Here is a 72,089-nt window from a genome sequence, read left to right on the forward strand (position 1 = left end):
ATTTCAATACACATCCCATACATAGAGATAAAAATCATTCATATGGTGAACACCTGGTAACCGACATTAACAAGATGCATATATAAGAATATCCCCATCATTCCGGGACACCCTTCGGATATGATATAAATTTCGAAGTACTAAAGCATCCGGTACTTTGGATGGGGTTTGTTAGGCCCAATAGATCTATCTTTAGGATTCGCGTCAATTAGGGTGTCTGTTCCCTAATTCTTAGATTACCAGACTTAATAAAAAGGGGCATATTCGATTTCGATAATTCAACCATAGAACGTAGTTTCACGTACTTGTGTCTATTTTGTAAATCATTTATAAAACCTGCATGTATTCTCATCCCAAAAATATTAGATTTTAAAAGTGGGACTATAACTCACTTTCACATATTTTTACTTCATCGGGAAGTAAGACTTGGCCACTGGTTGATTCACGAACCTATAACAATATATACATATATATCAAAGTATGTTCAAAATATATTTACAACACTTTTAATATATTTTGATGTTTTAAGTTTATTAAGTCAGCTGTCCTCGTTAGTAACCTACAACTAGTTGTCCACAGTTAGATGTACAGAAATAAATCGATAAATATTATCTTGAATCAATCCACGACCCAGTGTATACGTATCTCAGTATTGATCACAACTCAAACTATATATATTTTGGAATCAACCTCAACCCTGTATAGCTAACTCCAACATTCACATATAGAGTGTCTATGGTTGTTCCGAAATATATATAGATGTGTCGACATGATAGGTCGAAACATTGTATACGTGTCTATGGTATCTCAAGATTACATAATATACAATACAAGTTGATTAAGTTATGGTTGGAATAGATTTGTTACCAATTTTCACGTAGCTAAAATGAGAAAAATTATCCAATCTTGTTTTACCCATAACTTCTTCATTTTAAATCCGTTTTGAGTGAATCAAATTGCTATGGTTTCATATTGAACTCTATTTTATGAATCTAAACAGAAAAAGTATAGGTTTATAGTTGGAAAAATAAGTTACAAGTAGTTTTTGTAAAGGTAGTCATTTCAGTCGAAAGAACGACGTCTAGATGACCATTTTAGAAAACATACTTCCACTTTGAGTTTAACCATAATTTTTGGATATAGTTTCATGTTCATAATAAAAATCATTTTCTCAGAATAACAACTTTTAAATCAAAGTTTATCATAGTTTTTAATTAACTAACCCAAAACAGCCCGCGGTGTTACTACGACGGCGTAAATCCGGTTTTACGGTGTTTTTCGTGTTTCCAGGTTTTAAATCATTAAGTTAGCATATCATATAGATATAGAACATGTGTTTAGTTGATTTTAAAAGTCAAGTTAGCAGGATTAACTTTTGTTTGCGAACAAGTTTAGAATTAACTAAACTATGTTCTAGTGATTACAAGTTTAAACCTTCGAATAAGATAGCTTTATATGTATGAATCGAATGATGTTATGAACATCATTACTACCTTAAGTTCCTTGGATAAACCTACTGGAAAATAGAAAAATGGATCTAGCTTCAACGGATCCTTGGATGGCTCGAAGTTCTTGAAGCAGAATCATGACACGAAAACAAGTTCAAGTAAGATCATCACTTGAAATAAGATTGTTATAGTTATAGAAATTGAACCAAAGTTTGAATATGATTATTACCTTGTATTAGAATGATAACCTACTGTAAGAAACAAAGATTTCTTGAGGTTGGATGATCACCTTACAAGATTGGAAGTGAGCTAGCAAACTTGAAAGTATTCTTGATTTTATGTAACTAGAACTTGTAGAATATATGAAGAACACTTAGAACTTGAAGATAGAACTTGAGAGAGATCAATTAGATGAAGAAAATTGAAGAATGAAAGTATTTGTAGGTGTTTTTGGTCGTTGGTGTATGGATTAGATATAAAGGATATGTAATTTTGTTTTCATGTAAATAAGTCATGAATGATTACTCATATTTTTGTAATTTTATGAGATATTTCATGCTAGTTGCCAAATGATGGTTCCCATATATGTTAGGTGACTCACATGGGCTGCTAAGAGCTGATCATTGGAGTGTATATACCAATAGTACATACATCTAAAAGCTGTGTATTGTACGAGTACGAATACGGGTGCATACGAGTAGAATTGTTGATGAAACTGAACGAGGATGTAATTGTAAGCATTTTTGTTAAGTAGAAGTATTTTGATAAGTGTATTGAAGTCTTTCAAAAGTGTATAAATACATATTAAAACACTACATGTATATACATTTTAACTGAGTCGTTAAGTCATCGTTAGTCGTTACATGTAAGTGTTGTTTTGAAACCTTTAGGTTAACGATCTTGTTAAATGTTGTTAACCCAATGTTTATAATATCAAATGAGATTTTAAATTATTATATTATCATGATATTATCATGTATGAATATCTCTTAATATGATATATATACATTAAATGTCTTTACAACGATAATCGTTACATATATGTCTCGTTTAAAAATCATTAAGTTAGTAGTCTTGTTTTTACATATGTAGTTCATTGTTAATATACTTAATGATATGTTTACTTATCATAGTATCATGTTAACTATATATATATCCATATATATGTCATCATATAGTTTTTACAAGTTTTAACGTTCGTGAATCACCGGTCAACTTGGGTGGTCAATTGTCTATATGAAACATATTTCAATTAATCAAGTCTTAACAAGTTTGATTGCTTAACATGTTGGAAACATTTAATCATGTAAATATCAATCTCAATTAATATATATAAACATGGAAAAGTTCGGGTCACTACAGTACCTACCCGTTAAATAAATTTCGTCCCGAAATTTTAAGCTGTTGAAGGTGTTGACGAATCTTCTGGAAATAGATGCGGGTATTTCTTCTTCATCTGATCTTCACGCTCCCAGGTGAACTCGGGTCCTCTACGAGCATTCCATCGAACCTTAACAATTGGTATCTTGTTTTGCTTAAGTCTCTTAACCTCACGATCCATTATTTCGACGGGTTCTTCGATGAATTAGAGTTTTTCGTTGATTTGGATTTCATCTAACGGAATAGTGAGATCTTCTTTAGCAAAATATTTCTTCAAATTCGAGACGTGGAAAGTGTTATGTACAGCCGCGAGTTGTTGAGGTAACTCAAGTCGGTAAGCTACTGGTCCGACACGATCAATAATCTTGAATGGTCCAATATACCTTGGATTTAATTTCCCTCGTTTACCAAATCGAACAATGCCTTTCCAAGGTGCAACTTTAAGCATGACCATCTCTCCAATTTCAAATTCTATATCTTTTCTTTTAATGTCAGCGTAGCTCTTTTGTCGACTTTGGGCGGTTTTCAACAGTTGTTGAATTTGGATAATCTTCTCGTTAGTTTCTTGTATAATCTCCGGACCCGTAATCTGTCTATCCCCCACTTCACTCCAACAAATCGGAGACCTGCACTTTCTACCATAAAGTGCTTCAAACGGCGCCATCTTAATGCTTGAATGGTAGCTGTTGTTGTAGGAAAATTCTGCTAACGGTAGATGTCGATCCCAACTGTTTCCGAAATCAATAACACAAGCTCGTAGCATGTCTTCAAGCGTTTATATCGTCCTTTCACTCTGCCCATCAGTTTGTGGATGATAGGCAGTACTCATGTCTAGACGAGTTCCTAATGCTTGCTGTAATGTCTGCCAGAATCTTGAAATAAATCTGCCATCCCTATCAGAGATAATAGAGATTGGTATTCCATGTCTGGAGACGACTTCCTTCAAATACAATCATGCTAACTTCTCCATCTTGTCATCTTCTCTTATTGGCAGGAAATGTGCTGATTTGGTGAGACGATCAACTATTACCCAAATAGTATCAAAACCACTTGCAGTCCTTGGCAATTTAGTGATGAAATCCATGGTAATGTTTTCCCATTTCCATTCTGGGATTTCGGGTTGTTGAAGTAGACCTGATGGTTTCTGATGCTCAGCTTTGACCTTAGAACACTGATAATACTAAAAACGAACATATATTTCATAGCATTATTCCTCAAGAAAGACAAGCTTTTAGTTGCAATTGTTCTATTTACAAGTGATATTCGTTTAAATATTAAAAGGTAAAGACAAAAGACAGATTCGACGAATTGAAGACGCAAACGACCAAAAAGCTCAAAAGTACAAAATACAATCAAAGAGGTTCCAATTATTGATAAGAAACGTCTCGAAATTACAAGAGTACAAGATTCAAAACTCAAAGTACAAGATATTAAATTGTACGCAAGGACGTTCGAAAATCCGGAACCGGGACCAGAGTCAACTCTCAACGCTCGACGCAACGGACTAAAAATTACAAGTTAACTATTTATATAAATATAATATAATATATAATTAATTATATTAATTATATATATATTATATTTATAAAATAAATCGTCGGCAAACAAAGAGCCAAATGTGGGTGAGCTGTAAAAACGATCTCCGCGACTCGCGGAGTTTGAAGAAGAAAAGGGCCGCGAGTCGCGGAGCCCCAAAAACTGAAACTCCCTATAAAACCCAACGAATTCTGATCATTTTAAACATATATATCCATCCATCTATCTAAACGTATATATTTATATTTATATTTTAATTTTAATTTTAATTTTAATTTTAATTTTAATTTTAATCCTAATAATAAGGGTATGTTAGCGAATGTTGTAAGGGTGTAAGTCGAAATTCTGTCCGTGTAACGCTACGCTATTTTTAATCATTGTAAGTTATGTTCAACCTTTTTACATTAATGTCTCGTAGCTAAGTTATTATTATGCTTATTTAATCCGAAGTAATCATGATGTTGGGCTAATTACTAAAATTGGGTAATTGGGCTTTGTACCATAATTGGGGTTTGGACAAAAGAACGACACTTGTGGAAATTAGACTATGGGCTATTAATGGGCTTTATATTTGTTTAACTAAATGATAGTTTGTTAATGTTAATATAAAGATTTACAATTGGGCGTCCCTATAAATTACCATATACACTCGATCGGACACGATGGGCGGGGTATTTATATGTACAAATAATCGTTCATTTAACCGGACACGGGAATGGATTAATAGCCACTAGAATTATTAAAACAGGGGTGAAATTATGTACAAGGACACTTGGCATAATTGATAACAAAGTATTAAAACCTTGGGTTACACTCAGTCGACATTCTGGTGTAATTATTAAACAAAGTAATAAAACCTTATTACAGTTTAAGTCCCCAATTAGTTGGAATATTTAACTTCGGGTATAAGGATAATTTGACGAGGACACTCGCACTTTATATTTATGACTGATGGACTGTTATGGACAAAAACCAGACGGATATATTAAATAATCCAGGACAAAGGACAATTAACCCATGGGCATAAAACTAAAATCAACACGTCAAACATCATGGTTACGGAAGTTTAAATAAGCATAATTCTTTTATTTCATATTTAATTTCCTTTATTTTATATTTAATTGCACTTCTAATTATCGCATTTTTATTGTTATTGTATTTAATTGCACTTTTAATTATCGTACTTTTTAATTATCGCAAGTTTATTTTATCGCACTTTTATTATTCGCAATTTCATTATCGTTATTTACTTTACGCTTTAAATTAAGTCTTGTATTTATTTATTATTTTACATTTGGTTTTAACTGCGCCTAAAGTTTTAAAATCGACAAACCGGTCATTAAACGGTAAAAACCCCCCTTTATAATAATAATATTACTTATATATATATTTGTATTTTTATAAAAGTAAACTAATATAGCGTTAAGCTTTGTTTAAAGATTTTCCCTGTGGAACGAACCGGACTTACTAAAAACTACACTACTGTACGATTAGGTACACTGCCTATAAGTGTTGTAGCAAGGTTTAAGTATATCCATTCTCTAAATAAATAAATATCTTGTGTAAAATTGTATCGTATTTAATAGTATTTCCTGCTAAAATATAAAGCTATTTTATATACACCTCGCATAACATCAAGTTATTTTTGGCGCCGCTGCCGGGGAACAATCTAGCTTAAAAGTCGGAAGCGCAACGCTGCATAAAAAAAAGATTTTTATTTTTAGTTTACTTTTATTAAAATTCACTTTTGTAAAAATACGTTTTTAATTATTCGAAAATATAAAAAGAAAAAAAAAATTTATATATTTTTAAGATTTTATTAAATATTTAAGTTTTATAAAGTTTCTTTATTTTTATTTTATAAAAATATAAGTTTTTATTATATAAATATTTTAGATTTTAAAACAGAAAACAGAAAAAAAATATAAAAAAAAACGCGTCAAATTTTAAACTGTACCTGAGTTGAAAATTGGAACCCCGCGACTCGCGGAGTTTGCTGCTTGGAATACCGCAACTCGCGGAGCCACCCTGACACCGACAGAAACCCTAATCAGCATTTATTACGGGTAATTATTAATTATTATTATTAATAAACCCTAATTACTTAATTATTAATATAATTAGTTTAAGTTTTTAAATTAAATTGTATTTTAAATTTTAATTAGTTTTATTATATATATAAATTAATAGTTTTATAAAATAAATAATATAAAAATAATATTTTTATAAAAATTGTACTTTTTACAACTTTTAGTTTATTTTTATATTTGGCCCTTTTTAATCGTTTTAGCGTAATATTTGTATTTTTAGCTCATATTTAGTTTTAAACTTAGTTTTTGCCATAGTTATTTTTACTTCTAGATTTTTAGGCTTTGCCGTAGAATTCCTTAAGTGCTTTTTCTTTAGACTAAGATTTAGGTACTTTAGAATTTTGCGACGCCTTTTTAAGTTTTAGTTTCTTTTTAAGTTATTTCCATTTGGGATTTAGTTTTTCCTGTAAGCTTTAATATTTTTAGACGACTTTTACCTATGTATCAATTATCATTCCAATTAGTAATCACAATTTGCGATTATAATTTTAAGTTAGTTGTAGTAATAAGGTTAGGTTAGTCAAGTGTTTTTAAGTGTTATAAGTTTCTTTTATTTTTCTGTCACCTTTTATTTTTCAACCATTTTTCTTTTTCGACCTTTTTCGAGGAGCTCTTTTTCTTTCTTATTTCTCGCTATTCTAGTTTTTAGGACATAGATTTTTATTCTACTTCTTATCTAAATTTCTTAAAATTACGAAAATTTATTTTAAGTGGTTAAATTGATAGACATCAAAATTTTCTGGTTCGTAGTAATAGTTGGATTTGTACGTGGACCGGGTTATTGGAGCCAAACAATCCTCAATTATATTGAGACCAAACGAATCCTGCCCCTCTGCTGCATCTTTTGGCTATTCGAAACGTGGGCAAAATCAGAAAAGTCTATTAATTGGATAACTTATATAATTTTTCTTTCGTTTTTAAAAACTAATAGGATATTCAGTGAATGCACCGAGCAAGACGTTCACCACCTTTTGTACGTTCACCACCTGTAACTAGATCAAGACATTTAGCAAATATTACTGCCGTTGATTTTTCTTTAGAATCGTCATCCAGTCGACCAAGTACTCCAGTTCAAATTTCCGATAATCCATTTTTTGAACCCGACCTCACAATTGAGAATCCGGAGAATATTCAGGGACGATTCATAGATCCTGAACCATTAAATTTTCCTCCGGAACCACCAATCATTCAAACAGAGATTGTTGAGGAACGAACCATTAAATCAGAATCCTCTAGTGATTCCGATTCAACAAATTCAATTATGGAGAATCTGGAACCTTTAAGTATGGAAGACCGAATGAGAGCTAAACGCACTGGCCAAGGTCACGCAATTACTCATCCAGACATTAATGCGCCAGATTATGAAATCAAAAGACAAATTCTACACATGGTGACTAATCAATGCCAATTTAGTGGTGCGCCGAAGGAAGATCCAAATGAACATTTACGTACCTTTAATAGGATCTGCACACTATTTAAAATCCGAGAAGTAGAGGATGAACAGATATATCTCTTGTTATTTCCCTGGACTTTAAAGGGAGAAGCCAAAGATTGGTTGGAATCGTTACCTGAAGGGGCGATTGATACATGGGACGTTTTAGTTGAAAAATTTCTTAAACAATTTTTTCCTGCATCTAAAGCCGTAAGACTTTAAGCAGAAATTGTTACGTTTACACAGAAACCGAATGAAACTCTATATGAGGCGTGGACAAGATTTGGAAAATTATTGAGAGGATGTCCGAACATGGTTTAGATACCTGTCAAATAGTACAAATATTCTACCAAGGATGCGACATCACTACAAGGAAAGACATAGATATAGCAGCTGGTGGTTCTATTATGAAGAAAACCGAAACTGATGCTTACAAAATTATTGATAACACTGCTTCCCACTCACATGAGTGGCACCAAGAAAAAGATATCGTTAGATCATCTAAAGCAGCTAGAGCCGATTCTAGCCATGACTTAGATTCCATTTCTGCAAAGATAGATGCTGTCGAGAGACGAATGGAAAAGATGACTAAGGATATTCACTCAATACGAATTAGTTGTTAGCAGTGTGGAGGACGACATTTGACAAAAGATTGTCTCAGTATTGAATTAACAATGGAACAAAGAGAGAATATTTCATACATAAACCAAAGGCCTGGAAATAATTATCAGAATAATTATCAACCGCCAAGACCGATTTACAATCAAAACCAGAACTATAACCGAAATATTCCATACAACAACCAACAAGGTCCTAGCAATCAACAAGTATCCAATAATACTTACAACCAGCAAAGACCTAATTTTCAAAACAAACCACCACAACAAACCGATGATAAAAAGCCGAATTTAGAAGATATGATGACGAAGCTAGTTGAAACTCAAACGCAGTTTTTCACATCTCAAAAACAAACCAATGAACAAAATGCTCAAGCATTTAGAAATCAACAAGCTTCAATTCAAAACTTGGAACAAGAAGTAAGTAACCTAGCAAGGTTAATAGGTGAAAGAAAACCGGGAAGTCTACCTAGTGATACAAATGCTAACCCCCGGAATGAAACAGCTAAAGCTATTACCACAAGAAGTGGTACAACACTTAAACCACTTGAAATACCTGTAACTTCTGATGAAGCTATTCCTACTCCACAAGAACCACAACCTGATTAAGATAAGGAAAAAGAACCGGTAGTTGAGAAGGTTAATGAAGATAACACGGTTAAGGCTAAACCTTATGTTAAACCATACCAACCACCACTTCCTTACCCGAGTAAAATGAAGAAAGAGAAACTTGAAGCCGAGCAATCCAAATTCTTGGATATGTTTAAACAGATAAATGTAAATCTTCCTTTCATTGATGTGATTTCAGGAATGCCTAGATATGCTAAATTCTTAAAAGATCTAATCTCAAATAGAAAGAAAATGGAAGAACTCTCGGCGGTTACTATGAATGCTAATTGTTCAGCAGTGCTGTTGAATAAGATACCAGAAAAATTATCTGATCCAGGAAGTTTCACAATTCCATGTTTTCTGGGTAGTCTTAGTTCAATAGAAGCATTGGCAGACTTAGGTGCTAGTATAAATTTAATGCCGTATTCACTATACGCTAAACTAGACCTTGGAGAATTGAAACCAACAAGAATAAGCATACAACTAGCCGATCGATCAATAAAATATCCTAGAGGGATAATGGAGAATATGCTAGTTAAAGTTGGTACTTTAGTATTTCCAGTAGATTTTATTGTTCTGGACATGGAAGAAGATTCTCAAGTTCCTCTCATATTAGGAAGACCATTCTTAAACACGGCTAAAGCAATGATAGACGTGTTTGGTAAAAAATTGACCCTAAGTATAGAGGACTAGAGTGTTACCTTTTCAGTTGATAGAGCAATGCAACAACCGCAATCTGCAGATGATACATGTTATTATATTCAAACTATAGATTCACATGCAGAATTGTTAGAAGAATTTCCAGAATTACAAGGAACAGGAGAATGTTCTTTAGGAGAAGGAACTGAACCAATTGATGAAGCTGAAATGTTAGCTACACTAATAGCTAATGGATATGAACCAACAACAGAAGAAATTCAAATGCTAAAAGAAGAAGACAGATATCGATATAAATAATCGATAGAAGAACCTCCGAAATTAGAGTTAAAGCCACTTCCAAACCATTTGGAATACGCTTATTTACATGGTGAATCTGAATTACCTGTAATAATATCGTCTTCTCTTACTGAAAATGAGAAATCACAACTCATTTCTGTGTTGAAAGCTCATAAACCAGCCATTGCATGGAAGATTCATGATATTAAAGGAATAAGTCCTTCGTATTGCACACATAAAATCCTTATGGAAGAAGGTCATAAAACGTATGTGCAACGCCAACGAAGACTAAATCCTAATATGCAAGATGTAGTTAAGAAAGAAATTATTAAACTGCTAGATGCAGGTTTAATATATCCAATTTCTGATAGTCCATGGGTAAGCCCAGTACAATGCGTACCTAAGAAGGGTGGCATGACTGTCATTACAAATGAAAAAAATGAGCCTATTCCTACAAGGACTGTAACAGGATGGCGTGTATGTATTGATTATAGAAAATTAAATGACGCCACCAGAAAAGATCACTTTCCCTTACCTTTCATTGATCAAATGTTGGAAAGATTGGCCGGAAATAGTTACTATTGTTTTCTAGATGGATTTTCCGGATATTTTCACATTCCAATAGCACCCGAAGATCAAGAGAAAACCACATTCACGTGCCCTTATGGTACTTTTGCTTACAAACGCATGCCATTTGGACTTTGCAACGCCCCTGCAACCTTTCAAAGGTGCATGATGGCGATTTTTCACGACATGATAGAAGAATGCATGGAAGTTTTCATGGATGACTTTTCAGTCTTCGGTGATACATTTAAATCATGTCTAGTTAATCTTGAACGAATGCTTATTAGATGCGAACAATCAAATCTAGTACTTAATTGGGAGAAATGTCATTTCATGGTTAAAGAAGGCATTGTTCTTGGACATAAAATTTCAAAAGAAGGAATTGAAGTGGATAGAGCTAAAGTAGATGTAATTGCTAAACTTCCACATCCCACCAATGTTAGAGGAGTTAGGAGTTTTCTAGGGCATGCCGGTTTTTACCGACGTTTCATAAAAGATTTTTCTAAAATTGCCACTCCTATGAATAAACTCCTAGAAAAGGATGCTCCATTCATATTTTCAGATGAATGTATCAAATCTTTTAATATTCTTAAAGAGAAACTCACTAATGCGCCGATCATGATAACACCAAATTGGAATCTACCATTTGAACTAATGTGCGATGCAAGTGATTTTGCAATGGGAGCCGTTTTAGGACAAAGGATTGAAAAACGATTTCAACCTATATATTATGCTAGTAAGACGTTACAAGGAGCACAAACGAACTATACAACTACTTAAAAAGAACTCCTTGCTATTGTCTTTGCTTTTGACAAATTTCGATCATATCTCGTTCTAGCAAAAACGGTGGTCTATACCGACCATTCTGCTCTTAGATACCTATTTTCGAAACAAGATGCTAAACCACGATTAATCTGTTGGATCTTACTCTTACAAGAGTTCGATATTGAAATCCGAGATAAAAAAGGAGCAGAAAATCTCGCCGCTGATCATCTTTCTCGACTTGAAAATCCCGCATTAGAAGTTCTAAATGAATCGGCCATACAAGACAACTTTCCTGATGAATATCTATTGAAGATAGATTATAAAGAAATTCCATGGTTTGCAGACTATGCAAATTACTTAGTTTGTGGATTCCTTGAAAAAGGATTATCGTACCAAAAACGAAAAAAATTCTTCAGTGATATAAAACACTATTTCTGGGAAGATCCACATTTGTTTAAAAGTTGTCCAGATGGAATAATACGCCGATGTGTATTCGGAGATGAAGCCAGTAAAATATTAAACCATTGTCACACAGGACCAACAGGAGGGCATTATGGGCCTCAATTAACAGCAAGAAAAGTTTACGAAGCTGGATTCTATTGGCCTACAATTTACAAAGACGCACACTTTCTTTGCAAATCCTGTGATGCTTGTCAAAGGGCCGGAAAAATAAGTCAACGTGATGAAATGCCACAAAATGTCATCCAAGTATGTGAAGTATTTGACATTTGGGGTATTGACTTTATGGGTCCATTTCCAAAATCTCATAATAATGTCTATATTCTCGTAGCCATTGATTATGTATCTAAATGGGCGGAAGCACAAGCTCTCCCAACTAACGATGCACGAGTTGTAGTCAACTTTTTAAAACATCTTTTTGCAAGGTTTGGAACACCGAAAGCTTTAATAAGTGATCGGGGAACTCATTTCTGTAATAATCAACTTGAAAAAGTTTTTAAAAGATATGGAGTAACTCATAAAATCTCCACTGCTTATCATCCACAAACAAGTGGACAAGTTAAAAATACCAACCGAGCTTTAAAACGTATTCTAGAGAAAACCGTAGGATCAAATCCGAAGGAATGGTCCATTAAATTGGAGGATGCACTCTGGGCTTTTATAACAGCCTACAAAACTCCAATTGGAACCACACCTTTTAGACTTGTTTATGGAAAAGCATGTCATCTTTCAGTAGAAATTGAACACAAAGCATTTTAGGCTTTGAAGACATGTAATCTTGATTTACATGAAGCTGGACGTCTACGGTTAAGTCAACTAAATGAATTAGAAGAATTAAGACATGAAGCATACGAAAATTCGTTAATCTATAAAGAAAGAACGAAGAAATGGCATGATAAAAGAATCAGAAGTTTAAAAGAATTTAAAGAAGGAGACAGAGTTCTTCTTTTCAATTCACGATTCAAGCTATTTCCTGGAAAATTGAAATCAAGATGTTCTGGACCATTCATAGTTAAAAGAGTTTTTCCATACGGAACAGTAGAATTGATAAATTCAAATGGGATTGAATTTAAAGTTAATGGTCACAGAGTTAAACACTACATAGATAGTCCGATGGAAGTCGACAACGAAGTTAATCACAATTTCGACACCACAGCTAACTAAGTGTGGGGAGAATCAAGTCTTTAAAGGATAATATGTATTTCTGTTAGAGTTAGATTGTCTGTTTTCGTGTAGTTCTCGAAAATGGAACCCGAATGGTCTTTCCCTAGCAGACCCTAAAGAACTAGTCTTCTCCTCCCATTCTGAATTTTTATTTTTTTAGGTTTTTACAAAATGAAGACTGCCTGTGAACTAAACCATGGTCTAATGCTACACGCTTTGATCACTAAACGTAATAATGACACACTTTCGAGTGAAATAGTATCAGTAATCAGAGAAAGATTGGACGGAGTAAGAAAAGAATCCAGATGCGAAGATAATAAGTCACAATTTGGTAAAGGAAAATCAAAATCCGCAGCGAAAAGAAGAGCACGACACCTAGAAAGATGTCACAAATGCGGAAAATGGTCACATGGAGGTAAATGTTCAAATAATCAAACCTATTCAAACACCGAATTTGTTACTTTATGCAGAGACGGACCGTTCATATGTTTAGAAAAAAAAACACTGAATGCTCGAGGTTACGCCTATGTAGCCATGGAAAACCAATTAAACCGACTATATTATGAATGGGATAGATCATATAACTAAGAAATCTATTTCACAGGTATGTTTGTACAGTTTTTATTTTTTTATTTTTATTTTTAACCTTTTGATAATAAACGCTAATTTGTTTGCTATAAAGTATTAAATTGGTATTGAATAAAATTAGGTTTGGCGACCGAAATTATTGATATCATTCAAAAATTTATTACATCACTGCGAAATTTAACGTTTATTCTTAAGGTATAAATATCTTTAATCAATCAACCCAAAATATTTCAAAAATTCGTCATGAGTTAAATTTGGTCATGGAACCGAAATTACTTTACCGAAAAGAGGGGCGCATATTTTTGATAATATTTGATTGATTAAAGTGGGATAAAAAGCCAAAAAGATTTTTAATTTTATTTTTACCATATTTTTAAAATTAATATATAAATCTTAAATTAATATTGTAAACTTTGTAAAATCAATATATTTAAAATTGTAAATATTTGAAAAATTAATATAAGTTTGGTGTGAATTTATAATATAAAAATTTAAATTAAGTTTAGTGTGAATTTTATTTTTATGAATTTTTAAATTTAAGTTTGGTATAAATTTTTAATATTAATTTTGAATTTTATGCATTTTAAATTTAAGTTGTGTGAATTTAAAAATAAAAATTTACTTTATTTCGCTAAGTTAAAAATATGATTTTTAAAATTCGTCGTAAGTTAAAGACTAGGTCTCTGAACCGAAATTGCTTTAACCGAGGGAGGGACGAGAACTTTTATTATCATTATTTTTAATCTTATTGAATTAAAGTATGCCAAAAACATTAAAAAAAACTCAAAAATCTAAGCTTTAAAAACAATCGCTTGAAAAAGACAAATTTTAAAATTTTGTCGAAGGACGGACTAGGACATCGATCCGAAACGACCTCGTCCTAAACAACAAAGGAAAACAAAATTTTAAATTTATTTTATATTTGTTTATTAAGTTAAGATTTTATATATAAAAAAAAAACCAAACACCGCGACTCGCGGTGTTTGAGGCTACCAAACCCCGCGACTCGCGGGAGGACCAAAATACAGAAAAAAAATAAAATCGAGCTGAACTGATCAGTCCACACCACAACTCAAACATACAGCGAAAATAAACCCGAAAAAACCCGAGAAAACACCCCCAAAATCACAATTTTTAACCGTTAATTATCAAATCTTTTACTAAAATCATGTTAAGAAGGATGCTATCAAGGAATTACTCAAGAAAAACGGTAAATTTCTACACCTAAACACCATTTAATCCGAAAATTAGTGTTCTTGAGCAATTTTATACCCAATTCGATTTTGATGCTTTTTAGTGTAATTATGCTTAAATTGCTTATGTATTATGCTTGTATAACCTAGATTGATGCTATTTAACATGATTAGAAGCCTTAAACTTCAAATTTTGAATAATCTAGGGTTTGTGTTCTTGAGCAATTTGGGGCTTTTTGATATAAACAGGTTATGGCCAATTTTTGTCATGAATTATTGCTAAATTAAGAAGTGTAACATGTTTAGGTAGTTAAATGATCCAAACTTTGAGCCTAAGTGTAGCGACCCGACCAAAATCGTCATTGACGGCGCCGCTAACTGAGGTCCCGTTACGTGGTCGTAGTCCCTATATGAGACTCGTTTGACCAAAATTATGTCGCATTCATTTGAAAAGTACAAGACTTGCAAAGTAAGTTTACAACCGTTCGACAACAAGTCTAAGTTTACAAAAGTTATAAAATATAAATGAAAGAACTCGCGACATAATTAGTTTAAAAATCACAGTTGCTATAAATAGCGTAAGTATGTAGACAAAAGTTTGAATCCAAAAGTGCTATCCCTAGCGTATGCATGCATGGTTGACTCCAATCAAGTAATCAAAGAGTGCCGAAGCGTGTAACAAATAGCCATGTATAAACCTGAGAAAACATAGAAGAATCTGTCAACGCAAAAACGTTGGTGAAATCATAGGTTTAAGTAAGTGAGTAAAAGTAAAGTAAGTCGAACCACAAGATTTGCAAAGTTGAAATAATAGTAGTACATTCTAAAAGTTAATATTCACGAGCACCCAATTATCAAAGCTTAACATTCCGTCCGTTGAATACCCCAGTAATTAGTGCTAGAACAAACACTGTTTCCCGAAAATATATTTCACCCGTAGACGGTAGCGAACCGTCAAAGATGAGGGTTGTCAAACCCATATGGCCATATAACATAAGTTCTCGTTTACACCATCTGATGTAACTAATGATAATCGGATTGAGGATTTTCGTTCTAAACTCGTATGTAGAATGTTTGTTTTCCCGTTCTTGTGTTCACTTAGTTCAAAAGAATCGTTTATGTTTTCTCATCCCAAAAGTAAGTTCAAAAGAGTAAAAAGTGGGACTATGATCTCACCTTGTATGCACGAACCAAAATGTACTTCGACAAGTAAACGTGCAAGAGACAATGCGAGTCTTGACCTAAACAAATAGGTTGTGTCAATAACGATAGTCACGAAGGGTCAAAGATGTTCAATTAGTCCTATGGCTCGTTACGACTCGATTAATATAGCATGTGGATCAATTTGTCAAGTTTCATGCACGACACAAGTAGTTAAGCATGTTAGAACGATTGTATAATCGTTTGGTTAAGTTTGACTAAAAGTCAAACTTGGTCAAAGTCAAAGTCAACGGGGTCGGGTCGGGTGTCCGACAATTTTCTCATGATGAGAAGTCATATACGAGCATAATAGTCAAGTTTCATGGTAAACGGGGTTATAGTAAAGCGGGAAACATTTTTGTGACATGAAAAACAAAGACAAAATGAGCTGGGCAGATGCGCGGCGCGCTATGGGTTGCGCGGCGCGCACCCAAGTGTAAATCCTGGTCAGAACTTAACCACGAAGGCAAACATCTGGGATTTCTAATTCTGCGCGGCGCGCGGGTATATGCGCGGCGCGCAATACCTGGGAAACATGCAGTTTGCAGAAAAATGGTCCAAGTCACGAACCAAAATACAATTTAACACATCTCATGCACCGAAAACACTTAGAACATGTATCTTATACCATCGGAAAGGTATTTTAACAAGGAATACAACTAAACACTTTTCATAGATCATAACCGACAATTTCCAAATCGAAAACATCATCAAAGTTCATCATCTTCAACCAAAAATCAAAGAAACGCATTTTATGATTCGGGAATCCAATTTACACATACGATATGCCGTTTCGAAGGTAATTAAGCATACATTGCATCTAAACACTTACTAACAACATTAACAAGCATTCAACGCATCAAAAGTTCATTTCAAAGTCTATCAACCCTAACCAAAATTCACAAAAATCAATAATCATGTGTTTGAAGTTTTCTTAATCAACCTACGCATCAAAACGAAGCTAGTGATACTAGTAACACAATTAAAACATGAACTTTAACAATCAAACAACATTTAATCTTCCAAAATGCAAGATTAAGCAAACCCATTTCAAATGTTCAAACTAGTTACTCAAAACAACAAATCGAGCAAGTAAATCATATATTCATGCTAGACACGAGCCATAGACACTAACTAACACAATTTCAAGTCAAAAACACGAATTTATAGAAATCTAGAGTTTTTAGAAAGTTACCCAAAATCGGTGTGGTTAGTATCAAATCGTAGAGAATGATGAGAGGATCAAGAATATGTAGTCGGATTTGTTGTGAGCTTCCAAGATTGAATTTAGATGATGAATGAATGGAATGGGTTTATGTGTGTGTTCTTGAGATGGAGAGAAAAGAGATGAGGGAGATGATGGAATGAATGAATGGTGGAAAAATGGGTTGACTAGTTGACCTAGTCAACTAGTTTGCCCATTTGGCAACTCCGGTCCCTCGAGTTTCAAAGCGGGTGCGGAATTAACCAACGAATATTTTAAAACGCTCGAGTAAACGGGTGATGTCAAAATTAAATAGCGGGAATATAATGAACGTTACTCACGGAAACTATTAATTTAAATACGAAAGATTATGTTTTAAAAAAAAAAAGACGGTGTTAAAATTAAATTTAACGGAAAAACGCGGGATGTTACACTAAGCATGATTTTGAGAATTAAAGTGGACTTTTTCAAGTCTAAAATTCATGAACTTGATATTTTGATAGATAATGCCATTTGAAACTTGTTTAATTACTAGTAATGATTATTTTGACATGTTATTTGAATTGAATGCTTATGAACTTGGCGAACATTTTTGTATATGCTTATTTGAAAAAGTGTAGATTTGATAAAAATATGAAAATGAGCATAAGTTTGATATAAATTGGACATGTCATTGTAATTATTTTGATTAATGATTTTGCTGACACTAATGCATATTTGGATGCACAAAAATTGTGTTTGATGTGTTTTGCAGACCGAAAGGGGTGAATCTTCATCCCAAGCTCGCAATGCTCCTCCTGAGAATACGGACCAACAGGAGGTGGATAACTACTACAAGCAAGATATACCTCATCCAGTAATGACATTTTCTGATATGCACTTGGAAGATTTGCACCCAAACTTGAGATTTGACAGACGTTGGATAGATTATCCAAAATACCAACGGGGATTGCATACTCTTCATTCTAAAGCTTTTGAGGTACCTAGGGTCATAGAATGGGGACCATTAGAAGCTGTAGAATTGGCCGGGCCAATTAGGGAATTACTTGCACAGAGGTATGGTAATTCTACTTTTAACGACTGGGTACGTTTATTCACCATGCGTAGACCTGTATATAAAGTATGGTGTGAAGAATTGTTGTGTAGTATAGAGTTAAATGATCGGGTAGCTAGTATTATCGATCGATCTTTTATTAGATTTTTGTTAGGAGGTTCGATGCGCCACATGTCTTTACTAGACATGGCTCAGGCTTTACGTATATATACGCCTGAGGAGTTAGCATCTGCCGATTGTAGAGGGTTGATACTAAATGGTAGAAAGATAGATGAGAATTTTGATACACATGGTGTATGGAGTCAGATGACTAGCCATCACCGATTTAAAGGGGGGAATTACTCTTATTTGGATATAGATAGAGCAGAGTTAAGAGTAATTCATAGGTTTTTAGCGAACTCGATTACACAAAGAGGTAAGAATAAGGAAAAGGTAAATGAACAGGATTTGTTTTACCATATGTGTATTCGAGACCCACAAAGCGCTGTAAGTATACCTTATTGTGTGGGTTATTATTTATCAGCTATGGTTAGGGGGATGAGACCGCATAGCATAATAGGAGGTGGTATATTTATTACTTTGATTGCTGAGTATCTCAATGTGGATATCAGTCGGGGGGGATTATTAGTCGAAGAACCAGAACCCCAAGATACAATAGGTTTAAATTTATACCATGGTGCTAAAGTTTTGAAGAGGCGAAATAACGCCGCAGTACGATATAATGGTAGACATCCACAGGTTGAGAGAAACCAACAGCAAGGTAATGTAGGAGGGGGAAATGAAATGCAAGAAATGCAAAGGTTTATAGCTTCACAGGAGTACGAAAATGCTAGACATAGAGCATTTGAAGATTGGCAAGTTCATCAAAACCAAATCATAGCTTATTGCCAATATATAGGTAGAAACTATATTCCTACTCCAACGCCCATATTCCCTCCCTGGTCTATAGAGATGCAACCACCGTATCCTACGTATAACCCTGCCGAAGCATTCTATAGCACATACGGTTTTGCATGGAACCCCTACTGGTATCAGTATCATCCCTAGTCTACTTAGTTTTATTTATTTTATAATTTGTAATGTTGATACATTTAATACTTATGTTAATATTGTAATAGTTTTTATAATTTTCTAACTTTTATTATTAGATTTTAATAATTGTTGAATGTGGAGTAATATACCAAACTTCAAAAATATGTATATATGTTTGCAGTTTATCTTATGTAAACAACAGGGTAAAACAACGCATTTTTAAAGACTGGCATTAAGTTCAGCAAAAGCAACTAATTTTTGACTACAAGATGCAAAATATATGTGAAATAACAACAAGACGGAATGAACAAATGATATGCACCATTTATCATTCAGCAAGCAAACACAAATATGTTTGGAAACTTTGAGAAAATTTAATCATTTTCACACAAATCACCCTCAATAATTTAAATTGTTACTGATTTCTTGCAAATGAGGGCATTGCAAGATCTCAAGTGTGGGAAGGGGTAAAATTCTTTCGGATTTTAAAATTTTTACTTTATACACTTGGTTACCATTAGAAATACTAGTAAAGTAGTAGTTGTATTAGAATCTAGTGCTCTCTGATAATAAAGAACAGCCCTAGTCTTATATACTGACTACCCAATTCTAGTAAAATTTTTCAAGATTTTCAACTAAATGAACTCAAAATCATGTTTATACATATTTATGAACGATAAAACTAGGTTTTAACACCGAAATTATTGTTACCTCGGAAAGGACATAAATTGATAAACAAACAAAAATGTTAAAATTCATTTAAAATAGAATAGAGGACAATAAAAAGGAAAATAAAAGCCAAGTGTGGAAAAATTTACCAAGATATTTTAAACATATGTCACATATTTCTGTACAAATAACTGAAAATACTTTTGCTTTGGACTAAACTAAAAAGTTTTACCTGATTTACTGTAAGAAAGATGGATCTACATGATGAATCAATTCCATCATTAAAAGGAAGTAAAGTCTTCCAAAAAAGAAACGCGCTTCTTGATTTAGGTCAGGAAGTTGTCGTCCAGACTAGCTGTAGGTTGACGAAAAATCTAGAAAAGTCATCTCTAAAATCAGCAGGAAATCCACGGACCTCAGCATTAAACAGGGTCGCCAAGTGGTCAGATTTATCCTAACCATGAGAAGGATTTATCTCATACAATGGGGGGGCACCGTGCAAATTAGCCGGATAAGACTAATGAATCAGATCCCCAGAAAGGATAATCTCCTTAAAAGATTAAAAATCAGCTTTTAAGCCTGATATTACTCAATCCTAGAGATTGACCTTAAAGATTGAGAATTCAAACTCATGGAATTCGATGATATCTAAACTCGAGCTTGAACGAGAAAATATTTTGATCAAAATTACAAACCGATTTGTTTTCTGAAAACCCATTTTCAATGCGTTCATTACCATTGAACGTAAAATCCTAGGAATTCACCTGGAATTCATTAGGTCACCTGAACCAAATCGGGTGTCAACCGTAAGAACGGTGGTTGCATAGCATGGTCAAGGACAGGACCTTGTGCCAGACTGAAAAATTATAAGGGTGAGCTTTACTATTGCTCCTACCAAGGATAGTAATTGCGTCCGACACGTTATAGACCATAATTAAAAGCATGTCAGGGGACATTGCCTTAACAGTTGCTTGTTCAACGCTTTCCTTTACAACTGGACGATAGTTTACCGAAAGGTAATATACGGGACAAGTAAACTGGACGTGTTGCTTTCCAAATACAAGGTTAGCAAGTGGGTGACACAAAACCGCAAGTTTTGAGCTAAAATTTTCAAATCTGAAACCCACCAAACCCACAAAAATATTTTGCAAACACCGGTGAAGGGTTATTCCGGAAAACTTATCTAGGGTAAAAGCTAGATTTAATTTTCAAAAGATCAAATGTTTTCATAAAGATCCAATTTCCTTAATGGATCTAAATTTTTATAGTCATGTGGGACTGTAAATCATATCGTTACTACCATTGTTTATACCGCCGTATAGAAATCACTGATGTATAAAGTGTGAAGAATAAAGAAGTGATTCTAGTATTTCAAGACTATATTACTTGAGGACAAGCAACGCTCAAGTGTGGGAATATTTGATAATGCTAAAAACGAACATATATTTCATAGCATTATTCCTCAAGAAAGACAAGCTTTTAGTTGCAATTGTTCTATTTACAAGTGATATTCGTTTAAATATTAAAAGGTAAAGACAAAAGACAGATTCGACGAATTGAAGACGCAAACGACCAAAAAGCTCAAAAGTACAAAATACAATCAAAGAGGTTCCAATTATTGATAAGAAACGTCTCGAAATTACAAGAGTACAAGATTCAAAACGCAAAGTACAAGATATTAAATTGTACGCAAGGACGTTCGAAAATCCGGAACCGGGACCAGAGTCAACTCTCAACGCTCGACGCAACGGACTAAAAATTACAAGTTAACTATGTATATAAATATAATATAATATATAATTAATTATATTAATTATATATATATTATATTTATAAAATAAATCGTCGGCAAACAAAGAGCCAAATGTGGGTGAGCTGTAAAAACGATCTCCGCGACTCGCGGAGTTTGAAGAAGAAAAGGGCCACGAGTCGCGGAGCCCCAAAAACTGAAACTCCCTATAAAACCCAACGAATTCTGATCATTTTAAACATATATATCCATCCATCTATCTAAACGTATATATTTATATTTTAATTTTAATTTTAATTTTAATCCTAATAATAAGGGTATGTTAGCGAATGTTGTAAGGGTGTAAGTCGAAATTCTGTCCGTGTAACGCTACACTATTTTTAATCATTGTAAGTTATGTTCAACCTTTTTACATTAATGTCTCGTAGCTAAGTTATTATTATGCTTATTTAATCCGAAATAATCATGATGTTGGGCTAATTACTAAAATTGGGTAATTGGGCTTTGTACCATAATTGGGGTTTGGACAAAAGAACGACACTTGTGAAAATTAGACTATGGGCTATTAATGGGCTTTATATTTGTTTAACTAAATGATAGTTTGTTAATGTTAATATAAAGATTTACAATTGGGCGTCCCTATAAATTACCATATACACTCGATCGGACATGATGGGCGGGGTATTTATATGTACAAATAATCGTTCATTTAACCGGACACGGGAATGGATTAATAGCCACTAGAATTATTAAAACAGGGGTGAAATTATGTACAAGGACACTTGGCATAATTGATAACAAAGTATTAAAACCTTGGGTTACACTCAGTCGACATTCTGGTGTAATTATTAAACAAAGTAATAAAACCTTGTTACAGTTTAAGTCCCCAATTAGTTGGAATATTTAACTTCGGGTATAAGGATAATTTGACGAGGACACTCGCACTTTATATTTATGACTGATGGACTGTTATGGACAAAAACCAGACGGGCATATTAAATAATCCAGGACAAAGGACAATTAACCCATGGGCATAAAACTAAAATCAACACGTCAAACATCATGGTTACGGAAGTTTAAATAAGCATAATTCTTTTATTTCATATTTAATTTCCTTTATTTTATATTTAATTGCACTTCTAATTATCGCATTTTTATTGTTATTGTATTTAATTGCACTTTTAATTATCGTACTTTTTAATTATCGCAAGTTTATTTTATCGCACTTTTATTATTCGCAATTTCATTATCGTTATTTACTTTACGCTTTAAATTAAGTCTTGTATTTATTTATTATTTTACATTTGGTTTTAACTGCGACTAAAGTTTTAAAATCGACAAACCGGTCATTAAACGGTAAAAACCCCCCTTTATAATAATAATATTACTTATACATATATATTTGTATTTTTATAAAAGTAAACTAATATAGCGTTAAGCTTTGTTTAAAGATTTTCCCTGTGGAACGAACCGGACTTACTAAAAACTACACTACTGTACGATTAGGTACACTGCCTATAAGTGTTGTAGCAAGGTTTAAGTATATCCATTCTCTAAATAAATAAATATCTTGTGTAAAATTGTATCGTATTTAATAGTATTTCCTGCTAAAATATAAAGCTATTTTATATACACCTCGCATAACATCAAACACGTCAAACATTCTCCTATGTATTTAGCAACATCGGCTTTCATACCCGGCCACCAAAAATGTTTCTTGAGATCCTTGTACATCTTTCCCATTCCAGGATGTATTGAGTATCTGGTTTTATGAGCTTCTCTAAGTACCATTTCTCACATATCTCCAAATTTTGGTACCCAAATCCTTTCAGCCCTATACCGGGTTCTGTCTTCCCGAATATTAAGATGCTTCTCCGATCCTTTGGGTATTTCATCCTTTAAATTTCCCTCTTTTAAAACTCCTTGTTGCGCCTCCTTTATTTGAGTAGTAAGGTTATTATGAATCATTATATTCATAGATTTTACTCGAATGGGTTCTCTGTCCTTCCTGCTCAAGGCATCGGCTACCACATTTGCCTTCCCCGGGTGGTAACGAATCTCAAAGTCGTAATCATTCAACAATTCAATCCACCTACGCTGCCTCATATTCAGTTATTTCTGGTTAAATATGTGTTGAAGACTTTTATGGTCGGTATATATAATACTTTTGACCCCATATAAATAGTGCCTCCAAGTCTTTAATGCAAAAACAACCGCGCCTAATTCCAAATCATGCGTCGTATAATTTTGTTCGTGAATCTTCAATTGTCTAGACGCATAAGCAATCACCTTCGTTCGTTGCATTAATACACAACCGAAACCTTGCTTTGATGCGTCACAATAAATCACAAAATCATCATTCCCTTCAGGCAATGACAATATAGGTGCCGTAGTTAGCTTTTTCTTCAATAACTGAAACGCTTTCTCTTGTTCATCATTCCATTCAAATTTCTTCCCTTTATGCGTTAATGCAGTCAAGGGTTTTGCTATTCTGGAAAAGTCTTGGATGAACCTTCTGTAGTAACCAGCTAGTCCTAAAAACTGGCGTATGTGTTTCGGAGTTTTCGGGGTTTTCCACTTTTCAACAGTTTCTATCTTTGCCGGATCCACCTTAATACCTTCTTTGTTCACTATGTGACCGAGGAATTGAACTTCTTCCAACCAAAATGCACACTTTGAAAACTTAGCGTACAATTCTTCCTTCCTCAATACTTCTAACGCCTTTCTCAAATGTTCACCGTGTTCTTGGTCATTCTTTGAGTAAATAAGTATGTCATCAATGAAAACAATGACAAACTTGTCAAGGTATGGTCCACACACTCGGTTCATAAGGTCCATGAACATAGCTGGTGCATTAGTTAAACCAAACGACATGACCATAAACTCGTAATGACCGTAACGTGTTCTGAAAGCAGTCTTTGGAATATCATCTTCTTTCACCCGCATTTGATGATACCCGGAACGTAAGTCAATCTTTGAATAAACAGACGAGCCTTGTAGTTGATCAAATAAGTCGTCGATTCTCGGTAGTGGGTAGCGGTTCTTGATGGTAAGTTTGTTCAACTCTCGGTAGTCGATACACAACCTAAATGTACCATCTTTCTTCTTGACAAATAAAACAGGAGCTCCCCACGGTGATGTGCTTGGTCGAATGAAACCACGCTCTAAAAGTTCTTGTAATTGGCTTTGCAGTTCTTTCATCTCGCTGGGTGCGAGTCTGTAAGGAGCACGAGCTATTGGTGCAGCTCCTGGTACAAGATCTATTTGAAATTCAACGGATCGATGTGGGGGTAATCCCGGTAATTCTTTCGGAAATACATCGGGAAATTTCTTTGCATTGGGAACATCATTGATGCTCTTTTCTTCAGTTTATACTTTCTCGACGTGTGCTAGAATAGCATAGCAACCTTTTCTTATTAGTTTTTGTGCCTTTAAATTACTAATAAGATGTAGCTTCGTGTTGCCCTTTTCTCCGTACACCATTAAGGGTTTTCCTTTTTCTCGTATAATGCGAATTGCATTTTTGTAACAAACGATCTCTGTTTTCACTTCTTTCAACCAGTCCATACCGATTATCACATCAAAACTCCCTAACTCTACTGGTATCAAATCAATCTTAAATGTTTCGCTAACCAGTTTAATTTCTCGATTCCGACATATATTATCTGCTGAAATTAATTTACCATTTGCTAATTCGAGTAAAAATTTACTATCCAAAGGCGTCAATGGACAACTTAATTTAGCACAAAAATCTCTACTCATATAGCTTCTATCCGCACCCGAATCAAATAAAACGTAAGCAGATTTATTGTCAATAAGAAACGTACCCGTAACAAGCTCCGGGTCTTCCTGTGCCTCTGCCGCATTAATATTGAAAACTCTTCCGCGGCCTTGTCCATTCGTGTTCTCCTGGTTCGGGCAATTTCTAATAATGTGGCCCGGTTTTCCACATTTATAACAAACTACATTGGCATAACTTGCTCCGACACTACTTGCTCCGCCATTACTCGTTCCGACACCATTTGTTCCTTTCGTTCTGTTAACCCCTGGTCCGTAGACATCACACTTCGCCGCGCTATGACCATTTCTTTTACACTTGTTGCAAAATTTGGTGCAGAACCCCGAGTGATACTTTTCACACCTTTGGCATAGCTGCTTCTGATTGTTGTTGTTGTTGCGGTTATTATTGTTGTTAAGATGATTGTTGTGGTTGCTGTTGTTGTTGTTGTTGTTGGGCCGTTTGTTGTAGTTGCGATTGATGTTGCGATTGTTAGGATAGTTGTTGCGATTATTGTTGTAATTGCTGTTGTTGTTGTATTGGTGATTCTTATCACCGTTTTCCTCCCACTTTCTTTTGACTTGCTTCACATTGGCCTCTTCAGCAGCCTGTTCTTTAATTCTTTCTTCAATCTGGTTCACTAGTTTGTGAGCCATTCTACATGCCTGTTGTATGGAGGCGGGCTCGTGTGAACTTATATCTTCTTGGATTCTTTCCGGTAATCCTTTCACAAACGCGTCGATCTTCTCTTCCTCATCTTCGAATGCTCCCGGACACAATAGGCACAATTCTGTGAATCGTCTTTCGTACGTGGTAATATCAAATCCTTAGGTTCGTAACCCTCTAAGTTCTGTCTTGAGCTTATTGACCTCGGTTCTGGGACGGTACTTCTCGTTCATCAAGTGCTTGAATGCTGACCACGGTAGTGCGTACGCATCGTCTTGTCCCACTTGCTCTAGATAGGTATTCCACCATGTTAACGCAGAACCTGTGAAGGTATGCGTAGCGTACTTCACTTTGTCCTCTTCAGTACACTTACTTATGGCAAACACCGATTCGACCTTCTCGGTCCACTGTTTCAATCCGATCGGTCCTTCGGTTCCATCAAATTCCAAAGGTTTGCAGGCAGTGAATTCTTTGTAGGTGCATCGTACACGATTTCCTGTACTGCTAGATCCAAGGTTATTGTTGGTATGTAGCGCAGTCTGTACTGCGGCTATGTTTGAAGCTAGAAAAGTACGGAATTCCTCTTCATTCATATTCACGGTGTGTCGAGTAGTCGGTGCCATTTCCTTCAAAATAGTCAAATGGAACAAGTTAATCATACAGAATATTAAGAGTAGTTAATAGTATTTCGTAGCATAATATGAACTCATTTATAAAAGCTTTTTCTTCATATTAGCGTTTTATAAGTTTAAATTCGGGTAGTACCTACCCGTTAAGTTCATACTTAGTAGCTAATATACAATTCAACTACTACAATTCTATATGAAAAACTGATTATAATAATATTTCGCGTTCAAACTTTTACACAATATTTTACAAACTTACAATACCGCTTATTTTACATATAGCATGAAATATAGCACACAATAAATTTGATACAAGATGGTTGTGAAGATAATTCTAGCTAGTACACAAGTCGTTCAGCAAAGGCAATAAAGAAACGTAATTCATACGTCCAGAAACAAGTCATGCATTCTGGTTTTACTAGGATTACTTCCCATCCTTGGTTTTGTGGAACATAACCGTTATGGCCGTTGATAAGACAGCGTGTTGTAACGTCGTCAAAGGGACAAGGGTTACGTAATGTCCAACAGTCCTGTAACAATCTAAAAACCTCATTTCTTACCCCAATTACCGACTCCGTCACTTGTGGGAACGTTTTGTTTAATAGTTGTAGCTCGATGTTCTTGTTCTCACTTTGGTGAGAAACGAACATTACTAATCCGTAAGCATAACATGCTTATTTATGTTGCATGTTAGCCGCTTTTTCTAAATCACGAAGTCCAATATTCGGATTTATTGAGTCAAAATAATTTCTTAACCCATTGCGTAAAATAGCATTTGGGTTCCCAGCAATATATGCGTCAAAGTAAACACATCGTAACTTATGGATTTTCCAATGTGATATCCCCCATCTTTCGAACGAAAGCCTTTTATAAACCAAGGCATTCTTGGAACGTTCTTCGAATGTCTTACAAACTGATCTCGCCTTAAATAGTTGTGCCGAAGAATTCTGACCGACTCTAGACAAGATTTCATCAATCATGTCTCCGGGTAGGTCTCTTAAAATATTGGGTTGTCTATCCATTTTGTGTTTTTATACTGTAAAATAGACAAGAGTTAGATTCATAAAAAAAAATACTTATTAATACAAGCAATTTTTACATATATCATAAAGCATAAGTACACTATATTACATATATTACACCACACGAATACAACTATCTTATTTCGACTCGCTTGTTTCTTCTTCTTCGGTTTTGGTTCATTTTGCCAAGTTTCTAGGGATATATGATGTTCCCCTAATACAAGCCGTCGTTTTCCACATTGGTTTAGAAAAACCTGGTGGTTTAGAGGTTCCCGGGTCATTGTTACAACTTAAGGACTTCGGGGGTTGACGATGCATATAAAGTTCATCGGGGTTGGAATTAGATTTCTCTATTTTTATGCCCTTTCCCTTATTATTTTCTTTTGCCTTTTTAAATTCAGTTGGGGTAATTTCTATAACATCATCATAATTCTCGTCGGAATCCGATTCATCGGAGAATTGGTAATCCTCCCAATATTTTGCTTCCTTGGCGGAAACACCATTGACCATAATTAACCTTGGTCGGTTGGTTGAGTATTTTCTTTTACTTAACCGTTTTATTATTTCCCCCATCGGTTCTATTTCTTCATTCGGTTCCGATTCTTCTTCCGGTTCTGACTCTTCTTCCGGTTCTGACTCTTCTTCCGGTTCCTCTTCGGGAACTTGTGAATCAGTCCACGAATCATTCCAATTTACATTTGACTCTCATTATTATTAGGTGAGTCAATGGGACTTGTTCTAGAGGTAGACATCTATCACATAATATCAAACGCGTTAAGAGATTAATATATCACATAATATTCACATGTTAAAAATATATAGTTTCCAACAAAATTTGTTAAGCAATCATTTTTCAAGTAAACACGGTCGAAGTCCAGACTCACTAATGCATCCTAACAAACTCGATAAGACACACTAATACAAAATTCTGGTTCTCTAAGACCAACTCTCGGATACCAACTGAAATGTCCCGTTCTTATTGATTAAAAACGTTCCATATTAATTGATTTCGTTGCGAGGTTTTGACCTCTATATGAGACGTTTTTCAAAGACTGCATTCATTTTAAAACAAACCATAACCTTTATTTCACCAATAAAGGTTTAAAAAGCTTTACGTAGATTATCAAATAATGATAATCTAAAATATCCTGTTTACACACGACCATTACATAATGATTTACAATACAAATATGTTACAACAAAATAAGTTTCTTGAATGCAGTTTTCACACAATATCATACAAGCATGGACTCCAAATCTCGTCCTTATTTAAGTATGCGACAGCGGAAGCTCTTAATAATCACCTGAGAATAAACATGCTTAAAACGTCAACAAAAATGTTGGTGAGTTATAGGTTTAACCTATATATATCAAATCATAATAATAGACCACAAGATTTCATATTTCAATACACATCCCATACATAGAGATAAAAATCATTCATATGGTGAACACCTGGTAACCGACATTAACAAGATGCATATATAAGAATATCCCCATCATTCCGGGACACCCTTCGGATATGATATAAATTTCGAAGTACTAAAGCATCCGGTACTTTGGATGGGGTTTGTTAGGCCGAATAGATCTATCTTTAGGATTCGCGTCAATTAGGGTGTCTGTTCCCTAATTCTTAGATTACCAGACTTAATAAAAAGGGGCATATTCGATTTCGATAATTCAACCATAGAATGTAGTTTCACGTACTTGTGTCTATTTTGTAAATCATTTATAAAACCTGCATGTATTCTCATCCCAAAAATATTAGATTTTAAAAGTGGGACTATAACTCACTTTCACAGATTTTTACTTCGTCGGGAAGTAAGACTTGGCCACTGGTTGATTCACGAACCTATAACAATATATACATATATATCAAAGTATGTTCAAAATATATTTACAACACTTTTAATATATTTTGATGTTTTAAGTTTATTAAGTCAGCTGTCCTCGTTAGTAACCTACAACTAGTTGTCCACAGTTAGATGTACAGAAATAAATCGATAAATATTATCTTGAATCAATCCACGACCCAGTGTATACGTATCTCAGTATTGATCACAACTCAAACTATATATATTTTGGAATCAACCTCAGCCCTGTATAGCTAACTCCAACATTCACATATAGAGTGTCTATGGTTGTTCCGAAATATATATAGATGTGTCGACATGATAGGTCGAAACATTGTATACGTGTCTATGGTATCTCAAGATTACATAATATACAATACAAGTTGATTAAGTTATGGTTGGAATAGATTTGTTACCAATTTTCACGTAGCTAAAATGAGAAAAATTATCCAATCTTGTTTTACCCATAACTTCTTCATTTTAAATCCGTTTTGAGTGAATCAAATTGCTATGGTTTCATATTGAACTCTATTTTATGAATCTAAACAGAAAAAGTATAGGTTTATAGTCGGAAAAATAAGTTACAAGTCGTTTTTGTAAAGGTAGTCATTTCAGTCGAAAGAACGACGTCTAGATGACCATTTTAGAAAACATACTTCCACTTTGAGTTTAACCATAATTTTTGGATATAGTTTCATGTTCATAATAAAAATCATTTTCTCAGAATAACAACTTTTAAATCAAAGTTTATCATAGTTTTTAATTAACTAACCCAAAACAGCCCGCGGTGTTACTACGACGGCGTAAATCCGGTTTTACGGTGTTTTTCGTGTTTCCAGGTTTTAAATCATTAAGTTAGCATATCATATAGATATAGAACATGTGTTTAGTTGATTTTAAAAGTCAAGTTAGAAGGATTAACTTTTGTTTGCGAACAAGTTTAGAATTAACTAAACTATGTTCTAGTGATTACAAGTTTAAACCTTCGAATAAGATAGCTTTATATGTATGAATCGAATGATGTTATGAACATCATTACTACCTTAAGTTCCTTGGATAAACCTACTGGAAAAGAGAAAAATGGATCTAGCTTCAACGGATTCTTGGATGGCTCGAAGTTCTTGAAGCAGAATCATGACACGAAAACAAGTTCAAGTAAGATCATCACTTGAAATAAGATTGTTATAGTTATAGAAATTGAACCAAAGTTTGAATATGATTATTACCTTGTATTAGAATGATAACCTACTGTAAGAAACAAAGATTTCTTGAGGTTGGATGATCACCTTACAAGATTGGAAGTGAGCTAGCAAACTTGAAAGTATTCTTGATTTTATGTAACTAGAACTTGTAGAATATATGAAGAACACTTAGAACTTGAAGATAGAACTTTAGAGAGATCAATTAGATGAAGAAAATTGAAGAATGAAAGTGTTTGTAGGTGTTTTTGGTCATTGGTGTATGGATTAGATATAAAGGATATGTAATTTTGTTTTCATGTAAATAAGTCATGAATGATTACTCATATTTTTGTAATTTTATGAGATATTTCATGCTAGTTGCTAAATGATGGTTCCCACATATGTTAGGTGACTCACATGGGCTGCTAAGAGCTGATCATTGGAGTGTATATACCAATAGTACATACATCTAAAAGCTGTGTATTGTACGAGTACGAATACGGGTGCATACGAGTAGAATTGTTGATGAAACTGAACGAGGATGTAATTGTAAGCATTTTTGTTAAGTAGAAGTATTTTGATAAGTGTATTGAAGTCTTTCAAAAGTGTATAAATACATATTAAAACACTACATGTATATACATTTTAACTGAGTCGTTAAGTCATCGTTAGTCGTTACATGTAAGTGTTGTTTTGAAACCTTTAGGTTAACGATCTTGTTAAATGTTGTCAACCCAATGTTTATAATATCAAATGAGATTTTAAATTATTATATTATCATGATATTATCATGTATGAATATCTCTTAATATGATATATATACATTAAATGTCTTTACAACGATAATCGTTACATATATGTCTCGTTTAAAAATCATTAAGTTAGTAGTCTTGTTTTTACATATGTAGTTCATTGTTAATATACTTAATGATATGTTTACTTATCATAGTATCATGTTAACTATATATATATCCATATATATGTCATCATATAGTTTTTACAAGTTTTAACGTTCGTGAATCACCGGTCAACTTGGGTGGTCAATTGTCTATATGAAACATATTTCAATTAATCAAGTCTTAACAAGTTTGATTGCTTAACATGTTGGAAACATTTAATCATGTAAATATCAATCTCAATTAATATATATAAACATGGAAAAGTTCGGGTCACTACAACCGGGTGCCTACAACTTATAGAATACTTTTATACACTTGCGAGTGTACATATATTTATAAACGGAAATCTTGTGGTCTATTAATATATTGAAATGATTGTTATGATAAACCTATGAACTCACCAACCTTTTGGTTGACACTTTTAAGCATGTTTATTCTCAGGTATGGAAGAAATCTTCCGCTGTGCATTTGCCCATTTTAAAGATAGTACTTGAAGTCATTCATGGCATATTTAGGTCAGTACCTCGCAATGGGACCAGATGTTGATGACTTCGTCCAGGTGGATTAGGACGGGTCGTCACAAGTTCCCTAATTCTTAGGCTACCAAGCAAAAAGGGGCATATTCGGCTTCGATCATTCACTCATATAATGTAGTTTTAATTACTTGTGTCTATTTCGTAAAACATTTAAAACTGCGTGTATTCTCATCCCAAAAATATTAAATTTTTAAAAGTGGGACTACAACTCACTTTCACAGATTTTTACTTCGTCGGGAAGTAAGACTTGGCCACTGGTCGATTTACGAACCTATAACAAATATGTACATATATATCAAAGTATGTTCAAAATATATTTACAACATTTTTATTACGTTTTAATGATTTGAGTTTGTTAAGTCAGCAGTCCTCGTTAGTAACCTACAACTAATTGTCCACAGTTAGATGTACAGAAATAAAGCAATATATATTATCTCGAATCAATCCACGACCCAGTGTCTACAAGTATCAGACTCGATCACAACTCAAAGTATATATATATTTTGGAATCAACCTCAACCCTGTATAGCTAACTCAAGCATTACTGCATATAGAGTGTCTATGGTTGTTCCGAAATATATATATAGGTGGGTCGATATGATATGTCAAAACATTGTATTCGTGTCTATGGTATCCCAAGATTACATAATATATGTTAGAATACATGTATAATACAATATAATTTAGTTAAGTTATGATTTGTATAGCTTTGTTACAAAATTCACGTACCTACAACAAGCAAAATTATCCAATCTTATTTTACCCATAATTTCTTCGTTTTAAATAAGTTTTGAGTGATTCAAGTTGCTATGGTTTCATAATGAACTGAAATTTATGAAACTAAATAGAAAAAGTATAAGTTTATAGTCAAAAATACATGTTACAAGTCAGTATTGTAAGAGGTAGTCATTTTAGTCGAAAGAACGACGTCTTGATGACCATTTTGAAAAACATACTTCCACTTTGAGTTTAACCATGATTTTTGAATATAGTTTCATGTTCATAAGAAAAATCATTTTCCCAGAAGAACAACTTTTAAATCAAAGTTTATCATAGTTTTTAATTAACTAACCCAAAACAGCCCGCGGTGTTACTACAAAGGCGTATGTCCGATTTTACTGTGTTTTTCATGTTTCCAGGTTTTAAATCAGTAAGTTAGCATATCATATAGATATAGAACATGTGTTTAGTTGATTTTTAAGTCAAATTAGAAGGATTAATTTTTGTTTGCGAACAAGTTTAGAATTAACTAAACTATGTTCTAGTGATTACAAGTTTAAACCTTCGAATAAGATAGTTTTATATATATGATCCGAATGATGTTATGAACATCATTACTACCTCAAGTTTTATGGATAAACCTACTGGAAATGAGAAAAATAGATCTAGCTTCAAAGGATCCTTGGATGGCTTGAAAGTCCTTGAAATAGAATCATGACACGAAAACAAGTTCAAGTAAGATTTTTACTCTAAATAAGATTGTTATAATTATAGAAATTGAATCAAAGTTTGAATATGAGTATTACCTTTTATTAGAAAGATATCTTACTGTAAATAAGAAAGATTTCTTGAGTTTGGATGATCACTCAAAATGGATTTGCAAAATTGGTAGTAAGCTAGCAAACTTAGAAGTGTTGTTGGTGTGTTCTTGAGTAGTTGTTTTGTAACTTGGTTTATGTATGGATTTATGAACCAGATTGAGCTAGATTTTGATGAAGATGATGAAGAACACTTAGAACAATGGAAGAACACTTGAGAGATAGTAGTTTGATGCATGAAAATTGAAATCAAAATGTGTTTGTGGTGTGCCTAGTTCACGTGAAGTATGGAGTCAATATAGGCTCCATTAGTTTGTTGTTTTGTTAGATATTTCTTGCTAGATGTTAAATGATGGTTCCCACATGTGTTAGGTGACTCACAAGGGCTGCTAAGAGCTGATCATTAGAGTGTATATACCAATAGTAAATACATTTAGAAGCTGAGTATTGTATGAGTACACATACTAGTACATACGAGTAGAATTGTTGATGAAAATGAATGAGGATGTAATTGTAAGCATTTTTGTTAAGTAGAAGTACTTTGATAAGTGTCTTGAAGTCTTTCAAAAGTGTATGAATACATATTAAAACACTACATGTATATACATTTTAACTGAGTCGTTAAGTCATCGTTAGTCGTTACATGTAAGTGTTGTTTTGAAACCTTTAAGTTAACGATCTTATTAAATGTTGTTAACCCATTGTTTATTATATCTAATGAGATGTTAAATTATTACATTATCATGATATTATGATGTATTAATATATCTTAATATGATATATATACATTTAAATATCGTTACAACGATAATCGTTACATATATGTCTCGTTTCGAAATCCTTAAGTTAGTAGTCTTGTTTTTACATATGTAGTTCATTGTTAATACACTTAATGATATGTTTACTTATCATTTATTATGTTTAAACATAGTGTATCAATATCTTAATATGATTCATATGTATTTAGTAAAACGTTGTTATAACGATAATCGTTATATATATCGTTTCGAGTTTCTTAATTCAATAAACTCATTTTTTTTATGTATAACACTCATTGTTAATATACTTAGTGAGATACTTACTTATCATAATCCCATGTTAACCATATATATGTCTATATATATAACATCATGTAGTTTTTACGAATTTGTAACGTTCGTGAATCACCGGTCAATTTAGGTGGCCAATTGTCTATATGAAACATATTTCAATTAATCAAGTCTTAACAAGTTTGATTGCTTAACATGTTGGAAACATTTAATCATGTAAATATCAATTTCATTTAATATATATATAAACATGGAAAAGTTCGGGTCACTACACGCCACATTAAAGTTAAACGCAACCGTCATGAACAAATTAATTTATGCATCTTAACGATAATCCTTTAGCATTTTCATCTTTTAATGATAACTTTTAAGGTCATCTTAACATTTTCCATCTTTGAATGACAACTATTAGGCTTGTATTTACAAAGGAAATTGATATTTTCAACATTGGTTTTGATAGATCTACTTAAATTATCATAAATTACCTTTAATGATATGTTACATATATAAATCTTTTTTTTATATTTTCTTATTACAATTTATTGAAGGATATTTTTGAAAAGCAGACTTAAATGAGGTGGATGAAGTAAAATGGGAAGTGAAAGTATCATTTCCCATTTACAAAACATAAAAGGCTAAAATAATCCCACACATTTTTTGCCAAAAAAAGAAAAAGAAAAAAGAACACATTAATGTCGGCGGACCACGGAGGTATCAAATCAAATTTATGAAGGTGAAAGTAAAGAAAAATAGAAAATTAAAAACAAAAGTAAAACTCTTTTCCACTTCGCCGGATCAAATGGGTTCCGATGAAGATAAGAGGATACCATTTAGCCAAAGACCGGAATGGGCTGACGTCACGCCGGTACCCCAAAACGACGGCCCAAATCCCGTCGTTCCGATTGCATACTCGGAAGAATTCGCGGAGACCATGAGCTACTTCCGGGCGGTTTATTTAGCCGATGAACGATCTCAACGATCCCTTCAACTTACATCTGAAGCTATTCAATTAAACGCTGCTAATTACACTGTAAGCACAACCCTATATGCATACATACTAGTATATGATTCATGCAACCCTTTAGTTAACAAGATTTTAATTTTCTTGTAATTGAAGTATGAAAAATTGATAAAGTTTCAATCTTTGGCAATTGGTGGACGTGGGTATTCATACCAGGTTTTGGATTGTTAAGAAAGATTGTAACTTTATGGTTTTTTTTTTTCTTTTTTGAAAAAAAAAGGATGAATTGTGTAAAATCAATGAAGCTTAAAGTTTGGATCTTTGTTAAAGTGGTAATGACACCCGTTTCGGATTTATAGCAAGGATAGTAGCCTTCTGGTTTCTATTTGTGTTTATGATTGCATGTTGTGAACAAAAGTTGTGCAAGTTTAATTAGATGAGCTAGGCTACAATAGCTATAACCGGGTACTCGGGTGCTTGGCTAGTCGTAACTTTTTTATCGTAAGGTAAATCGACAAGATTTAAGAAGTAGAACAACTAGTTATGAACAGAAGATTATAAACTTTATACAAGAAAAAAAATAAAGGGATCTTTGCGATTGAGGTGATTACATCCTGTTTCGGATTGTTAGTAAAGATATATACTTAATGGATTAAAATTTTCAATTTGTGTTTTGAGATTGAATCTTGTATATACAAGTTATAGAAAGCAAAGTTTGATAACCCAGGGATTAAGTTAGCTCTACCCGAGTATTTAACTAGTATCAACTTGTCTTATGGTAACTTAAATGATAAGCTTTAAGAAGAAGAACAAATTATTATGAACTGTATGTTAGACAGACTAATAAAGAAAGCTTTTACAAAGTCAATGTTAGGCATTGAATGGATGGTCATCGTAATACTATTTATAGTTGTATTAAGGTTTTTGGTTAATTATGAGAAAGATGATGCATTATGTGTGTATGAGCTATAAAATATGTAATTTTTTTTAATCGATCAATAGCTTCTTTTGGTAGATTAGGGAATAGGGCATGAGGTGGCCAGATTTAGCTTGGATCGTTAGGCTTGATATTTGATTGAAGTTTCAGTTTTACATTAATAATATCAACAATCAACAATGAGTTAGAAAGGAAGTCGTAATTGGTCATCTTAAACTTTTTCAGTCAAATCATGTTAGTTGAAAATATTAAAAATCGTAAAGCAAATTGCTAAATCTGTTTGAATTCGTGTCTTCAATATCATGTTGATTCTGCTGCACCTTAGGTTAATCTAGCTTGTACAGAGCGTACTATAACCATTTTGTTTGGATTTTCAATTGTGTGTTATACTAAGTCGGATACTGTAGACGTTAGCAAACTATCATTTAGTTCACTCCAAAAAAAATATTCATAAATAAAACTACACTTTTTTTTTTATAATAATTTTGATTTTTGTGTTTCATAGGTCTGGCAATTCAGACGATTAACACTCGAGGCTCTCAATTCTGACCTGCATGATGAATTAGAGTTTGTTGAGAATCTTGCTAGCGTAAACTCAAAAAACTATCAACTATGGTGAGACTGAATCCATAATGATGCCTTGTTGTATGTTACCCGTGAATAAAAACTGATGAAATCTCTTTTAAACTATTAGTTAGCATATACGGTGGGCACTATATGTGACCTAATAAATTTTGTGTTAAGTGTTTGAAAAGGTATTAAACATGGCTAAAAATTTTTAGTTTACGTACCCAAAACATAAAGGGTTTTTTTTCATGTATTAAACTTTCATTTATCTCTATTGTCAGAATCTTACGTTTTATGAGTCATAGACCATTGATGTGGTACCGGTTTGATGACATGGCAAGTAATATGTGTCACGTCAACAATAAAACTGGTAATATGATAAATAAGCCATTCGATAGATACAATAGAAATAATGAATGTTTGATACGTACAAATGTACCATGGAGACTTATAAAGTTTGGAAACATTCAGTATAACTTATGGTACATAATACATACTCGAAGACTTAACTCTATTATTTTCTTTTATTGGAATCTATTTATCATAAATACCCTCTTTAGTGATGATTTCCAGCCGTATCTTCTAGATGTCGTCATCTAGATGTTTCCATTCTAGCCGTAATCTAGATTTTTCTAGATATTCAAAGAAGCCGGTTGAAGAAGCAAAGTTGGAAACAATTACGGCTAGCCACTTGTTTGACAACTCATATAGAAGTATTCAAATTGAAAACGATTACGGCTAGCCACCCCAATCTGCGTTCACACCTTTCACCTCCTCAAATTTTCCTTATAAATAGAGGTGTAAGCCTCATTTGTAAATCATTCAGAAAAAGTGTAATCACACCTAGTTAGTGTGTGTGAGTTAAAGTGTAATCATAACCAAGAGTGAATACACCCTCGAGAGTGGCGAGAATTCCTAGTGTGTTAGTTTGAGAGTTTTTTGTTTATTTGAGTTTTGTAATACTCTGTAATCTATTCTTGTGAGTAATAGAGTTATTTTCTCTCAAATTTGTGTACCAACGTCCAGGCGATCCTCATAAATCACAACAAGTGGTATCAGAGCTAGGTTAGAGGCGTTGGTCGAGTGTTTGAGTTTTCTGAAATTTTCAACCCCGTTTGTGTTGAAAAGTTATTTGTAAGGTGATAATGTCCACGGAAGAGTCAGGATCATCTTCCGGAGCCATGATTATGCTCACTGCCACCAACTACACGCTGTGGAAACCTCGGATGGAAGATCTCCTCAGCTGTAAGGATTTGTTTGACCCTATTGAATTAAAGGGTACAAATCCTGATTCCGCCAAAGAGAAAGAGTGGAAGAAGTTAAACCGAAAAACTATTGGTCAAATCCGTCAATGGATTGATCATAGTGTCTTCCACCATGTTGCACAAGAGACAGACGCATATGTCCTCTGGAAAAAGTTGGAGGACATGTACCAGCTCGGAATAAAGCCCTGTTGATGAGGCGTTTAGTCAACATGAAGCTTAAAAGTGGAACTTCAGTTGCCGAGCATACCAGTGAGTTCCAGAGCTTGGTCAACCAGTTATCGTCTGTAGAGATGCCGCTTGGCGATGAAGTTCAGGCGCTACTACTAGTTAGTTCTCTTCCCGATAGTTGGGAAACGCTGGTAGTAACACTCAGCAACTCAGCCCTGAATGGCAAACTTACCATGTGAATGGTCAAGGATGCCCTATTCAGTGAAGAGGCAAGGAGAAAGGACATGGGCACAGATCAGACCCATGCCTTTGTCACAGAGAATCGGGGGAGACAACAAATAAGTAGCAAAAATAAATGGAGAGGCAGAAGTAAGAGCAGGGGCAGGTCCTCTGATAGCAGAAAATCAATATATAAATGCTATCATTATTAGAGGGGTATATGAAGAAGAACTGCTACAGATTGAAAGAAGAACAAGGTCAGAACAGTTCACAATCAAAGAATAAAGGTGGAGAAACATTAGTTACTATCACTGGTGATGTAGCTTATTGTTCAACCCATGATGAGGCATGCCTTCACGTCTCACGAGGAGAAGACATGGAATGGGTGGTAGATACTGTAGCATCATACCACGTGACTCCATACAAGGAATACTTCACAACATACAAAGCTGGTGACTTTGGAGCTGTGAAAATGGGAAATTCCAGTTCCGCTGAGATTGTCGGAATTGGTGATGTCACGATAAAGACAAGTTCCGGGAGCACAATCACTCTGAAGGATGTCCGCCATGTGCCAGATCTTCGGCTGAATCTACTTTCTGGAGTAGCTCTTGACAAACAGGGCTATGATAGTCATTTCAGTAGAGGCCCATGGAAATTGTCAAGAGGCGCTATGATAGTCGCTCGAGGACACATTTGTGGCACACTATACAAAACTCATGTGAAGATCTGTACAGACGGCCTTAATGTTGCAGAAAAAGAGGCGTCACAGAATTTATGGCACCAGAGACTCGGTCACATGAGTGAAAAAGGGTTGTCTACCCTAATAAAGAAAGAGCTTATCAATGTAGACAAGGACGCTGCACTAAATCCTTGCAATCATTGTCTGTTTGGTAAGCAACATAGAGTCTTGTCGAGAAGATCAGAGTTACTCAGTCTGGTGCACTCTGATGTTTGCGGTCCCTTGGAGGTTGAATCAATTGACGGCAATCGATATTTTCTAACGTTTATCGATGATGCTTCTCGAAAGGTGTGGGTATATTTCTTGCGGACGAAGGACCAAGTTTTCGATTACTTCAAACAGTTCCATGTCATGGTAGAACGTGAGACAGGAAAGAAGTTAAAGTGTCTTCGATCCGACAACGGCGGTGAATACTCTTCCAGGCAGTTCGATGCCTATTGCAGATCATATGGCATCCGACATGAGAAGACAGTTCCACGTACCCCTCAACACAATGGTATAGCAGAAAGAATGAACCGAACAGTTATGGAACGTGTTCGGAGCATGCTCAGTATGGCTAAGCTGCCAAAGCCATTCTGGGGAGAAGCAGTCAGAGCCGCATGTTACTTGATCAACCGATCTCCATCAGTACCACTGAATTTTGAAGTTCCGGAGAAACTTTGGTCTGGAAAGGATCCATCATACTCTCACTTAAGAGTATTTGGATGTTTGGCGTACGCACATGTATCCAAGGAGCTCAGGCAGAAGCTGGATGTAAAGACTACTCCATGCATATTCATAGGCTATGGAGATGAAGAATTTGGATACAGATTATGGGATCCAAAGGAGAAAAAGGTGATCAGAAGTAGGGATGTGGTGTTCCATGAAAGCCAGACAATAGAAGATATTGAAAAGCCCACAATATCTCAGAAATCAAATGTTGTCACTCAGGTGCCAGAGGTAACAACAGAATCATTTATGAGAAATGAACATGCAGTGCAAGATGAAATACCGGAAGTAGAAGATAATGAGGAAAATGACGGTGCTGAGCAGGGGGAGCCACAACCCCATCTGCCAGACGTTCCAGGACCATCACAAGGCGAAGATGATGGTGGATCTCCTCAGTATATTCCAGAAGTTCGAAGATCTGAACGAGGTCGGATTCCATCGAGTAGATATCCGGAATCCGAGTACCTTCTACTTACTGAAGATGGAGAACCAGATAGTTTTCATGAAGCAATATCTCATAAGGACAAAGAAAAATGGTTGCTCGCAATGCAGGATGAGATGGATTCTCTGCAGAAAAATCAGACTTATGAGATCGTAGAACTTCCACAAGGGAAGAAGGCACTGAAAAACAAATGAGTGTTCAAGCTGAAAAAGGATGGCAGTGGAAAAGTGGTGAAATACAAAGCACGACTTGTAGTCAAAGGATTCCAACAGAAGAAAGGGATTGATTTTGACGAGATATTTTCACCAGTAGTCAAGATGACTTCAATTAGAGTCATACTTGGATTGGTCGCAAGTATGAACTTGGAGCTTGAACAGATGGATGTAAAGACAGCTTTTCTTCATGAAGATTTACATGAAGAAATTTACATGGAGCAGCCAGAAGATTTTGAGGTTTCAGGAGATAATCTCGTATGCAAGCTGAAGAAAAGTTTGTACGGTTTAAAGGAGTCACCTAGGCAGGTACAAGAAGTTTGACTCATGCATGGTGAGTCAAGGGTACAAGAAAACTGCAGCAGATGAGTGTGTCTACATTCAGAAGTTTTCTGAAGGAGATTTCGTTGCTCTTCTACTATATGTAGACGATATTTTGATCGTAGGGAAAGATGCAACGAAGATCAACCAGCTGAAGAAGGAACTCTCTAAGTCTTTTGACATGAAAGACTTAGGACAAGCTCAACAGATTTTAGGAATGCAGATAACCCGAGACAGGAAGAATAGAAGGTTATGGCTATCTCAGGAGAAGTATATTGAACGAGTGCTTTCACGGTTCAATATGAACAATGCCAAACCTGTTAGCATTCCATTAGCCAATCATTTCAAGTTAAGTAAGAGTTCTTGTCCCTCATCCAAGGAAGAGATTGGGGAGATGTCAGTACCATATTCTTCGGCTTTTGGAAGTTTGATGTATGCGATGGTGTGTACGAGGCCCGATATTGCTCACGCAGTGGGAGCAGTGAGTCGTTTTCTCTCTAACCCCGGGAAAGAGCATTGGAATGCGGTAAAATGGATTCTCAGGTATCTTTAAAGGTACAACGAAGATATGTCTTTGTTACGGGGGAGCTGGTCCAATCTTGGAAGGCTATACAGATGCAGATATGGCTGGAGATCCTGATAGTAGAAAATCTACTTCAGGATTCATTTACACTTTTGCAGGGGGGACTGTTTCATGGCAGTCAAGACTACAGAAGTGTGTTGCATTATCCACAACTGAAGCAGAGTATATTGCTGCCGCAGAAGCTGGAAAAGAAATGTTGTGGTTAAAGCGTTATCTACAAGAATTTGGAATCAAGCAAAAGGAATGCAAGGTACATTGTGACAGTCAGAGTGCTCTAGATTTGAGCAAGAACTCCATGTACCATTTCCGTACAAAACATATTGATATTCGCTATCATTGGATACGCGAGGTAATTGATCGACAACTGTTGAGACTAGTGAAGATCCATACAAAGGAGAATCCTGCGGATATGTTAACAAAGGTGGTGACTCGAGAGAAGTTAGAGTTATGCAGAGACATAACCGGAATGTTTTCTATGGATACGTCTGGAGGGGGAGAATTGATGATTTCCAGCCGTATCTTCTAGATGTCGTCATCTAGATGTTTCCATTCTAGCCGTAATCTAGATTTTTCTAGATATTCAAAGAAGCCGGTTGAAGAAGCAAAGTTGGAAACAATTACGGCTAGCCATTTGTTTGACAACTCATATAGAAGTATTCAAATTGGAAACGATTACGGCTAGCCACCCTTTTCTGCGTTCACACCAATCTGCGTTCACACCTTCCACCTCCTCAAATTTTCCTTATAAATAGAGGTGTAAGCCTCATTTGTAAATCATTCAGAAAAAGTGTAATCACACCTAGTTAGTGTGTGTGAGTTAAAGTGTAATCATAACCAAGAGTGAATACACCCTAGAGAGTGGTGAGAATTCCTAGTGTGTTAGTTTGAGAGTTTTTTGTTTATTTGAGTTTTGTAATACTCTGTAATCTATTCTTGTGAGTAATAGAGTTATTTTCTCTCAAATTTGTGTACCAACGTCCAGGCGATCCTCATAAATCACAACAAGTGGTATCAGAGCTAGGTTAGAGGCGTTGATCGAGTGTTTGAGTTTTCTGAAGTTTTCAACCCCGTTTGTGTTGAAAAGTTATTTGTAAGGTGATAATGTCCACGGAAGAGTCAGGATCATCTTCCGGAGCCATGATTATGCTCACTGCCACCAACTACACGCTGTGGAAACCTCGGATGGAAGATCTCCTCAGCTGTAACGATTTGTTTGACCCTATTGAATTAAAGGGTACAAATCCTGATTCCGCCAAAGAGAAAGAGTGGAAGAAGTTAAACCGAAAAACTATTGGTCAAATCCGTCAATGGATTGATCATAGTGTCTTCCACCATGTTGCACAAGAGACAGACGCATATGTCCTCTGGAAAAAGTTGGAGGACATGTACCAGCTCGGAATAAAGCCCTGTTGATGAGGCGTTTAGTCAACATGAAGCTTAAAAGTGGAACTTCAGTTGCCGAGCATACCAGTGAGTTCCAGAGCTTGGTCAACCAGTTATCGTCTGTAGAGATGCCGCTTGGCGATGAAGTTCAGGCGCTACTACTAGTTAGTTCTCTTCCCGATAGTTGGGAAACGCTGGTAGTAACACTCAGCAACTCAGCCCTGAATGGCAAACTTACCATGTGAATGGTCAAGGATGCCCTATTCAGTGAAGAGGCAAGGAGAAAGGACATGGGCACAGATCAGACCCATGCCTTTGTCACAGAGAATCGGGGGAGACAACAAATAAGTAGCAAAAATAAATGGAGAGGCAGAAGTAAGAGCAGGGGCAGGTCCTCTGATAGCAGAAAATCAATATATAAATGCTATCATTATTAGAGGGGTATATGAAGAAGAACTGCTACAGATTGAAAGAAGAACAAGGTCAGAACAGTTCACAATCAAAGAATAAAGGTGGAGAAACATTAGTTACTATCACTGGTGATGTAGCTTATTGTTCAACCCATGATGAGGCATGCCTTCACGTCTCACGAGGAGAAGACATGGAATGGGTGGTAGATACTGCAGCATCCTACCACGTGACTCCATACAAGGAATACTTCACAACATACAAAGCTGGTGACTTTGGAGCTGTGAAAATGGGAAATTCCAGTTCAGCTGAGATTGTCGGAATTGGTGATGTCACGATAAAGACAAGTTCCGGGAGCACAATCACTCGGAAGGATGTCCGCCATGTGCCAGATCTTCGGCTGAATCTACTTTCTGGAGTAGCTCTTGACAAACAGGGTTATGATAGTCATTTCAGTAGAGGCCCATGGAAATTGTCAAGAGGCGCTATGATAGTCGCTCGAGGACACATTTGTGGCACACTATACAAAACTCATGTGAAGATCTGTACAGACGGCCTTAATGTTGCAGAAAAAGAGGCGTCACAGAATTTATGGCACCAGAGACTCGGTCACATGAGTGAAAAAGGGTTGTCTACCCTAATAAAGAAAGAGCTTATCAATGTAGACAAGGACGCTGCACTAAATCCTTGCAATCATTGTCTGTTTGGTAAGCAACATAGAGTCTTGTCGAGAAGATCAGAGTTACTCAGTCTGGTGCACTCTGATGTTTGCGGTCCCTTGGAGGTTGAATCAATTGACGGCAATCGATATTTTCTAACGTTTATCGATGATGCTTCTCGAAAGGTGTGGGTATATTTCTTGCGGACGAAGGACCAAGTTTTCGATTACTTCAAACAGTTCCATGTCATGGTAGAACGTGAGACAGGAAAGAAGTTAAAGTGTCTTCGATCCGACAACGGCGGTGAATACTCTTCCAGGCAGTCCGATGCCTATTGCAGATCATATGGCATCCGACATGAGAAGACAGTTCCACGTACCCCTCAACACAATGGTATAGCAGAAAGAATGAACCGAACAATTATGGAATTTGTTCGGAGCATGCTCAGTATGGCTAAGCTGCCAAAGCCATTCTGGGGAGAAGCAGTCAGAGCCGCATGTTACTTGATCAACCGATCTCCATCAGTACCACTGAATTTTGAAGTTCCGGAGAAACTTTGGTCTGGAAAGGATCCATCATACTCTCACTTAAGAGTATTTGGATGTTTGGCGTACGCACATGTATCCAAGGAGCTCAGGCAGAAGCTGGATGTAAAGACTACTCCATGCATATTCATAGGCTATGGAGATGAAGAATTTGGATACAGATTATGGGATCCAAAGGAGAAAAAGGTGATCAGAAGTAGGGATGTGGTGTTCCATGAAAGCCAGACAATAGAAGATATTGAAAAGCCCACAATATCTCAGAAATCAAATGTTGTCACTCAGGTGCCAGAGGTAACAACAGAATCATTTATGAGAAATGAACATGCAGTGCAAGATGAAATACCGGAAGTAGAAGATAATGAGGAAAATGACGGTGCTGAGCAGGGGGAGCCACAACCCCATCTGCCAGACGTTCCAGGACCATCACAAGGCGAAGATGATGGTGGATCTCCTCAGTATATTCCAGAAGTTCGAAGATCTGAACGAGGTCGGATTCCATCGAGTAGATATCCGGAATCCGAGTACCTTCTACTTACTGAAGATGGAGAACCAGAGAGTTTTCATGAAGCAATATCTCATAAGGACAAAGAAAAATGGTTGCTCGCAATGCAGGATGAGATGGATTCTCTGCAGAAAAATCAGACTTATGAGATCGTAGAACTTCCACAAGGGAAGAAGGCACTGAAAAACAAATGGGTGTTCAAGCTGAAAAAGGATGGCAGTGGAAAAGTGGTGAAATACAAAGCACGACTTGTAGTCAAAGGATTCCAACAGAAGAAAGGGATTGATTTTGACGAGATATTTTCACCAGTAGTCAAGATGACTTCAATTAGAGTCATACTTGGATTGGTCGCAAGTATGAACTTGGAGCTTGAACAGATGGATGTAAAGACAGCTTTTCTTCATGGAGATTTGCATGAAGAAATTTACATGGAGCAGCCAGAAGGTTTTGAGGTTTCAGGAGATAATCTTGTATGCAAGCTGAAGAAAAGTTTGTACGGTTTAAAGCAGTCACCTAGGCAGTGGTACAAGAAGTTTGACTCATGCATGGTGAGTCAAGGGTACAAGAAAACTGCAGCAGATGAGTGTGTCTACATTCAGAAGTTTTCTGAAGGAGATTTCGTTGCTCTTCTACTATATGTTGACGATATTTTGATCGTAGGGAAAGATGCAACGAAGATCAACCAGCTGAAGAAGGAACTCTCTAAGTCTTTTGACATGAAAGACTTAGGACAAGCTCAACAGATTTTAGGAATGCAGATAACCCGAGACAGGAAGAATAGAAGGTTATGGCTATCTCAGGAGAAGTATATTGAACGAGTGCTTTCACGGTTCAATATGAACAATGCCAAACCTGTTAGCATTCCATTAGCCAATCATTTCAAGTTAAGTAAGAGTTCTTGTCCCTCATCCAAGGAAGAGATTGGGGAGATGTCGTCAGTACCATATTCTTCGCCTGTTGGAAGTTTGATGTATGCGATGGTGTGTACGAGGCCCGATATTGCTCACGCAGTGGGAACAGTGAGTCGTTTTCTCTCTAACCCCGGGAAAGAGCATTGAAATGCGGTAAAATGGATTCTCAGGTATCTTTAAAGGTATTACAGATGGATGTAAAGACAACTTTTCTTCATGGAGATTTGCATGAAGAAATTTACATGGAGCAGCCAGAAGGTTTTGAGGTTTCAGGAGATAATCTCGTATGCAAGCTGAAGAAAAGTTTGTACGGTTTAAAGCAGTCACCTAGGCAGTGGTACAAGAAGTTTGACTCATGCATGGTGAGTCAAGAGTACAAGAAAACTGCAGCAGATGAGTGTGTCTACATTCAGAAGTTTTCTGAAGGAGATTTCGTTGCTCTTCTACTATATGTTGACGATATTTTGATCGTAGGGAAAGATGCAACGAAGATCAACCAGCTGAAGAAGGAACTCTCTAAGTCTTTTGACATGAAAGACTTAGGACAAGCTCAACAGATTTTAGGAATGCAGATAACCCGAGACAGGAAGAATAGAAGGTTATGGCTATCTCAGGAGAAGTATATTGAACGAGTGCTTTCACGGTTCATTATGAACAATGCCAAACCTGTTAGCATTCCATTAGCCAATCATTTCAAGTTAAGTAAGAGTTCTTGTCCCTCATCCAAGGAAGAGATTGGGGAGATGTCGTCAGTACCATATTCTTCGGCTGTTGGAAGTTTGATGTATGCGATGGTGTGTACGAGGCCCGATATTGCTCACGCAGTGGGAACAGTGAGTCGTTTTCTCTCTAACCCCGGGAAAGAGCATTGGAATGCGGTAAAATGGATTCTCAGGTATCTTTAAAGGTACAACGAAGATATGTCTTTGTTACGGGGGAGCTGGTCCAATCTTGGAAGGCTATACAGATGCAGATATGGCTGGAGATCCTGATAGTAGAAAATCTACTTCATGATTCATTTACACTTTTGCAGGGGGAACTGTTTCATGGCAGTCAAGACTACAGAAGTGTGTTGCATTATCCACAACTGAAGCAGAGTATATTGCTGCCGCAGAAGCTGGAAAAGAAATGTTGTGGTTAAAGCGTTATCTACAAGAATTTGGAATCAAGCAAAAGGAATACAAGGTACATTGTGACAGTCAGAGTGCTCTAGATTTGAGCAAGAACTCCATGTACCATTCCCGTACAAAACATATTGATATTCGCTATCATTGGATACGCGAGGTAATTGATCGACAACTGTTGAGACTAGTGAAGATCCATACAAAGGAGAATCCTGCGGATATGTTAACAAAGGTGGTAACTCGAGAGAAGTTAGAGTTATGCAGAGACATAACCGGAGTGTTTTCTATGGATACGTCTGGAGGGGGAGAATTGATGATTTCCAGCCGTATTTTCTAGATGTCGTCATCTAGATGTTTCCATTCTAGCCGTAATCTAGATTTTTCTAGATATTCAAAGAAGCCGGTTGAAGAAGCAAAGTTGGAAACAATTACGGCTAGCCACTTGTTTGACAACTCATATAGAAGTATTCAAATTGGAAACGATTACGGCTAGCCACCCTTTTCTGCGTTCACACTAATCTGCGTTCACACCTTCCACCTCCTCAAATTTTCCATATAAATAGAGGTGTAAGCCTCATTTGTAAATCATTCAGAAAAAGTGTAATCACACCTAGTTAGTGTGTGTGAGTTAAAGTGTAATCATAACCAAGAGTGAATACACCCTAGAGAGTGGTGAGAATTCCTAGTGTGTTAATTTGAGAGTTTTTTGTTTATTTTTGAGTTTTGTAATACTCTGTAATCTATTCTTGTGAGTAATAGAGTTATTTTCTCTCAAATTTGTGTACCAACGTCCAGGCGATCCTCATAAATCACAACATTTAGGTAGAATAAAAGTTCTTATATGATGCTTAATATTTATTTTTATTAATTAATACAGGCACCATAGGAGGTGGGTTGCTGAAAAACTGGGGACTGAAGCTGTTACTAGAGAACTTGAGTTCACCAAGAACATATTCTTAAAAGATGCCAAAAATTATCATGCTTGGTCTCATAGACAGGTATATCCTTTGTGTGTGTGTGTGGGTGTGGGTGTGTGGATGTGTGTGGGTGTGTCATCTGAACTACAACGACAAATAGTTAACCTTTTTTTCTGATAGTTCACGTGTGGTACAAGTCGATTTGTACTTGGTGACAATTTCGACCCATTATAATTTGAACAGGTCAATTTTGGGCAACCTTATTTTTTTTCGCAAATTTAGTTTGGAATCTAAAAGAATTAGCTTAAAAGATTCGGGTCAAATGGATTGAGCGTGTCTATTGGGTCAAAGTCGTGTAAAGTTGATAATAGTGCATAAACCTTCTAAATCATTTTATACGAAAGTTAGAATCTAACATATCTGGTCGTGTTTGACACTATATTTTTATTTATAACTTGGATTTTTTTTAATTTTTTTTACAAGTTGTGTCTTGTGTTAACCAGAAAGGTATACCTTTTTTTTTTTTTTTTTTTTTAGGCGAAAAAACTAAAACTCATATAGAAAGGTATACCTGGTTGGACCATTACAAATTGTAATAAAATGTGCTATTATAAGTATATATACTTTATCTTTACATGAAATTTGAGATTCATTTGACTCATTTGTTTGTGTGCAGTGGGTTCTTCAAACTCTCGGAGGCTGGGAACATGAACTTGCTTATTGTGATGAACTCCTTAAAGATGATATTTTCAACAACTCTGCTTGGAATCAGGTATGAATTAAGTTTCTTTAATTCGAAATTTTGATTATTACTGCATGCATTCGGGCACATAATTGTTTGTATTATCTCTGTCTGGTCAAAAAGTTAGGCTAAAGGATAAGTGTCAAAGTCAAACGGGTCAAAAGTCACCCAAAGTGTACACTTGCGTTAAACAACCCAGTTGATTTCGTCTGTAACAACTATCACTATACACAAAAAATCATGTATTGTTATACTCATCATTCGATCTTTTTAAATGCGCAACCTTTTTGGTATTTGAAAAACCAGTTTTTGTAATGTTAAGGATCTTCATGTCTGTAACTTCAATTTTATATAACGATTGGCTCGATGATATATACATGAAGTTACGTTTACAAAATGGCCAAGCCGGACATGATAGCCCACAAAATACTGAAATCTTCTATATTATATATAAATAGATATATAGATAGATCTATGCATATGCAATATATTTGTATTGAGATCTTTTATTTATCATATATTGGACAATAATTCGACATAACCCCTTACTATAGTGCCACATGTGTTGTACATACATTTACATTATTTACTTGAAAAACACACAACCATGTGATATGTACATTATTTTGTCTTGGTGGATCACCAAGAGTCCTATTTGGCATGTAGTAAACTTTTATGGCTGCACGTCAGCATACAATGTCGGTAACACATTTGACAATAACTTCACGTATCGTCTGCAGAGATACTTTGTCATAACGCGACACCCTGGATTAGAAGGAATAGATGTAACACGGGAATCAGAAGTTAAGTACGCCGTAAAAGCAATATTAACGAGACCGGAAAACGAAAGCCCGTGGAGGTACCTTCGGGGTCTATACAAAAACTACACGAAGGGGTTAATAGCTGATCCCGAAGTCTCAAAGGTTATCTTAACGGTGTTGACTTCCAAAGTCTACCCGGTTTTTGCTCTTAGCCTATTGTTGGATCTTGTCTCACATGGTTTTGAACCAAACCAAGATTTTAAAAGTGCTGTAGAAGCTATAGTTCCGGAATCAAACTTTCGAGGCATGGATATTGCGGTAATGGTTTGTTCGGTTTTAGAGATTGTGGACCCCACAAGGGCGAGTTATTGGAAGTGGAGAAAGAGTAGTTTTCATTCTCAAGCTGTTGAAGGAATTTCAAACCTTCGTATCCGTTAATGAACACGTGTTCTGTTTTTCTGATGTTTTTTGTGGCTATTTAAGTTGAATTGTGTCTTAAACTTTAATGTAAACTATTTGATTTGAGAATAGTTGATGAAGTGAACTTTTTAATGCACACCGTTTTAACAATCTATATCCTTTACTTATATGCTTCCTTGTAAACTTATCTGTTTAATGTTAAATATTTATTTTGTAAATATCATTGTTTTGAAATGTACAAAACTTAGAAAATAATGTGAGTAATAATGATATGAATTGAGAGACATACGAATAAGAAAGAATAAAAAACACATCCTTAATTGTTAAGGTTTATTATCTTGTTGCTGGTTCAACTTGTTACCTATTACTATATCTTACCATCTCATTTTTAGACTTGCAAACTATAACACGTAACATAAGTAAAAAAACAAATAGATAACAAGATAACAATAAAATTTTTACTTATTACAAGAATTTATTTTTCAAACCTACAAATAATATCATATACAAATACAATTATCAGTTTTGCTTTGCCAAAACTCATTAGAATCAAAACACCATTAAGACTCAAATTCTCCATCCTCATTTTTTTCTTCAAAATCTCAACCCCTCATCGATTGAAATCGAGTAGATTCCCATCTCCGGATCGAAAACATTGTAGTCGAAAACTCATAACCCCCACAACTGCAAACCATATCTCTGTCCCAGTTCTAAAAGAATTGATGATTAATGATTCGAAATTTTGCGTCACATTGGTGCATCATTAACAAATTTGCTAATTGCATAATCTAACTGTGCAAGCTACTGCTTGTGCCCAATACTTGAGCCTTGCTTTTACTGCCTCAGGATGATCACCTACACAAAAGTCACAAAATTAGACAAAAATTCCAACATTATATTATATATTATACTTTTAAAATTATAAATACAACTACACATCTAATAACAAATGTTCTGAAACACAGAAATATGATTGTTTTCCCATTATACATTTCAATGCTGTACATATGAAACTACAGAAGTTAATGGCATAGGCATCTAAAGTGTGTTTTAAACCATCAATACATGGACAAAAAAAAAGAAGGCAAATGGAGTAATATGTTTATGCAAGCTAAATTCACGTGTACCACTCAATGCAACTAGTACTAATATATGCATAAAAAATGAGAACTTGGAGTACTTTTAAGGTTGATAAAGAAAGGTAACACTAATTTATTTGAACACTTTGTTAAACAAAAAATTTATTGACAATCCAATATAGCAATAAAATACTCACCAGGACTAGAGATCTTCCAGTTAGCAATCGGAGCAGACGGCGGCGGGGACACCGTGTCATTCACAGTCTCCGTCTCTGTTTCCGTCTCCGGCGATGACTCCGGCGACTTTTGTCGTTCATCAAGAAACTTCTGACTCATAGAATAACACAATTCAAGGGCAGGCAAAGTATTACAAAGCTCAGGGATTTCATTATAAGAAAACCCAAAACCTAAATCAAAACACCCTTTTAATTCATCAAGATCATCATCTGTTAAACTTTTAGCCCTAACAAGTTCATCCTCATCAACGTACCCTTCAAGAAAGACTTGATTTTTCTTCTTTTTAGCCCAAGAATCACTGCGTTTGAATGACCCAGATCGATTTTGATGATTAATTGTTAATGGGGCTGAGGATTCAAGATCTGGGTATTGGTTTTCTTGAAAGATTCTTTCGGATATTGATTCGTATGAATAGCTTCCCATTGTTTTTGTTTTTCCCCTGTTTTTTGGGTTTGTGAAAGTGAGTATGTTATGTGAGAGGAAATAGTTCGGGTTTTAAAAGACTTCGATAGGCTGTCAGTTTATGTATGCAAGCCGCATATCATACATGTTCACCACATGTATGTGTCATATATTCATGTGGTTTTTGGATTTTATTTCCTTCAAAAAAAAACATAAATCAAATATATGAAAATGCTAACACTTTACATGTTGTCGCTTTAGATATCTGTTTCCATCCAATCAAAGACGGCGAGGCGCCTCTAATCTAAAGGCCAAAGAGTGCTCTTTGCGCTACTACGCATCCTTACTCATAGTATAGTGCCTAAAAATTTGTACAATTCAAAAACCACTACATTAAAGTCAAACATAACTGTCATGTACAAATTATTTATGCATCTTAACGACCGTCCCGTCAGCAAGGAATTGGAGTAAACATAGATACGGAACAATCGATAATTGAATTGAATCGTGAAAAAAAATCACAAATGGTTTCGAAACAAAGGCAAACTAGGGAATACTTACTGAAAATGAAAGGGAATCATGGATTGACGCTCGAGCTCACTGGATACAAAAGGAACTTTTCGTGCAAAATAACTCCTCCAGGGCTGACTATGAATCTCTGGACTCGTTATCATTTAATCGCCTTAATGCTAAAGGTATTCAAAATCTCAAGTGTCCTTTTTCAAAAGAACACATATGGAATGCAATCAAAGGATGTGAGCCATCCAAAGCACCGAGACCCGACAGGTTCAATCTAATCTTCTATAAGAAATTTTTTAGGCTCGGACTTGAAAATGGAAATAGTTTGGTTTTGGACAAACGAATCGATCTCTAAGGGATACAACGCTTCATTCCTAACGTTGCTCCCTAAAACAATCGATCCAATGAACCTAGGTGATTACCGAGCCATTAGCCTAATCGGAAGCTACTATAAAGTCATATCAAAAATACTTTCGAGTCGGCTACAAAAATTTATCCACAAGATAATTGGAGTTGAGCAAAGTGCCTTCATTAATCGGAAGCTACTATAAAGTCATATCATAAATACTTTTGAGTCGGCTACAGTTATCCACAAGATAATTTGAGTTGAGCAAAGTGCTTTCATTAAGGGTAGACACATCCTTGATGGAATTCTTGTGATAAATGAGGTGATTGACGACATGAAAAACCATAAAAGGAAATGCCTAAACTTTAAAGCCGACTTTAAGAAGGATTTCGATAACATCAAGTGAGATTTTCTTTTCAACATTATGGAAAGAATAGCTTTGGTAAGAAATGGAGGGGATGGATCAAAGCATGTTTAATGTCGACCCTTAATATCGGTTCTAGTTAATGGATCCCCAACATAAGAATTCAAGCTTCAAAAAGAAGTACGCCAATGAGATATGTTATCCCCCTATTAATATATAATGGCGGCACGAGTCAATTAACCAAACGAGCAACGAAAGTGAACTTATTCAATGGAGTAAAAATCGGAAATGATAACATCCCGGTATCACATTTACAATATGCCGATGACACTATTTATTCGGTGAATGGAATAGAAGAATGCGGAAAACTTATTTAAACTTCTGAAATGTTTCGAGATATTTTCAGGATCAAAAGTCAACTACTCAAAAAGTTGTATATACGACATTGGTGTGCAAAAAGAAAATATAGAAGAAATGGCAAGTTTCATTAGATGTCGGGTGGAAAAATTTCCATTAACTTATCTTGGTCTACCGATTGGCCAAAGGATGAAAAGTATACGTGATTGAGAACCGCTTATACATAAGTTCCAATCTAGGTTAGCGGATTGGAAGGCAAAATCGATGTCATTTGGTGGTCGCCTTACCCCCATCAAATCAGTGCTAAGTAGTCTTTCGTTGTATGCCTTCTTCCTATTCCGTGCTCTGTCGTGTTTCATCAACTTGCTCGAAAGTTTGCGTCATAATATTTTTTGGGGCGGGTTGGGTGATAGCCAAAATATCTTGGTCAAATGGGAAAATATACTTTTACCTTATGAGGACGGGGGTTAAACATCGGGTTCCTCAAAGCCAAGATTTTGGCTTTGATAAGGAAATGGTGGTGGCGGTTTCGAATTGAAAAAAAAAACACCTTTTGGGTCAAAATTATTTAGAGTTTGTATGGGAGAAACAGGGATTTGGATTATAATGAGTTAAATGGAAATTTGGGTGAGGGTCTTGTTTTGCAGAACATACGCAAAACTGATTAAACCATTGAAAACCTAAACCTAGCTTTTACTAATTCTTTCGTGAAAGTTAACAAAGGAGATAATACGCTGTTTTGGTTAGATAGATGGATAAATGATCTAGTTGGACTGCTTCGTGGAGTTGGACACAAACTCCTACACTAAGAACAATCGCTGAGCTCGAAAGCCTCGACTCCTTGATCGCTGGTTTTAATATAGTTGGGAACGAATCTGATTCGTGGACCTGAAACTTCATAACAGTGGAATTTTCTCCACACTAAATCTCACAAAAATAATCGACAATAAGGTGTTGCAGATACCTCAAAAACCTCTCAAAATATTGAGAAATCCTATGGTACCTCATAAAACTGGTTTGTTTATTTGGTGCACTACACTCCAAAGAATCCCTGTCAGAGTCGAACTAGATAAGCGAGCTTAGATGTAGATTTTGTGCGTTGCCCTCTTTGTGATAATGACATCGAGATCGTGAATCATATTATTCTCCATTGCTCATTTGCTAAGGATTTATGGGATCGAGTCTTCGTTGGTGGAACATGAGAAATGTTTCTTACTCAAATCTGGAAGAATTATTTCAAGGGAAAAAACCAAAGCGTTGGATCGAACCAACCTTCTCTACTATGACAAGCTGTAGAATGAGTTTGTGGATACTATATTTAGCGTAACAGGAATCTCACCTTATTCCATACGAAACAAGGAAACACACCTACAACTCTGAATGAAATACAAATCAAGTCTTTTGAATGGACTTCTAAACGCTCGAATAAGGTTTTGTTAGATTGGAATCAATGGCTCGTGAACCCAAACTCGTTGGTGATCATGGCTAGCTTTCAACCTGTATACTGTCGATTTACTCGTTTCGTTTCGTTGTATAAATTCAAGATTGCTCTGAATTTCGGATGTTTATAAATTTGTACAGCTACATGCCCTCGCATGCAAGCTTGATGTAATCACTTGTTATGCAATAAAATTTTTGGTAGCCTTTAAAAAAAAAAAAAAACAAAAAAAAAAAAATAATGATAGTATCAAACAATTTTTCCGTATTATTGTTCATAATACATCATATGCACTTCAATTTAGAGGTAATTTAGAGGTGTTACTACGTATTATTAACATCATACAAATTATATTTTAGAATTCAACTATATAAACAAGGCACAATTTTTCAAAAATGTGAGCATAATATTACATAGGCACGATCATAAGTAGGTAGTTGATTAATTAAATTGTCAATGAGGAACCAATTAGTTTAGTCAAACGTCAATACCTACTCATCTAAACTGCTAATACTCATCAATTTAATATGGAGCGAATAGTAAAAAATATGAGTAGTTTCTATTGATATATTATTAATGTTAATTTTATTTTATTATACATATTTGATTCGATTTACTGTATGTTTCAAAAAAAAAAAAAAAAAAAAGTTTCCCTCATTTTTATACATCTTTTATTTTTTCGTATTTATATATACACCTAAAAGTGTTGTACATTACAGTTAAGTACTAATTATAAAGTAAAGATTATATAATTGTCCAATATTACTTCCCGTATTAACAACTGTTTTAAGAGTTGTTTTTAAAATAGAGATTTTTAATGACAAACAAATTTATATAAAAAGTAGTTATACAATTTGCTAATTTAAGGGAATTATTTTGAAAAAAATGAATGGTTATTTTTCACGTATACAAACAAAATATTCGTGCCTATAAATTCTTAAAGACTGGCATTTCGAATATACCCCTACCAAATGAAACTTTTGGCTCACCTACTAACAAATATAGAAATGGTAATGATTGTATTAGTATTTTATTATGTTTTTTATATACATCATTCAATTATTGATCATGGAATCTTTCGGTCCAATAGCCAAGGGAATATATCGTTCAACACATATTGGATGAAATATTACTATTAACTTTAACTATCAATATAATTATTACGGGTGTACATGTTACGGGAAAATACCGAAAAAATCGAGGACTGTACCGAACCGGATCAGAACGAACTGGACCGAGGAGTTTCGGTATGGTCCATGGTCCTTAATTTTCGTATTTTCGATCTTCAGTACGAGACGGACCGAACCCGAAAAAACGGGAAACGGACCGGACCGAAATATTTGAATTCTTTATTTATCTAATGCTCTATGTGATCACTTGGTATCCCAGTTATATGCGCCCTCATCTATGGTTGCCTTTGAGCTCACAATGTTCTTTATTTCAATTGTCTAATTTACATTGTATACTGATGCCATGTTATGTTATACATATTCCAATTATATATATTAATACTATAATGGGTTTTCAAAAACAAAAACACTATGTATAGATATTGTATAGGTTTTAACGATATACAGTACAAGTTAGAAAAAAAATAGTTGGACTGTATTTATACTTATACAATACAAGTTAGAAAAAAAATGGTTAGGCTGCATTTATTTTTTTTGAAAGGCCAAAATTTCATTAATAAAGAAAAGAAATACAAGGCATAAGAGGCAATGCCTATAAAAGAAAAAGAGAGGAACTAAGCAAACCTAACATACAAAATAAAGAAGGAACAACATCAGAAAACAAAACTATATATGCTCAACGTAACAATTCGGGTTTAAGAGCCATTGAGACCATATAAGATTATGCTTCCGGGAACGGTTGGAGATCCACTTGAAAGATTTCATTTGGATCTCATTGAGAAGCAATTGACCAGTAGACTTTTTCTTCCTAAAAATGACATTGTTACGATGAACCCATAAACAATATCCGGTAACCCACTCAACGACTTGCCATAATTTTGAAGTAGAAGTAGAACCGTTACTAGTAAAGGAGCCCGTAAATCTATCACTCAAACAGGGATAGTCGACATAACTTGTGTTCCACCAACGAGAAACTCTAGACCAAACGTCTTTAGCAAAAGCACAATCACATAAGGCGTGTTTCAAAGTTTCAACTTCATCATTACAAGACGGACATAACAAAGTATCAAGATCTATACCCCGCTTATCAAGCTCAGATAAAACCGGAAGACGATTCAACTTCACACGCCAAATAAAAATCGCAAGTTTTTGGGGAACCATATTGTTGCGAGCAGTGGGGATCGAGCAGGAGCAGCAGGTAACAGCTTTTGGTTGATTAACGAAGATAAAACGAAAGTGTGGAAGCTACCTGAGGGATTAAGATTCCATTGCCAACCATCTTTAGCACCATCAGAATATTTGAAGTCTTCAATAAGCTTTTGTAGATCTATGAGTTCAGATTCTGTTCGACTAGAAGGGATTCTAGACCAGTTCCAATTCGCGACCCAATCATTTGACTCTCTTGTGCGTGTGAGACGATCCATAACTAAGACATCAGAGTCAACTTCTAGATGGAATAATCGAGGAAATCTTTCTTGAAAAGATCGACCACCTAACCAAACGTCTTTCCAAAACCGAGATGAGTCTCCTGCATTCACTGTTCTTACGAAAGAATTGGTGAATTGAATTTGTAACCCGTCAATGTATCTGTTGGTTGAATGTGGGTTAATATACTAAACGATAAACTTAAGTATGATTAATCAAAGTGTAATTAATCAAAGAATATGTTTTGATGATGACACACACACACATACACATAAGTGATGACTGACATCTTAACATAAAACACGCAAGGTCACTAATCCATACTTTATCTTGCAAACGACCAAGTCAAACATAGGTTAAAGAATGAAATTAAAAGTTCAGGCAAACACACGGTCGAGGTACGGTCGACCGCATAGTCAACCGTGAAGCCCCAAACTGGATTGCAACGAAGTTTTGTGAAAACAAGTTGCACGGTCGCCACCACGGTCAACCGCAGTGCGACCGCAGTTTCTTCTGTCTCAAATTTTGACCAAATAAAGTTTGACTAGTTCCCGGCATCTATAATTCATGAAACCTTTCTAAACATACTTAGGATAGATGCTCTCTCCATACTCAATTGAGTCTTGGTCATAAAAACACTAATTGTGATTAATTACGCCTAATGACATCTTAATGACAAGTTAACCAACATTAGGCATAACACATAAGTGTTAATCAACAACTTGTGATCTTAATTCTTATCTAGATATTTTTATTATGATCATCAAGTATCAACACACGCAAGCCAATATCACTAGAACAATGATTGCTATTAAAAAGGACTTAGAGATTAATTAAGGTTAAATGAAGAACAATGATCTCAAGGTTAAACTAGAAATGACTTGTAATCCTAAAACACACTTAGATACATTTAGGATTGATAATGCTAAAAACGAACATATATTTCATAGCATTATTCCTCAAGAAAGACAAGCTTTTAGTTGCAATTGTCCTATTTACAAGTGATATTCGTTTAAATAATAAAAGGTGAAGACAAAAGGCAGATTCGACGAATTGAAGACGCAAACGACCAAAAAGCTCAAAAGTACAAAAGACAATCAAAGAGGTTCCAATTATTGATAAGAAACGTCTCAAAATTACAAGAGTACAAGATTCAAAATGCAGAGTACAAGATATTAAATTGTACGCAAGGACGTTCGAAAATCCGGAACCGGGACCAGAGTCAACTCTCAACGCTTGACGCAACGGACTAAAAATTACAAGTCAACTATGCACATAAATATAATATAATATTTAAATAATTCTTATAATTATTTATATATTATATATTATATTATTAAAAACCGTCGGCAGAAAAAACAAAGGCATGTGAGCCTCTCCAGCTGGCCATGCGATCGCATGGCCTTGAAGGGTAAAGCTCATGCGATCGCATGAGCCACTTTTCCAGCCCACATGCCTATAAAATTCGCAGCTTGGTGAACATCAAAACATCATCTTTTTCTTCTTCACTCAAACGTAGTATATGTATATATAATTTATATTTTAATTTTAATTTTAATTTTAATTTTAATTTATAATAATAAGGGTATGTTAGCGAATGTTGTAAGGGTGTAAGTCGAAATTCTGTCCGTGTAACGCTACGCTATTTTTAATCATTGTAAGTTATGTTCAACCTTTTTACATTAATGTCTCGTAGCTAAGTTATTATTATGCTTATTTAATCCGAAGTAATCATGATGTTGGGCTAAAAATATTAAAATTGGGTAATTGGGCTTTGTACCATAATTGAGGTTTGGACAAAAGAACGACACTTGTGGAAATTAGACTATGGGCTATTAATGGGCTTTATATTTGTTTAACTAAATGATAATTTGTTTATTTTAATATAAAGATTTACAATTGGACATCCCTATAAATAACCATATACACTCAATCGGACACGATGGGCGGGATATTTATATGTACGAATAATCGTTCATTTAACCGGACACGGGAATGGATTAATAGCCACTAGAATTATTAAAACAGGGGTGAAATTATGTACAAGGACACTTGGCATAATTGATAACAAAGTATTAAAACCTTGGGTTACATTCAGTCAACATCCTGGTGTAATTATTAAATAAAGTATTAAAATCTTGTTACAGTTTAAGTCCCCAATTAGTTGGAATATTTAACTTCGGGTATAAGGATAATTTGACGAGGACACTCGCACTTTATATTTATGACTGATGGATTGTTATGGACAAAAACCAGTCGGACATATTAAATAATCCAGGACAAAGGACAATTAACCCATGGGCATAAAACTAAAATCAACACGTCAAACATCATAATTACGGAAGTTTAAATAAGCATAATTCTTTTATTTCATATTTAATTTCCTTTATTTTATATTTAATTGCACTTCTAATTATCGCACTTTTATTTTTTTTTGCACTTTTAATTATCGTACTTTTTAATTATCGCAAGTTTATTTTATCGCACTTTTATTTATCGCAATTTCATTATCGTTATTTACTTTACGCTTTAAATTAAGTCTTTTATTTATTTAATATTTTACATTTTGTTTTAACTGCGACTAAAATTTTAAAATCGACAAACCGGTCATTAAACGGTAAAAACCCCCCTTTATAATAATAATATTACTTATAAATATTTGTATTTTTATAAATTTAAACTAATATAGCGTTAATCTTTGTTTAAAGATTTTCCCTGTGGAACGAACCGGACTTACTAAAAACTACACTACTGTACGATTAGGTACACTGCCTATAAGTGTTGTAGCAAGGTTTAAGTATATCCATTCAATAAATAAATAAATATCTTGAGTACAATTGTATCATATTTAATAGTATTTCCTTGTAAAATTTAATAGTATTATATACCCCTTAGCTTTAACTATCAAGTATTTTTGGCGCCGCTGCCGGGGAACATCTAGCTTAAAAGCCGGAAGCGCAACGCTAATATATATAAAAAATAAAAAGATTTTTATTTTTAGTTTACTTTTATTAAAATACGCTTTTGTAAAAATACGTTTTAATATATTCGAAAATATAAAAAGAAAAACAAAAATATAAATATTTTAAAGAGTTTGTTAAATATTTAAGTTCTATAAAAGTTTCTTTATATTTATTTTATAAAAATATAAGTGTTATTTAATTTATAAAAATATATTATATAAATATTTAAAACAGAAAAAATAAACACAGTAAAAAAAAAATAAAAAAATAAACTCTCGGGCCTGCTACTGTAGCAGCCCGTAACCTGGCCCAAAATCCTGGCTCATGCGATCGCATGAGCCCGAAGGCATAAACTCATGCGATCGCATGAGATCGTCTGACACGCCACAGTTTACCCTAATTCAGCATTTATTACGGGTATTATTTATTATTATTAATTTAAAACCCTAATTAGGTTATATATATTATATTATTTAGTTTAGTTATTTTATTATTTGTATTATTAAGTTTAATTAGTTTAATTAATTTATAAAATTAATAGTTTTATAAAATAAATAATATAAAAATAATATTTTTATAAAAATTGTAATTTTTGCAACTTTTAGTATATTTTTATATTTTGTCCCTTTTTAATTGTTTTAGCGTAATATTTGTATTTTTCGCTCGTATTTAGTTTTAAACTTAGTTTTTGCCATAGTTATTTTTATTTATAGATTTTTAGGCCTTGCCGTAAAATCCCTTAAGTGCTTTTTCTTTAGACTAAGATTTAGGTGCTTTAGAATTTTGCGACGCCTTTTTAAGTTTTAGTACCTTTTTAAGTTATTTCCATTTGGGATATAGTTTTACTTGTAAGCTTTAATATTTTTAGACGCCTTTTACCTATGTATCAATTATCACTCCAATTAGTAATCTCAATTTGCAATTTTAATTTTAAGTTAGTCATAGTAATAAGGTTGGGTTAGTCGAGTATTTTTAAGTTTTATAAGTCACTTTTTTTCTTTCTTATTTTTCGACGCCTTTTATTTTTCGACCTTTTCCGACGAGCTCTTTTTCTTTCTTATTTCTCGCTATTCTAGTTTTAGGACATAGATTTTTATTCTACTTCTTATCTAAATTTCTTAAAATTACGAAAATTTATTTTAAGTGGTTAAATTGATAAACATCAAAATTTTCTGGTTCGTAGTAATAGTTGGATTTGTACGTGGACCGGGTTATTGGAGCCAAACAGTCCTCAATTATATTGAGACCAAACGAATCCTGCCCCACTGCTGCATCTTTTGGCTATTCGAAACGTGGGCAAAATCAGAAAAGTCTATTAATTGGATAACTTATATAATTTTTCTTTCCTTTTAAAAAACTAATAGGATATTCAGTGAATGCACCGAGCAAGACGTTCACCACCTTTTGTACGTTCACCACCTGTAACTAGATCAAGACATCTAGTAAATATTACCGCCGTTGATTTTTCTTTAGAATCGTCATCCAGTCGACCAAGTACTCCAATTCAAAATTTCGATAATCCATTTTTTGAAACCGACCTCACAATTGAGAATCTGGAGAATATTCAGGGACGATTCATAGATCCTGAACCATTAAATTTTCCTCCGGAACCACCAATCATTCAAACAGAGATTGTTGAGGAATGAACCATTAAATCAGAATCCTCTAGTGATTCCGATTCAACAAATTCAATTATGGAGAATCTGGAACCTTTAAGTATGGAAGACCGAATGAGAGCTAAACGCACTGGCCAAGGTCACGCAATTACTCATCCTGACATTAATGCGCCAAATTATGAAATCAAAGGACAAATTCTACACATGGTGACTAATCAATGCCAATTTAGTGGTGCGCCGAAGGAAGATCCAAATGAACATCTTCGTACCTTTAATAGGATCTGCACACTATTTAAAATCCGAGAAGTGGAGGATGAACAGATATATCTCATGTTATTTCCCTGGACTTTAAAGGGAGAAGCCAAAGATTGGTTGGAATCGTTACCTGAAGGGGCGATTGATACATGGGACGTTTTAGTTGAAAAATTTCTTAAACAATTCTTTCCGGCATCTAAAGCCGTAAGACTTCAAGGAGAAATTGTTACGTTCACACAGAAGCCGAATGAAACTCTATATGAGGCGTGGACAAGATTTGGAAAGTTATTAAGAGGATGTCCGCAACATGGTTTAGACACCTGTCAAATAGTACAAATATTCTACCAAGGATGCGACAACACTACAAGAAAAGACATAGATATAGCAGCTGGTGGTTCTATTATGAAGAAAACCGAAACTGATGCTTACAAAATTATTGATAACACTGCTTCCCACTCACATGATTGGCACCAAGAAAAAGATATCGTTAGATCATCTAAAGCAGCTAGAGCTGATTCTAGCCATGACTTAGATTCCATTTCCACAAAGATAGATGCTGTCGAGAGACGAATGGAAAAGATGACTAAAGATATCCACTCAATACGAATTAGTTGTGAGCAGTGTGGAGGACCACATTTGACAAAAGATTGTCTCAGTATTGAATTAACAATGGAACAAAGAGAGAATGTTTCATATCTAAACCAAAGGCCTGGAAATAATTATCAGAATAATTATCAACCGTCAAGACCGATCTACAATCAAAACCAGAATTATAATCGAAATATTCCATACAACAACCAACAAGGTCCTAACAATCAACAAGTATCCAATAATACTTACAATCAGCAAAGACCTAATTTTCAAAACAAACCACCACAAACCGATGATAAAAAGCCGAATTTAGAAGATATGATGACGAAGCTAGTTGAAACTCAAACGCAGTTTTTCACATCTCAAAAACAAACTAATGAACAAAATGGTCAAGCATTTAGAAATCAACAAGCTTCTATTCAAAACTTGGAACAAGAAGTAAGTAACCTAGCAAGGTTAATAGGTGAAAGAAAACCGGGAAGTTTACCTAGTGATACAAATGCTAACCCCCGGAATGAAACAGCTAAAGCCATTAACACAAGAAGTGGTACAACACTTAAACCACCTAAAATACCTGTAACTTCTGATGAAGCTATTCCTACTCCACAAGAACCACAACCTGATCAAGATAAGGAAAAAGAACCAGTAGTTGAAAAGGTTATTGAAGATAACACAGCTACGGATAAACCTTATGTTAAACCATACCAACAACCACTTCCTTACCCAAGTAAAATGAAGAAAAAGAAACTTGATGCCGAGCAATCCAAATTCTTGGATATGTTTAAACAGATAAATGTAAATCTTCCTTTCATTGATGTGATTTCAGGAATGCCTAGATATGCTAAATTCTTAAAAGATCTAATCTCAAATAGAAAGAAAATGGAAGAACTCTCGGCGGTTACTATGAATGCTAATTGTTCAGCAGTGCTGTTGAATAAGATACCAGAAAAATTATCTGATCCAGGAAGTTTCACAATTCCATGTTTTCTGGGTAGTCTTAGTTCAATAGAAGCATTGGCAGACTTAGGTGCTAGTATAAATTTAATGCCGTATTCACTATACGCTAAACTAGACCTTGGAGAATTGAAACCAACAAGAATAAGCATACAACTAGCCGATCGATCAATAAAATATCCTAGAGGGATAATGGAGAATATGCTAGTTAAAGTTGGTACTTTAGTATTTCCAGTAGATTTTGTTGTTCTGGACATGGAAGAAGATTCTCAAGTTCCTCTCATATTAGGAAGACCATTCTTAAACACGGCTAAAGCAATGATAGACGTGTTTGGTAAAAAATTGACCCTAAGTATAGAGGACTAGAGTGTTACCTTTTCAGTTGATAGAGCAATGCAACAACCGCAATCTGCAGATGATACATGTTATTATATTCAAACTATAGATTCACATGCAGAATTGTTAGAAGAATTTCCAGAATTACAAGGAACAGGATAATGTTCTTTAGGAGAAGGAACTGAACCAATTGATGAAGCTGAAATGTTAGCTACACTAATAGCTAATGGATATGAACCAACAACAGAAGAAATTCAAATGCTAAAAGAAGAAGACAGATATCGATATAAATAATCGATAGAAGAACCTCCGAAATTAGAGTTAAAGCCACTTTCAAACCATTTGGAATACGCTTATTTACATGGTGAATCTGAATTACCTGTAATAATATCGTCTTCTCTTACTGAAAATGAATAATCACAACTCATTTATGTGTTGAAAACTCATAAACCAGCCATTGCATGGAAGATTCATGATATTAAAGGAATAAGTCCTTCGTATTGCACACATAAAATCCTTATGGAAGAAGGTCATAAAACGTATGTGCAACGCCAACGAAGACTAAATCTGAATATGCAAGATGTAGTTAAAAAAGAAATTATTAAACTGCTAGATGCAGGTTTAATTTATCCAATCTCTGATAGTCCATGGGTAAGCCCAGTTCAATGCGTGCCTAAGAAGGGTGGCATGACTGTCATTACACATGAAAAAAATGAGCTTATTTCTACTAGGACTGTAACAGGATGGCATGTGTGTATTGATTATAGAAAATTAAATGACGCCACCAGAAAAGATCACTTTCCCTTACCTTTTATTGATCAAATGTTGGAAAGATTAGCCGGAAACAGTTACTATTGTTTTCTTGATGGTTTTTCCGGATATTTTCAAATTCCAATAACACCCGAGGATCAAGAGAAAACCACGTTCACGTACCCTTATGGTACTTTTGCTTACAAATGCATGCCATTTGGACTTTGCAACGCCCCTGCAACCTTTCAAAGGTGCATGATGGCGATTTTTCACGACATGATAGAAGAATGCATGGAAGTTTTCATGGATGACTTTTCAGTCTTCGGTGATACTTTTGAATCATGCCTAGTTAATCTTAAACGAATGCTTATTAGATGCGAATAATCAAATCTAGTACTTAATTGGGAGAAATGCCATTTCATGGTTAAAGAAGGCATCGTTCTTGGTCATAAAATTTCAAAGGAAGGAATTGAAGTGGATAGAGCTAAAGTAGATATAATTGCTAAACTTCCACATCCCACCAATGTTAGAGGAGTTAGGAGTTTTCTAGGGCATGCCGGTTGTAGCGACCCGACCAAATCATCATTGACGGCGCCGTCTACTTAGGTCCCGTTACGTGGTCATAAGTCTTTAAAACAACGTTTGACCAAAAGATATGTCGCATTCATTTCAAATGTAAAGGTTGTTCAAGTTTACAAGAATAGTTCCACCACAAGTTACGATACAAAGTTTTAAGTACAAATGAAACTTATGCGACACAATTTAAAAGTATCCAAAAGACGCTCCATGTATGCATATATACTCGACATCCAATGCAAGTATCAAAATAATGAGCGGAAGCATGTATCATGTATCGTTCAAGGACCTGAGAAAAACATAGAAATCTGTCAACGAAAACGTTGGTGAAATCATAGGTTTAAGTAAGTAAGTACAAGTGAACCACAAGATTTGCATCAATGAAATAATAGTAATACATTCCAAAAGTTTGTTTCACGAGCACCCAATTATCAATGCTTAACATTCCTTCCATTGAACCCCATCACTTAGTGCTAGAACATACACTGTTTCTCGAAAATATATTTCATTCGTAAACGGTAGCGAACCGTTTGAATGAGGGTTTGTCAAACCCATATGGATCCATACAACATAAGTTCTCGCTTACACCCGGCAAGTGTAACTAATGATAATCGAATTGAGGATTTTGTTCTAAACTCGTATGTAGAATGTTTGTTTTCCTGTACTTGTGTTCACTTAGTAAAAGAAATGTTTATGTTTTCTCATCCCAAATGTAAGTTCAAAAAGAGTAAAAGTGGGACTATGATCTCACCTTGAGTGCACGTACGAAAAGTACTTCACAAAATAACGTGTGCGAAGGATAGTGCTAGTCTTGACCTAAACAAATAGGTCGTATCAATAACGGTAAACACGATAGGTCAAAGATGTTCAATTAGTCCTATGGCTCGTTACGACTCGATTATTTAGCATGTGAAATCAAATTGTCAAGTTTCATGCAAGATACAAGTATATAAACAAGTTAGGAAGGTTGCATAATCATTTGGTTAAGTTTGACAAAAAGTCAAACTTTGGTCGGTCAAAGTCAACGAAAAAGTCAACACGTTCGGGTCGTGTCCCGAACTATTTTTCTGAGGTTTTTAATCATGTATGAGCATGTTAGGACAAGTTACATGTGAATCGGAGGTGCGTAGCATAGCAAACATTATTCGAAAATTGACCAAGTTGGACAGACCATAATGGCGCGCCGCGCGGGTATATGGCGCGCCGCGCCATTACCTGTGCAGAGAATTCTGGCAGTTTTTAAGTTTTATGCACGAACCTAACTTCAAACAATCACCATTTATGATCCGCAAACAATCAAAACAAGTATCTTATACCGTTGGGAAGGTAATTTGACGAGGAAAACAACTAAACACATTTCATCAATCAATCTACCTATTACAACAACCAAAACCGCATCTAATGCTTAACATTAACCGCATACAAGTTCATAAATGCAATTCAATGATTCGGGCAACCAATTTACATGAATGATATGCCGTTTCGAAGGTAATCAAGCATACAATCCAACTAAACACTTACCAATAATAATCCATGGCATTCAATGCATCAAAAGTCCATTTCAAGTTCATCAAACCCTAACCCAAATTCACCAAAATCAATAATCAAGTTCATGAAGTTTTCTAAGGCAACCTACACATCAAATTGAAGCTAGTGATGCTAGTAACACAATTAAAACATCAACTTTTAACATCTAACAACATATGATCATCCAAAATTCAAGAACAACACACCAAAATTCAAGTTCATGCTAGTTACACTAAAACAACAAGATCGAGCATATAAATCATATATTCATGTTAGACTTGAGCCATAGACACTAATTAACACTTTTATAAGTTAAAAACATCAAGAACACAAAATCTAGTGATTTTAGAAAGTTACCCAAATGAGATGAAGTTGGTATCAAATTGAAGAGGATGAAGAGAGGATTCCAAATATGTAGTTTATTTTGTTGTAAGCCTCCTAGATCGAATTTAGATGATGATTGAATGAATTTGGAAATTGGGTGTGTTCTTGCTAGAGAGAAAGAGAGAGAGAGTGAGAGATGGTTGAATGGTGGTGATTGGGGTAGACTAGGTGACTTAGTCAACTAGTTTGTCCCGTGTCAATTTTAGTCCCTCGAGTTTGTAGTCGGGTGCGGAAAATACCTAAACGGAATATTTTAAAACGCGTATTAACGGGAGATGTTATAAACATATAACGGAGTTTAAATTAGTATAACGGAAAAGAAAACGGAAAAAGGCGGGATGTTACACCGGTTTTTACCGACGTTTCATAAAAGATTTTTCTAAAATTGCCACTCCTATGAATAAACTCCTAGAAAAGGATGTTTCATTCATCTTTTCAGATGAATGCATCAAATCTTTTAATATTCTTAAAGAGAAACTCACTAATGCGCCGATCATGATAACACCAAATTGGAATCTACCGTTTGAACTAATGTGCGATGCAAGTGATTTTGCATTGGGAGCCGTTTTAGGACAAAGGATTGAAAAACGATTTCAACCTATATATTATGCTAGTAAGACGTTACAAGGAGCACAAACGAACTATATAACTGCTGAAAAAGAACTCCTTGCTATTGTCTTTGCTTTTGACAAATTTCGTTCATATATCGTTCTAGCAAAAACGGTGGTCTATACTGACCATTCTGCTCTTAGATACCTATTTTCGAAACAAGATGCCAAACCAAGATTAATCCGTTGGATCTTACTCTTACAAGAGTTCGATATTGAAATCCGAGATAAAAGAGGAGCAGAAAATCTCGCCGCTGATAATCTTTCTCGTCTTGAAAATCCCGAATTAGAAGTTCTAAATGAATCGGCCATACAAGACAACTTTCCTGATGAATATCTATTGAAGATAGATTATAATGAAATTCCATGGTTTGCAGACTATGCAAACTACTTAGTATGTGGATTCCTTGAAAAAGGATTATCGTACCAAAAACGAAAGAAATTCTTCAGTGATATAAAACACTAGTTCTGGGAAGATCCACATTTGTTTAAAAGTTGTCCCGATGGAATAATACGCCGATGTGTATTTGGAGATGAAGCTAGTAAAATTTTAAACCATTGTCACACAGGACCAACAGGAGGGCACTATGGGCCTCAACTAACAGCAAGAAAAGTTTATGATGCTAGATTCTATTGGCCTACAATTCACAAAGACGCACACCTTCTTTGCAAATCCTGTGATGCTTGTCAAAGGGCCAAAAAAATAAGTCAACGTGATGAAATGCCACAAAATGTCATTCAAGTATGCGAAGTATTTGACATTTGGGGTATTGACTTTATGGGTCCATTTCCAAAATCTCATAATAATCTCTACATTCTCGTTGCCATTGATTATGTATCTAAATGGGCGAAAGCACAAGCTCTCCCAACTAACGATGCACGAGTTGTAGTCAACTTTTTAAAACGTCTTTTTGCAAGGTTTGGAACACCGAAAGCTTTAATAAGTGATCGGGGTACTCATTTCTGTAATAATCAACTTGAGAAAGTTCTCAAAAGATATGGAGTAACTCATAAAATCTCCACCGCATATCATCTACAAACAAGTGGACAAGTTGAAAATACCAACCAAGCTTTAAAACATATTCTAGAAAAAATCGTTGGATCAAATCCGAAGGAATGGTCCATTAAATTGGAGGATGCACTCTGGGCTTTTAGAACAGCCTACAAAACTCCAATTGGAACCACACCTTTTAGACTCGTTTAGGGAAAAGTATGTCATCTTCCAGTAGAAATTGAACACAAAGCATTTTGGGCTTTGAAGACATGTAATCGTGATTTACATGAAGCCGGACGTCTACGATTAAGTCAATTAAACGAATTAGAAGAATTAAGACATGAAACATACGAAAATTCGTTAATCTATAAGGAAAGAACGAAGAAATGGCATGATAAAAGAATCAGAAGTTCAAAAGAATTTAAAGAAGGAGACAGAGTTCTTCTTTTCAATTCACGATTCAAGCTATTTCCTGGAAAATTGAAATCGAGATGGTCTGGACCATTCATAGTCGAAAGAGTTTTCCCATACGGAACGATAGAATTAATAAATTTAAATGGAATTGAATTTAAGGTTAATGGTCACAGAGTTAAACACTACATAGATAGTCCGATGGAAGTCGACAACGAAGTTAATCACAATTTCGACACCACAGCTAACTAAGTGTGGGGAGAATCAAGTTTTTAAAGGATAATATGTATTTCTGTTAGAGTTAGATTGTCTGTTTTCGTGTAGTTCTCAAAAATGGAACCCGAATGGTCTTTCCCTAGCAGACCCTAAAGAACTAGTCTTCTCCCCCCATTCTGAATTTTTATTTTTTTTAGGAAATGAAGACTTCCTGTGAACTAAACCATGGTCTAATGCTACACGCTTTGATCACTAAACTTAATAATGACACACTTCCGAGTGAAATAGTATCAGTAATCAGAGAAAGATTGGACGGAGTAAGAAAAGAATCCAGATGCGAAGATAATAAGTTACAATTTGGTAAAGGAAAATCAAAATACGCAGCGAAAAGAAGAGCACGACACCTTGAAAGATGTCACAAATGCAGAAAATGGTCACATGGAGGTAAATGTTCAAATAATCAAACCTATTCAAACACCGAATTTGTTACTTTATGCAGAGACGGACCGTTCATATGTTTAGAAGAAAAAACACTGAATGCTCGAGGTTACGCCTATGTAGCCATGGAAAACCAATTAAACTGACTATCTTATGAATGGGATAGATCATATAACTAAGAATACTATCTCACAGGTAAGTCTGTACAGTTTTTATTTTTTATTCTTATTTTTAACCTTTTGATAATAAATGCTAAATTATTCGCTATAAAGTATTAAATTGGTATTGAATAAAATTAGGTTTGGCGACCGAAATTATTGATATCATACAAAAATTTATTACATCACTGCGAAATTTAACGTTTATTCTTAAGGTATAAATATCTTTAATCAATCAACCCAAAATATTTCAAAAATTCGTCATGAGTTAAATTAGGTCATGGAACCGAAATTACTTTACCGAAAAGAGGGGCGCATATTTTTGATAATATTTGATTGATTAAAGTGGGATAAAAGCCAAAAAGATTTTTAATTTTATTTTTACCATGTTTTTAAAATTAATATATAAATATTAAATTAATATTTTGAACTTTGTAAAATCAATATATTTAAGTTTGTAAATATTTGAAAAATTAATCTTTTTAATATAAGTTTGTATGTATAAAAACAAAAATATAATATAAGTTTGGTGTAAATTTATAATATGAATTTTTAATTAAGTTTAATATGAATTTTTAATTTTATGCATTTTAAATTTAAGTTTGGTGTGAATTTAAAAATAAAAATTTACTTTATTTCGCTAAGTTAAAAATATGATTTTTAAAATTCGTCGTGAGTTTAAGACTAGGTCGTTGAACCGAAATTGCTTTACCCGAGGGAGGGACGAGAACTTTTATTATCATTATTTTTAATCTTATTGAATTAAAGTATGCCAAAAACATTAAAAAATCCAAAAATCTTTACTTTTAAAACCGCGCTTTGATTTAAAAAATTTTAAAAATTTTGTCGAGGGACAGACTAGGACATCGATCCGAAACGCCCTCATCCTAAAAAGAAACAAATTTTTAAAATTTTATTAATTTTATGTTTTATTAAGAATAAGGTTTTATATATAAAAAAAAAAAAAAACCTGAAAGTACTGTACCCGGAACCCCATGCGATCGCATGGGGTTTACTCTTCAACCTCATGCGATCGCATGAGGCTGGATTCCAGGCCAGTTTGATAAAAAGAACAGCTCGCTGTTCTGCACAAAAAACACACACACACATATACGAACCAACCCCAAAATCACCTCTAAAATTTGCAATTTTCCACCGTAATTCGTCATTTTTCTTGCTCTAATCATGCCTAGATTCTCATTCTTCAGCAAAATGGTAAAAATTACATCCCTAAACTCTATAAATTCCTAGTTTTTGTGATAATTACCAATTTTTTACCTAATGCAATTTTGTTAATTTCTAGTGTAATTAGTGTTAAATTGTTAGTATTTTATGCATGTATAACCTAGATTGATGCTATTTAACATGATTTGAAGCCAAAAACTTCAAAATTTTTAGAAATCTAGGGTTTGTGTTCTTGAGCAATTTGGGGCTTTTTGATATAAACAGGTTATGGCCGATTTTTGTCATGAATTATTGCTAAATTGAGTAGTGTAACATGTTTAGTAGTTAAATGATTCAAACATTGATCCTAAACATGATTTTTGGAGATTAAAGTGGACTTTTTAAGTCCAAAATTCATGAACTTGATTAATTTGATGTAATTGCCATTTGAGACTTGTTTAATTATTAGTAATGACTATTTTGACATGTTATTTGAGTTAAAAGCTTATGAACTTTGTA

General features: G+C 34.7%; 2 protein-coding genes across 2 annotated transcripts; one reads left to right on the forward strand and one right to left on the reverse strand.

Moving 5' to 3' along the window:
• Window positions 1–35,574: 35,574 nt before the first annotated feature.
• Window positions 35,575–50,496, forward strand: LOC139868558 (protein farnesyltransferase/geranylgeranyltransferase type-1 subunit alpha). The gene is made up of 5 exons (XM_071856893.1): window positions 35,575–35,868; window positions 37,242–37,351; window positions 48,370–48,490; window positions 49,086–49,181; window positions 49,892–50,496. Exons 1-5 carry the CDS (start codon window positions 35,638–35,640, stop codon window positions 50,348–50,350), a joined length of 1,017 nt encoding a protein of 338 aa, XP_071712994.1. The 5' UTR covers window positions 35,575–35,637; the 3' UTR covers window positions 50,351–50,496.
• A 325-nt stretch (window positions 50,497–50,821) lies between these two features.
• LOC139868564 (uncharacterized) lies at window positions 50,822–52,127 on the reverse strand. Its single transcript, XM_071856900.1, has 2 exons — window positions 51,609–52,127; window positions 50,822–51,187 (listed from the first exon to the last, which is right to left on the reverse strand). Exons 1-2 carry the CDS (start codon window positions 52,069–52,071, stop codon window positions 51,108–51,110), a joined length of 543 nt encoding a protein of 180 aa, XP_071713001.1. The 5' UTR covers window positions 52,072–52,127; the 3' UTR covers window positions 50,822–51,107.
• Between the last annotated feature and the right edge of the window lie 19,962 nt (window positions 52,128–72,089).

Source organism: Rutidosis leptorrhynchoides, chromosome 1, assembly GCF_046630445.1.
Source record: "Rutidosis leptorrhynchoides isolate AG116_Rl617_1_P2 chromosome 1, CSIRO_AGI_Rlap_v1, whole genome shotgun sequence".
Taxonomy (NCBI): domain Eukaryota; kingdom Viridiplantae; phylum Streptophyta; class Magnoliopsida; order Asterales; family Asteraceae; genus Rutidosis; species Rutidosis leptorrhynchoides.

Bases quoted from the DNA above. Each gene is read 5' to 3' on its own strand.
- LOC139868558 (XM_071856893.1), top strand. From the start codon at position 35,638: ATGGGTTCCGATGAAGATAAGAGGATACCATTTAGCCAAAGACCGGAA. The intron at 35,869-37,241 runs GTAAGCACAACC...TGTGTTTCATAG, and splicing joins TAAACGCTGCTAATTACACT to GTCTGGCAATTCAGACGATT. The intron at 37,352-48,369 runs GTGAGACTGAAT...TAATTAATACAG, and splicing joins TCAAAAAACTATCAACTATG to GCACCATAGGAGGTGGGTTG.
- LOC139868564 (XM_071856900.1), bottom strand. From the start codon at position 52,071: ATGGGAAGCTATTCATACGAATCAATATCCGAAAGAATCTTTCAAGAA. The intron at 51,188-51,608 runs GTGAGTATTTTA...ACTTTTGTGTAG, and splicing joins CTGGAAGATCTCTAGTCCTG to GTGATCATCCTGAGGCAGTA.